This window comes from Oncorhynchus clarkii, chromosome 17 (assembly GCF_045791955.1).
Source record: "Oncorhynchus clarkii lewisi isolate Uvic-CL-2024 chromosome 17, UVic_Ocla_1.0, whole genome shotgun sequence".
NCBI classification, from domain to species: domain Eukaryota; kingdom Metazoa; phylum Chordata; class Actinopteri; order Salmoniformes; family Salmonidae; genus Oncorhynchus; species Oncorhynchus clarkii.
The window spans coordinates 1,184,471-1,256,559 of NC_092163.1; the positions used below are offsets into that span (position 1 = coordinate 1,184,471).

Genomic DNA, 72,089 nt, shown 5'->3' on the forward strand with positions numbered 1-72,089 from the left:
AGAGGGAATAGGGTGCCATTCTGGTCTAATGTAGTGCACTATAGAGGGAACAGGGTGCCATTCTGGTCTAATGTAGTGCACTACAGAGGGAACAGGGTACCATTCTGGTCAACAGTAGTGCACTACAGAGGGAATAGGGTGCCATTCTGGTCAACAGTAGTGCACTACAGAGGGAATAGGGTGCCATTCTGGTCAAAAGTAGTGCACTAGAGAGGGAATAGGGTGCCATTCTGGTCAGAAGTAGTGCACTAGAGAGGGAATAGGGTGCCATTCTGGTCAGAAGTAGTGCACTAGAGAGGGAATAGGGTGTAATTTGGGACGCCACCGGGGGTCTTCCACCACCCCTGTTGTTTTGTATATCTGTATTTGTCACTTTATCAGACGGACCCACCCTGCTGCATATCTGCATCAAACATTTAACAATAAATATGTCTGCTAAATGTAGATAAAATAACTGACTGGGATCTTCCTGGCGTACCAATATTAAGTGTACACTTGTTCACTACTTCCCACCAATCTCAATGCATTGTACTGGTGGAGGCATGTCATTTCTTTTCAAACCAGTGAAGGGGAAATGAACAAAGCGCAACACGTCGGGGAGGAAGGAGAGACCATCGGCAAATCCAGTCAGGGATGAATTGATTGGATGAAAAAGCTCAGTGGGCAGAGAGCTTTGTGACAGGCCAGTGTGCGAGGTTTCCTACAGGGAGAGTCAAATAAGAACATGTCTTAGGATGGAGGGCATTTACACACGGGTTGTGACCCATAAGGTTGACAGTTTGAAGGGTTGTGACCCGTAAGGTTGACAGTTTGAAGGGTTGTGACCCATAAGGTTGACAGTTTGAAGGGTTGTGACCCACAAGGTTGACAGTTTGAAGGGTTGTGACCCACAAGGTTGACAGTTTGAAGGGTTGTGACCCATAAGGTTGACAGTTTGAAGGGTTGTGACCCATAAGGTTGACAGTTTGAAGGGTTGTGACCCGTAAGGTTGACAGTTTGAAGGGTTGTGACCCATAAGGTTGACAGTTTGAAGGGTTGTGACCCATAAGGTTGACAGTTTGAAGGGTTGTGACCCATAAGGTTGACAGTTTGAAGGGTTGTGACCCATAAGGTTGACAGTTTGAAGGGTTGTGACCGTAAGGTTGACAGTTTGAAGGGTTGTGACCCGTAAGGTTGACAGTTTGAAGGGTTGTGACCCGTAAGGTTGACAGTTTGAAGGGTTGTGACCCATAAGGTTGACAGTTTGAAGGGTTGTGACCCATAAGGTTGGCAGTTTGAAGGGTTGTGACCCATAAGGTTGACAGTTTGAAGGGTTGTGACCCATAAGGTTGACAGTTTGAAGGGTTGTGACCCACAAGGTTGACAGTTTGAAGGGGTGTGACCCACAAGGTTGACAGTTTGAAGGATTGTGACCCATAAGGTTGACAGTTTGAAGGGTTGCGACCCATAAGGTTGACAGTTTGAAGGGTTGTGACCCGTAAGGTTGACAGTTTGAAGGGTTGTGACCCATAAGGTTGACAGTTTGAAGGGTTGTGACCCATAAGGTTGACAGTTTGAAGGGTTGTGACCCATAAGGTTGACAGTTTGAAGGGTTGTGACCCATAAGGTTGACAGTTTGAAGGGTTGTGACCCATAAGGTTGACAGTTTGAAGGGTTGTGACCCATAAGGTTGACAGTTTGAAGGGTTGTGACCCATAAGGTTGACAGTTTGAAGGGTTGTGACCCGTAAGGTTGACAGTTTGAAGGGTTGTGACCCGTAAGGTTGACAGTTTGAAGGGTTGTGACCCATAAGGTTGACAGTTTGAAGGGTTGTGACCCATAAGGTTGGCAGTTTGAAGGGTTGTGACCCATAAGGTTGACAGTTTGAAGGGTTGTGACCCATAAGGTTGACAGTTTGAAGGGTTGTGACCCACAAGGTTGACAGTTTGAAGGGTTGTGACCCACAAGGTTGACAGTTTGAAGGATTGTGACCCATAAGGTTGACAGTTTGAAGGGTTGCGACCCATAAGGTTGACAGTTTGAAGGGTTGTGACCCGTAAGGTTGACAGTTTGAAGGGTTGTGACCCATAAGGTTGACAGTTTGAAGGGTTGTGACCCATAAGGTTGACAGTTTGAAGGGTTGTGACCCATAAGGTTGACAGTTTGAAGGGTTGTGACCCATAAGGTTGACAGTTTGAAGGGTTGTGACCGTAAGGTTGACAGTTTGAAGGGTTGTGACCCATAAGGTTGACAGTTTGAAGGGTTGTGACCCGTAAGGTTGACAGTTTGAAGGGTTGTGACCCGTAAGGTTGACAGTTTGAAGGGTTGTGACCCATAAGGTTGACAGTTTGAAGGGTTGTGACCCATACGGTTGACAGTTTGAAGGGTTGTGACCCATAAGGTTGACAGTTTGAAGGGTTGTGACCCATAAGGTTGACAGTTTGAAGGGTTGTGACCCATAAGGTTGACAGTTTGAAGGGTTGTGACCCATACGGTTGACAGTTTGAAGGGTTGTGACCCATACGGTTGACAGTTTGAAGGGTTGTGACCCATAAGGTTGACAGTTTGAATCCCAGTTGTCACTTTTGTTTTTCCAACTTTAACTAATCACCTTTTTAATCTACTGACGTTCTAAATGAGTCATTGACGGGTGCTTTCCCCCCTGCTAGTGCAGTGGACTAGGAACTGGGATAGGGACCAGAAGGTTACAGGTTCTAATCTTGTGGACTAGGAACTGGGATAGGGACCAGAAGGTTGCAGGTTCTAATCTTGTGGACTAGGCACTGGGATAGGGACCAGAAGGTTACAGGTTCTAATCTTGTGGACTAGGCACTGGGATAGGGACCAGAAGGTTACAGGTTCTAATCCTGAATGACCACAGAAGACTTCCAGATAAGAACAGCATTCTATGTTTTATTGATCACAGATTTCAGAGTGTCGTATCTGAGGCATCAATCAATCAATCAGACGATGAACAAAAACACAACAAGCAACTCACACAGGAGCCAGGTGAACAACAGGTCAGTAGCAGAGGCACCTGGTTCACCTGGTCTAGTTTGGTATAAAAAGGTGGAGAAACGTAACCCAGGTGGGTCATTTGGCACCGAGTTGACAAAGCCGGGTCAATCAGACAAACACAAGAACACACAAATGGACACACCCACACCTAACACTAGAGTGGTCTCCCAGAGCCTACTTCAAATACTAAATAAATATCAGTTTTTAAGAACCTCCAAGGATGACCGCATATCAAAAGTAAATACACACGCATCACAGATTACATGACCAACTACATGACATCATGGCGGTCAAGGCAGCAATCGCAGAGGGTTCCACATTATGCTGCAGAACCTTTCTCTATCAGGTACCAGAATATTTATCTGTCAGGTTCTAGAATGTCTCTCTCTCTCAGGTTCTAGAATGTCTCTCTCTCTGTCAGGTTCTAGAATTCAATGCAGGGTTCTCTCAGATCAGAGGCCCATCCAGGAGACCCAGTCAGGGAAGTCCTCCACCTCTCCCATCTCACTGAGGCTCTGCTCTCCATCACCGTGGACCAGGGTCAGCTTGTAGCGCAGACGTACCTTACGCTGGAGGGAGATAACACACAAACCATCACCATTCTATCAAACACACTGACGCTAGAGGGAGATAACAGACGCTGGAGGGAGATAACACACAAACCATCACTATTCTATCAAACACACTGACGCTAGAGGGAGATAACAGACGCTGGAGGGAGATAACAGACGCTGGAGGGAGATAACACACAAACCATCACCATTCTAATCAAACACACCTGACGCTGGGAGGGAGATAACAGACGCTGGAGGGAGATAACACACAAACCATCACTATTCTATCAAACACACTGACGCTAGAGGGAGATAACAGACGCTGGAGGGAGATAACAGACGCTGGAGGGAGATAACACACAAACCATCACCATTCTAATCAAACACACCTGACGCTGGGAGGGAGATAACACACAAACCATCACCATTCTAATCAAACACACCTGACGCTGGGAGGGAGCTAACAGACGCTGGCGGGAGATAACACACAAACCATCACCATTCTAATCAAACACACCTTACGTTGGGAGGGAGATAACACACAAACCATCACCATTCTAATCAAACACACCTGACGCTGGGAGGGAGATAACACACAAACCATCACCATTCTAATCAAACACACCTGACGTTGGGAGGGAGATAACACACAAACCATCACCATTCTAATCAAACACACCTGACGTTGGGAGGGAGATAACACACAAACCATCACCATTCTAATCAAACACACCTGACGCTGGGAGGGAGATAACAGACGCTGGCGGGAGATAACACACAAACCATCACCATTCTAATCAAACACACCTAACGCTGGGAGGGAGATAACACACAAACCATCACCATTCTAATCAAACACACCTAACGCTAGAGGGAGATAACACACAAACCATCACCATTCTAATCAAACACACCTGACGCTGGGAGGGAGATAACACACAAACCATCACCATTCTAATCAAACACACCTGACGTTGGGAGGGAGATAACACACAAACCATCACCATTCTAATCAAACACACCTGACGCTAGAGGGAGATAACACACAAACCATCACCATTCTAATCAAACACACCTGACGTTGGGAGGGAGATAACACACAAACCATCACCATTCTAATCAAACACACCTGACGTTGGGAGGGAGATAACACACAAACCATCACCATTCTAATCAAACACACCTGACGCTGGGAGGGAGATAACACACAAACCATCACCATTCTAATCAAACACACCTGACGTTGGGAGGGAGATAACAGACAAATCACCACCATTCCATCAAAGGCACATTGTCAACAAGCCACGGCACTTGACATTAACAGTTAATAAACTCTTGAGATAGCATCCACAGCTTTTACCCTCAATACGAACGTCAGGGAGACTGCCTTTAAAAGACACATGGTTGACAATGAAGTTCACTTGTTGATGATGAGCCTTATGAATGAATGCCGGCCAAGTCACAGGTCTGACGATAACAAAACAAGGTGTTTCCAGTGTGTCAGGTTGAGCAGTAGACTCACCCTGTGTGGGTTGGAGAGGAGCAGTATCTGTGAGATGGCAGCAGGGGGCAGCAGAGGGTTGTAGGAGGGGAGGTCATTCCCTGAAGACGGCTGGAGCTTCACTGTCATGGTCTGGAGGACAGACAGGGAGATCAGTCGGCTAGCCAGTCAGCCAGCCAGTGATTCAGTCAGCCAGTCATTCAGTCAACCAGACAGTCATTCAGTAAGATCAATGACTCAATCAATGAATCAATCAGTCCATCAAATCAATCAGTCCAGGGTTCCCACACCTTCTTAATTAAACATCAAATTCAAGGACTTTTCAAGGACTTTCCAGGCCCAATTCCCTCAAATTCAAGGACTTTCCAGGCCCAATTCCCTCAAATTCAAGGACCCGTGGGAACCCTGACAGTCAGTCATTCAATCAGTCAACCAGTTATTGATGGAAACAAAGGATTCATTAGACAAGGAGAGAGATTGTTTAAAGTTAGAAAATGTAGGGGTTTAAAAATGTCTTGTCCATATTTGGGCGTTTGTCTGTTACCTTGGGAACGGCAGCCTGAAACAGGATGTCTTTAACAGGAAGTGCGGAGGTGTTCACCGTGGAGACGATAACCACAGCAACGTTAGGGTGTCCTGGGGGCGGGTCTTTGGCAAAATGGAGGGAAACATGGACGCCATTCTGGTCGTACACTGTGATTGGCTCCAATCGACCTATCGGAGACATTCAGGAAATTAACACCTCAGACGTGCCAACAGAGAACAGATGACTTGAAATAGAAAGACCAGAGGTCTCCATTAACATGAACGACTACAGACAACTGTAGTGACAACACTAACTCCTAGTGTGCATCCAAAATGGCTCCTTATATAGTGCACCCATAGGGCTCTGGTCAAGAGAACTGTACTATAAAGGAATTAGGATGCAATTTGGGACATAGTAATACACAGAATAGGGCTGAGTTTAAAAGATCTTAAGAAAAGGACAAAAACTAGGGCTGTGTTCCAAAAAACAGTGCACTCTATAGGGAATAGGGTGCCATTTTAGGACTCAACCTTACTTGGTTTAATGGATTCCAGTGGGACGTGGATCTCTGCTAAGGATTCTGGGAGATTGAAACTTTCTGATTTCACTGGAGATCCTGACTCGGTCATTGGCTGACTCTGTGAGTTTGATGGTGATCCTGACATCACAATTGGACGATTCTGAAGGCACGCCCTGATAGGAAGAAGAAGAGATTGAATCGTCACGGTAACTATGTCTCTCGCTCTCTTTCTCAATCCATCCATCCATCCATCAATCCATCCCTCACCAGTCTGTTCCATTTGACGAGCCACTGCCGCAACCCCGGGCCACCAGTGGGTGGTCTCTCCCTCCACACCCCCACGTGGTCAGGGAATGGTCTCTCCCTGTGTTCTCCTCTCCTCCTCTCATCTGAAATAAGAAGAATAGGCATCTGTGTTGAAGAGGAACAAATCAGTGTAAATATGATCTGGTGTTGTTGTGAACCCCATGGGCCCTGGTCAAAAGTAGTGCACTATGTAGGGAATAGGGTGCCATTCTGGTCAAATCTAGTGTACTATGTAGGGAATAGGGAGCCATTCTGGTCAAATCTAGTGCACTATGTAGGGAATAGTGAGCCATTCTGGTCAAAAGTAGTGCACTATGTAGGGAATAGGGAGCCATTTAGGGCGCACCCAGAGGTAACTGGTACCTGGAGGAGTTCATGGTAGTACGTGCTGCTCTGGCTTTGAGACGATGCTGGTTTATCCAGCCCTGAATAAAGAACACACGTACAGTGGGGCAAAAAAGTATTTAGTCAGCCACCAATTGTGCAAGTTCTCCCACTTAAAAAGATGAGAGAGGCCTGTAATTTTCATCATAGGTACACTTCAACTATGACAGACAAAATTAGAAAAATAAATCCAGAAAATCACATTGTAGGATTTTTAATGAATTTATTTGCAAATTATGGTGGAAAATAAGTATTTGGTCAATAACAAAAGTTTATCTCAATACTTTGTTATATACCCTTTGTTGGCAATGACAGAGGTCAAACGTTTTCTGTAAGTCTTCACAAGGTTTTCACACACTGTTGCTGGTATTTTGGCTCATTCCTCCATGCAGATCTCCTCTAGAGCAGTGATGTTTTGGGGCTGTTGCTGGGCAACACGGACTTTCAACTCCCTCCAAAGATTTTCTATGGGGTTGAGATCTGGAGACTGGCTAGGCCACTCCAGGACCTTGAAATGCTTCTTACGAAGCCACTCCTTCGTTGCCCGCGTGGTGTGTTTGGGATCATTGTCATGCTGAAAGACCCAGACACGTTTCATCTTCAATGCCCTTGCTGATGGAAGGAGGTTTTCACTCAAAATCTCACGATACATGGCCCCATTCATTCTTTCCTTTACAAGGATCAGTCGTCCTGGTCCCTTTGCAGAAAAACAGCCCCAAAGCATGATGTTTCCACCCCCATGCTTCACAGTAGGTATGGTGTTCTTTGGATGCAACTCAGCATTCTTTGTCCTCCAAACACGGCGAGTTGAGTTTTTTCATCTGACCATATGACATTCTCCCAATCTTCTTCTGGATCATCCAAATGCTCTCTAGCAAACTTCAGACGGGCCTGGACATGTACTGGCTTAAGCAGGGGGACACGTCTGGCACTGCAGGATTTGAGTCCCTGGCAGCGTAGTGTGTTACTGATGGTAGGCTTTGTTACTTTGGTCCCAGCTCTCTGCAGGTCATTCACTAGGTCCCCCCGTGTGGTTCTGGGATTTTTGCTCACCGTTCTTGTGATAATTTTGACCCCACGGGGGTGAGCTCTTGCGTGGCGCCCCAGATCGAGGGATATTATCAGTGGTCTTGTATGTCTTCCATTTCCTAATAATTGCTCCCACAGTTGATTTCTTCAAACCAAGCTGCTTACCTATTGCAGATTCAGTCTTCCCAGCCTGGTGCAGGTCTACAATTTTGTTTCTGGTGTCCTTTGACAGCTCTTTGGTCTTGGCCATAGTGGAGTTTGGAGTGTGACTGTTTGAGGTTGTGGACAGGTGTCTTTATACTGATAACAACTTCAAACAGGTGCCATTAATACAGGTAACGAGTGGAGGACAGAGGAGCCTCTTAAAGAAGAAGTTAAAGGTTTGTGAGAGCCAGAAATATTGCTTGTTTGAAGGTGACCAAATACTTTTTTCCACCATAATAAAAAATGTGATTTTCTGGATTTTTTTTCTCATTTTGCCTGTCATAGTTGAAGTGTACCTATGATGAAAACTACAGGCCTCTCTCATCTTTTTAAGTGGGAGAACTTGCACAATTGGTGGCTGACTAAATACTTTTTTGCCCCACCGTATCCCTGTTAACATTAGACACAGAACCTCATCATGAACACCACTACAGTCCAGATACAGGAAGAGAATACTGTTTCACAACACATCTGGATCATAAAGACATCACAGCAGAAACAGAACCTGTACGAACCTGTCGCGTCCAGATCGATTAGAGATAGGGGAGTACTGTTGAGCCGTTGACGGGAGGGAGGAGAGGAAGAGGAGGGAGGAGGGGTGCCAAGCCGAGGCTGGGGGGTAGAGGAGGAGGACAGGAAGGAGGAGACGTGGTGGGGAGGTGAGACGGAGGAAGACATGTCTTTAGAAGGTGGTCTATGTGTCTGTGGAGAGTCCAGGGCTGACAGGTCTATTAGATGGTAACTCTTTATCTCTCTGGGGCTGCTGGGACCTGGGGATGGAGACTATATGAAAATACAACCACTGAGATTCACACTGAAACAACACGTCCTCTATGATGTCACACTACAACAGAACACAGAACACTAGAACACACAGGTAGGTACTCTGTCCTTTTTATTTCTATTTTTTTTATTTTACCTTTATTTAACCAGGCAAGTCAGTTAAGAACAAATTCTTATTTTCAATGACGGCCTGGGAACAGTGGGTTAACTGCCTGTTCAGGGGCAGAACGACAGATTTGTACCTTGTCAGCTCGGGGGTTTGAACTCGCAACCTTCCGGTTACTAGTCCAACGCTCTAACCACTAGGTAACACTAGAACAGAACACAGAACACTAGAACACACAGGTAGGTTCTCTGTCCTAGGGATAGAAACAACACTAGAACAGAACACAGAACAGTAGAAAACACAGGTAGGTACTCTGTCCTAGGGATAGAGACAACACTCCACTGACATGACAACACAGAGACATTCAGACTGAAACTCCACTACAACACACACAAGGTTCTCTGCCTAATGGAAAACCTTGGAGGGGGGAGGAACAAACGCAAGACAACACACCCTGTTAGTAGACCTTGACAGACAAAAACCACAATGTATGAGTGGTGTAGAGAGGAGCTAGACAGATGTACCGTTGTTTATGGAGCGCTCTCCACCACCTCCTCCTCTCATCCTGTTGCTCTCTCTCCCCCCCATCATGTCTTTATACATGTTGACCACCAGGGTCAGCTCATCATTGGCCCGCAGGATCTGAGCTGGAATGGAAGGAACACAACATGAAAGACAAGAATGAACAGAACATAAAATACAATAAATAGGGCAGCAGGTAAACTAGCTAGCAGTTAGAGCATTGGGTCAGTAACCAGCAGGTAGCCTAGCTAGCAGTTAGAGCATTGGGTCAGTAACCAGCAGGTAGCCTAGCTAGCAGTTAGAGCATTGGGTCAGTAACCAGCAGGTAGCCTAGCTAGCAGTTAGAGCATTGGGTCAGTAACCAGCAGGTAGCCTAGCTAGCAGTTAGAGCATTGGGTCAGTAACCAGCAGGTAGCCTAGCTAGCAGTTAGAGCATTGGGTCAGTAACCAGCAGGTAGCCTAGCTAGCAGTTAGAGCATTGGGTCAGTAACCAGCAGGTAGCCTAGCTAGCAGTTAGAGCATTGGGTCAGTAACCAGCAGGTAGCCTAGCTAGCAGTTAGAGCATTGGGTCAGTAACCAGCAGGTAGCCTAGCTAGCAGTTAGAGCATTGGGTCAGTAACCAGCAGGTAGCCTAGCTAGCAGTTAGAGCATTGGGTCAGTAACCAGCAGGTAGCCTAGCTAGCAGTTAGAGCATTGGGTCAGTAACCAGCAGGTAGCCTAGCTAGCAGTTAGAGCATTGGGTCAGTAACCAGCAGGTAGCCTAGCTAGCAGTTAGAGCATTGGGTCAGTAACCAGCAGGTAGCCTAGCTAGCAGTTAGAGCATTGGGTCAGTAACCAGCAGGTAGCCTAGCTAGCAGTTAGAGCATTGGGTCAGTAACCAGCAGGTAGCCTAGCTAGCAGTTAGAGCATTGGGTCAGTAACCAGCAGGTAGCCTAGCTAGCAGTTAGAGCATTGGGTCAGTAACCAGCAGGTAGCCTAGCTAGCAGTTAGAGCATTGGGTAAGTAGCCTAGCTAGCAGTTAGAGCATTGGGTCAGTAGCCTAGCTAGCAGTTAGAGCATTGGGTCAGTAACCAGCAGGTAGCCTAGCTAGCAGTTAGAGCATTGGGTCAGTAGCCTAGCTAGCAGTTAGAGCATTGGGTCAGTAGTCTAGCTAGCAGTTAGAGCATTGGGTCAGTAGTCTAGCTAGCAGTTAGAGCATTGGGTCAGTAACCTAGCTAGCAGTTAGAGCATTGGGTCAGTAACCAGCAGGTAGTCTAGCTAGCAGTTAGAGCATTGGGTCAGTAGTCTAGCTAGCAGTTAGAGCATTGGGTCTGTAGTCTAGCTAGCAGTTAGAGCATTGGGTCAGTAACCAGCAGGTAGTCTAGCTAGCAGTTAGAGCATTGGGTCAGTAACCTAGCTAGCAGTTAGAGCATTGGGTCAGTAGTCTAGCTAGCAGTTAGAGCATTGGGTGTGTAACCTAGCTAGCAGGTAGAGCATTGGGTCAGTAGTCTAGCTAGCAGGTAGAGCATTGGGTCAGTAGCCTAGCTAGCAGTTAGAGCATTGGGTCAGTAGTCTAGCTAGCAGTTAGAGCATTGGGTCAGTAGTCTAGCTAGCAGTTAGAGCATTGGGTCAGTAGTCTAGCTAGCAGTTAGAGCATTGGGTCAGTAACCTAGCTAGCAGTTAGAGCATTGGGTCAGTAACCAGCAGGTAGTCTAGCTAGCAGTTAGAGCATTGGGTCAGTAGTCTAGCTAGCAGTTAGAGCATTGGGTCTGTAGTCTAGCTAGCAGTTAGAGCATTGGGTCAGTAACCAGCAGGTAGTCTAGCTAGCAGGTAGAGCATTGGGACAGTAACCTAGCTAGCAGTTAGAGCATTGGGTCAGTAGTCTGGCTAGCAGTTAGAGCATTGGGTCAGTAGTCTAGCTAGCAGTTAGAGCATTGGGTGTGTAACCTAGCTAGCAGGTAGAGCATTGGGTCAGTAGTCTAGCTAGCAGGTAGAGCATTGGGTCAGTAGTCTAGCTAGCAGTTAGAGCATTGGGTCAGTAGTCTGGCTAGCAGTTAGAGCATTGGGTCAGTAGTCTAGCTAGCAGTTAGAGCATTGGGTCAGTAACCTAGCTAGCAGTTAGAGCATTGGGTCAGTAGTCTAGCTAGCAGTTAGAGCATTGGGTGTGTAACCTAGCTAGCAGGTGGAGAATTGGGTCAGTAGTCTAGCTAGCAGGTAGAGAATTGGGTCAGTAGTCTAGCTAGCAGGTAGAGCATTGGGTCAGTAGTCTAGCTAGCAGTTAGAGCATTGGGTCAGTAGTCTAGCTAGCAGTTAGAGCATTGGGTCAGTAGTCTGGCTAGCAGTTAGAGCATTGGGCCAGTAGTCTAGCTAGCAGTTAGAGCATTGGGCCAGTAACCTAGCTAGCAGTTAGAGCATTGGGTCAGTAGTCTGGCTAGCAGTTAGAGCATTGGGTCAGTAGTCTAGCTAGCAGTTAGAGCATTGGGTCAGTAGCCTAGCTAGCAGTTAGAGCATTGGGTCAGTAGTCTAGCTAGCAGTTAGAGCATTGGGTCAGTAGCCTAGCTAGCAGTTAGAGCATTGGGTCAGTAGCCCAGCTAGCAGTTAGAGCATTGGGTCAGTAACCCAGCTAGCAGTTAGAGCATTGGGTCAGTAGTCTAGCTAGCAGTTAGAGCATTGGGTCAGTAGCCTAGCTAGCAGTTAGAGCATTGGGTCAGTAGCCTAGCTAGCAGTTAGAGCATTGGGTCAGTAACCAGCAGGTAGCCTAGCTAGCAGTTAGAGCATTGGGTCAGTAACCTAGCTAGCAGTTAGAGCATTGGGTCAGTAACCCAGCTAGCAGTTAGAGCATTGGGTCAGTAGCCTAGCTAGCAGTTAGAGCATTGGGTCAGTAACCCAGCTAGCAGTTAGAGAATTGGGTCAGTAGCCTAGCTAGCAGTTAGAGCATTGGGTCAGTAACCCAGCTAGCAGTTAGAGCATTGGGTCAGTAGCCTAGCTAGCAGTTAGAGCATTGGGTCAGTAACCCAGCTAGCAGTTAGAGCATTGGGTCAGTAACCCAGCTAGCAGTTAGAGCATTGGGTCAGTAGCCTAGCTAGCAGTTAGAGCATTGGGTCAGTAACCCAGCTAGCAGTTAGAGCATTGGGTCAGTAACCCAGCTAGCAGTTAGAGCATTGGGTCAGTAGCCTAGCTAGCAGTTAGAGCATTGGGTCAGTAACCCAGCTAGCAGTTAGACGTGAAGAGAAGGACTAAAACATATTAAATCTTCACCCGGTACAGCCAGAAGACTGGCCACCCCCCAGAGCCTGTTCCCCTCTACCTGGTACAGCCAGAAGACTGGCTACCCCCCAGAGCCTGTTCCTCTCTACCTTGTACAGCCAGAAGACTGGCCACCCCCCAGAGCCTGGTTCCTCTCTACCTGGTACAGCCAGAAGACTGGCCACCCCCCAGAGCCTGGTTCCTCTCTAGGTTTCTTCCTAGGTTCTTGCCTTTCTAGGGAGTTTTTCCATGCTACAGCATTGCTTACTCTTTGGGGTTTCACGGCAGTATATCTGTGAAGAACTTTGTGACAACTGCTGATGTAAAAATGTCTTTATAAAATATCTCTGACCAATTGATTGATAAGACAGAACGCTCCGGCACTCAGAATAGTAATGGTGATTATTGATTCAGAGTTTTACTGAGGAATCATCTTTGCTAATATGACACGTTCAGTTGTGTGAATAGATCCCAGATGATCTGGATACATAGAGACTAAATGATCAACGTAGATCTGGATACATAGAGACTAAATGATCAACGTAGATCTGGATACATAGAGACTAAATGATCAACGTAGATCTGGATACATAGAGACTAAATGACCAACGTAGATCTGGATACATAGAGACTAAATGATCAACGTAGATCCGGATACATAGAGACTAAATGATCAACGTAGATCTGGATACATAGAGACTAAATGATCAACGTAGATCTGGATACATAGAGACTAAATGATCAACGTAGATCTGGATACATAGAGACTAAATGACCAACGTAGATCTGGATACATAGAGACTAAATGACCAACGTAGATCTGGATACATAGAGACTAAATGACCAACGTAGATCTGGATACATAGAGACTAAATTATCAACGTAGATCTGGATACATAGAGACTAAATGATCAACGTAGATCTGGATACATAGAGACTAAATGACCAACGTAGATCTGGATACATAGAGACTAAATGATCAACGTAGATCTGGATACATAGAGACTAAATGACCAACGTAGATCTGGATACATAGAGACTAAATGATCAACGTAGATCTGGATACATAGAGACTAAATGACCAACGTAGATCTGGATACATAGAGACTAAATGATCAACGTAGATCTGGATACATAGAGACTAAATGACCAACGTAGATCTGGATACATAGAGACGAAATAATAAACGTAGATCTGGATACATAGAGACTAAATAATAATCGTAGATAAATTACCTAAAGCTTCGTCATCGTCGACAGTGTCGCTGGCCAATCGGAAAAGGTTGGGTCTGAGCCTATCACAGCTCTCGTAGAGGGCCTACAGGAAGGACAGGATACACAGTCATGTGTTAGTACCGTCTGTGTACAGCACACACGGTATCTGTTTAGTGTACACACACACACACACACACACACACACACACGGTATCTGTTTAGTAGACGCACAGAGAGAAACAGCCCCATACCTTCAGGTGGTCAGTGTGGTGTGTGGAGGGCCCAGTGAGACCGTGTTGCTGTAGTAACTCTCTCAGCTGTCTGGTTCTGCTAGCGACCTCCTCCAGGGTAGAGACACGTCTAGATACAAGCTCTGCTTTCTGCTGCTCCTACAGACAACAATACAGCAGTCAACCATCACCAACACACACACACAGACAGACAGACAGAGACGCACACACACACACACCAACATGCACACGCACTAACATGCACACACACCAACATGCACACGCACCAACATGCACACGCACCAACATGCACACACACCAACATGCACACGCACCAACATGCACAAGCACCAACATGCACAAGCACCAACATGCACACGCACCAACATGCACACGCACCAACATGCACACGCACCAACATGCACAAGCACCAACATGCACACGCACCAACATGCACACGCACCAACATGCACACGCACCAACATGCACACGCACCAACATGCACACGCACCAACATGCACACGCACCAACATGCACACGCACCAACATGCACACGCACCAACATGCACACGCACCAACATGCACAAGCACCAACATGCACACGCACCAACATGCACACGCACCAACATGCACACGCACCAACATGCACACGCACCAACATGCACACGCACCAACATGCACACGCACCAACATGCACACGCACCAACATGCACACGCACCAACATGCACACGCACCAACATGCACACGCACCAACATGCACACGCACCAACATGCACACGCACACGCACCAACATGCACACGCACCAACATGCACACGCACCAACATGCACACGCACCAACATGCACACGGTCTCACTTCTTTGATGGTGTTCTTGATCAGTCTGTTGGCTGTCTGCAGATCTTCAGGACTACTGCTCTTCAGGAGTGTGGCTAACAACTGGAAACACACACACACACACACACACACACACACACACACACACACACACACACACACACACACACACACACACACACACACACACACACACACACATTAAGAGAGATAGGACAAGAAGATCAACTAAAAAAGGCACACACACACACACGCACACACACACACACGCACGCACACACACACACGCACACGCACACACACACACCTTGGCCTTGTCCTCCTGGTTGAACACAGAGTCCTCAGCTCTCTGTGAGGGAGGGGGCATCACAATGGTGTCTGGGAGTTTAGGGTCCTTCTTCACAAGGCCTGAAGAACAGACACGGAGAGACAATGAGTGGTTGTTTCCCCAAACCGCCACCTGATTCTCTTTACAGAGCCCGACCTTTGACCTGGGCCCACATGTTGTAACGGTTCTGTATCATAATGGACCTTGTTTTTTTTAAACATGCGCTGGGCCTCCTGTAACTAAGCTGTAACAGTTCTAGGGTGCTAGAGTTCTGCGGTATAATGGTTCTGAGCGGTAACAGACCTCGTTTCCTGAGTGATAGGTCTCCTGGTTCTAAGGTGTAATGGTTCTGAGCGGTAACAGACCTCGTTTCCTGAGTGATAGGCCTCCTGGTTCTAAGGTATAATGGTTCTGAGCGGTAACAGACCTTGTTTCCTGAGAGATAGGCCTCCTGGTTCTAAAGTGTAATGGTTCTGAGCGGTAACAGACCTTGTTTCCTGAGCGATAGGCCTCCTGGTTCTAAGGTATAATGGTTCTGAGCGGTAACAGACCTCGTTTCCTGAGTGATAGGCCTCCTGGTTCTAAGGTGCTAGAGTTCTGAGGTATAGCGGTTCTGAGTAGCGGTTCTGAGGCTCTGAGGTGTTGTAATGGACCTTGTTTCTTCAGCATGCGGTAGGCCTCCTGAATCTTGGGTTCTTCTTTGAGCCACAAAGTCCAGCTGTACAGAACCTCCGTCACCCTCAGCTTCACCTCCGCACCACTCCACTGACCCAGGAACTGTTAACACACACACACACACACGTCAGCCAACATAACAGCTACACTCAACTACCACTTCAAATAACGACGTGATCTTTTCCGACACACACACACACACACACACACACACACACACACACACACACACACACACACACACACACACACACACACACACACACACACACACACACACACACACACACACACACACACACACACACACACACACACACACAGTTTCAGCTTCACCTCCGCACCACGCCACTGACCCAGGAACTGCAGATCAATCAATCAATCACATGTGTTTTCTAAAGCTATTTATACTTCAGCAGCAGTCACACAGAGCTCTACAGTAACCCAGCCTAAACTACAGTAACTCAGCCTAAACTACAGTAACCCAGCCTAAACTACAGTAACCCAGCCTAAACTACAGTAACCCAGCCTAAACTACAGTAACCCAGCCTAAACTACAGTAACCCAGCCTAAACTACAGTAACCCAGCCTAAACTACAGTAACCCAGCCTAAACTACAGTAACCCATCCTAAACCACACAGAGCTCTACAGTAACCCAGCCTAAACCACACAGAGCTCTACAGTAACCCAGCCTAAACTACAGTAACCCATCCTAAACCACACATAGCTCTACAGTAACCCAGCCTAAACCAGAGCTCTACAGTAACCCAGCCTAAACCACACAGAGCTCTACAGTAACCCAGCCTAAACCACACAGAGCTCTACAGTAACCCAGCCTAAACCACACAGAGCTCTACAGTAACCCAGCCTAAACCACAGAGCTCTACAGTAACCCAGCCTAAACCACACAGAGCTCTACAGTAACCCAGCCTAAACCACACAGAGCTCTACAGTAACCCAGCCTAAACCACACAGAGCACTACAGTAACCCAGCCTAAACCACACAGAGCTCTACAGTAACCCAGCCTAAACCACACATAGCTCTACAGTAACCCAGCCTAAACCACAGAGCTCTACAGTAACCCAGCCTAAACCACACAGAGCTCTACAGTAACCCAGCCTAAACCACACAGAGCTCTACAGTAACCCAGCCTAAACCACACAGAGCTCTACAGTAACCCAGCCTAAACCATACAGAGCTCTACAGTAACCCAGCCTAAACCACACAGAGCTCTACAGTAACCCAGCCTACACTACAGTAACCCATCCTAAACCACACATAGCTCTACAGTAACCCAGCCTAAACCAGAGCTCTACAGTAACCCAGCCTAAACCACACAGAGCTCTACAGTAACCCAGCCTACACTACAGTAACCCATCCTAAACCACACATAGCTCTACAGTAACCCAGCCTAAACCAGAGCTCTACAGTAACCCAGCCTAAACCACACAGAGCTCTACAGTAACCCAGCCTAAACCACACAGAGGTCTACAGTAACCCAGCCTAAACCACACAGAGGTCTACAGTAACCCAGCCTAAACCACACAGAGCTCTACAGTAACCCAGCCTAAACCACACAGAGCTCTACAGTAACCCAGCCTAAACCACACAGAGCTCTACAGTAACCCAGCCTAAACCATACAGAGCTCTACAGTAACCCAGCCTAAACCACACAGAGCTCTACAGTAACCCAGCCTACACTACAGTAACCCATCCTAAACCACACATAGCTCTACAGTAACCCAGCCTAAACCAGAGCTCTACAGTAACCCAGCCTAAACCACACAGAGCTCTACAGTAACCCAGCCTACACTACAGTAACCCATCCTAAACCACACATAGCTCTACAGTAACCCAGCCTAAACCAGAGCTCTACAGTAACCCAGCCTAAACCACACAGAGCTCTACAGTAACCCAGCCTAAACCACACAGAGGTCTACAGTAACCCAGCCTAAACCACACAGAGGTCTACAGTAACCCAGCCTAAACCACACAGAGCTCTACAGTAACCCAGCCTAAACCACACAGAGGTCTACAGTAACCCAGCCTAAACCACACAGAGGTCTACAGTAACCCAGCCTAAACCACACAGAGCTCTACAGTAACCCAGCCTAAACCACACAGAGCTCTACAGTAACCCAGCCTAAACCACACAGAGCTCTACAGTAACCCAGCCTACACTACAGTAACCCATCCTAAACCACACATAGCTCTACAGTAACCCAGCCTAAACCAGAGCTCTACAGTAACCCAGCCTAAACCACACAGAGCTCTACAGTAACCCAGCCTAAACCACACAGAGCTCTACAGTAACCCAGCCTAAACCACACAGAGGTCTACAGTAACCCAGCCTAAACCACACAGAGGTCTACAGTAACCCAGCCTAAACCACACAGAGCTCTACAGTAACCCAGCCTAAACCACACAGAGGTCTACAGTAACCCAGCCTAAACCACACAGAGCTCTACAGTAACCCAGCCTAAACCACACAGAGCTCTACAGTAACCCAGCCTAATAGGCTTCCCAATAGGCTTCCATTTGGGATGACCACAGACACATTCCTTACAAAACCGTTGGGGTCATTCATACCTTTGGAGACAGGACTTTGATGAGTTCATTGAGGAAGCGGAACTTTGCCGCCTCACTGTGGAACCTCTTGCCACAGTTGTTCATGCAGGCTTCTAGAACCTGTGGGAAACAGTGATGTCAGAATTCTATAGGTTCTACAGGAAGTGTATCTACACTGTCTAGGAGCCCAAATGGAAAACCTTTTCCCTCCCAGTGAATGGAAGTGAATGAAACTAGTGGAACAGATCCCTTTAGGATCTTACCCCAGACACAGCACAGGAAATACAGTTTAGAATCAACAACCTTAGTTAACCATCAACAGGCATCACATGACCCCACACACACAGCCCTAAACATCAACACTGCCTTGGTCCCAAATGTCACCCTTTGCCGGCTCTGGTCAAAAGTAGTGCACTATATAGGGAATAGGGCTCTGGTCAAAAGTAGTGCACTATATAGGGAATAGGGCTCTGGTCTATAGTAGTGTACTATATAGGGAATAGGGCTCTGGTCAAAAGTAGTGTACTATATAGGGAATAGGGCTCTGGTCAAAAGTAGTGCACTATATAGGGAATAGGGCTCTGGTCAAAAGTAGTGTACAATATAGGGAATAGGGCTCTGGTCAAAAGTAGTGCACTATATAGGGAATAGGGCTCTGGTCTATAGTAGTGTACTATATAGGGAATAGGGCTCTGGTCTAAAGTAGTGCACTATATAGGGAATAGGTCTCTGGTCAAAAGTAGTGCACTATATAGGGAATAGGGCTCTGGTCTAAAGTAGTGCACTATATAGGGAATAGGGTGCATTTGGTACGTAACAAAGGACTGCCCTGTGTCACCACATGCTGACACATGAAATTGTTTTGTGATGGTCATACCAAGGATCACTTAGTTATCTGATTTGGAATTTTAAGATCCCTTAAGGTATCAAAGATATATATATATATATATAATGTATAGGAAGAAACATTGAATTTGGCATTACTGCTATTAGCCAGATCTACAGGACAGTAGATCTCCAGGAAGAGGGTTGGACTGAAAACCTACAGGACAGTAGATCTCCAGGAAGAGGGTTGAACTGAAAACCTACAGGACAGTAGATCTCCAGGAAGAGGGTTGGACTGAAAACCCACAGGACAGTAGATCTCCAGGAAGAGGGTTGGACTGAAAACCTACAGGACAGTAGATCTCCAGGAAGAGGGACTAAAAACCTACAGGACAGTAGATCTCCAGGAAGAGGGTTGGACTGAAAACCTACAGGACAGTAGATCTCCAGGAAGAGGGTTGGACTGAAAACCCACAGGACAGTAGATCTCCAGGAAGAGGGTTGGACTGAAAACCCACAGGACAGTAGATCTCCAGGAAGAGGGACTAAAAACCTACAGGACAGTAGATCTCCAGGAAGAGGGTTGGACTGAAAACCTACAGGACAGTAGATCTCCAGGAAGAGGGTTGGACTGAAAACCTACAGGACAGTAGATCTCCAGGAAGAGGGTTGGACTGAAAACCTACAGGACAGTAGATCTCCAGGAAGAGGGACTAAAAACCTACAGAGCTCAAGGAAGAGGGACTAAAAACCTACAGATCTCCAGGAAGAGGGACTGAAAACCTACAGATCTCCAGGAAGAGGGTTGGACAGACCTGGTCTATGTCATGGAAAGAGTTTCCTAATGAGTTCTTAATGTTTTGTGTAGTCAGTGAACAGGGTGCATCCATTGACAGACAGCCCCAGACAGTGTGTAGACTGAACAGGGTACATCCATTGACAGACAGCCCCAGACAGTGTGTAGACTGAACAGGGTGCATCCATTGACAGACAGCCCCAGACAGTGTGTAGACTGAACAGGGTACATCCATTGACAGACAGCCCCAGACAGTGTGTAGACTGAACAGGGTACATCCATTGACAGACAGCCCCAGACAGTGTGTAGACTGAACAGGGTACATCCATTGACAGACAGCCCCAGACAGTGTGTAGACTGAACAGGGTACATCCATTGACAGACAGCCCCAGACAGTGTGTAGACTGAACAGTGACCATACTGCTTACCGCGCTACATGTGAGTAAATTAAAAGTCGCACTCATGTCATTCTCCAGGCTCGATTCATTTGTTTAAACCCTGTTCTTCAAGCCTGTTACCAGCCAGGTGAACTGTTGACCCTCATTATGTCCTCTTAAACCATATTAGCCTCTCTCTCTATCTCTCTCTCTATTTACTCTAGTTCCAGTTCTCTCTCTTTACTCTAGTTCCAGTTCTCTCTCTCTTTACTCTAGTTCCAGTTCTCTCTCTCTTTACTCTAGTTCCAGTTCTCTCTCTCTCTCTTTACTCTAGTTCCAGTTCTCTCTCTCTCTCTCTCCTCTAGTTCCAGTTCTCTCTCTCTCTCTCTCTCTCTCTCAATTCAATTCAATTCAATTCAAGGGCTTTATTGGCATGGGAAACATGTGTTAACATTGCCAAAGCAAGTGAGGTAGACAACATACAAAGTGAAAATATAAAGTGAAAAACAACAAAAATTAACAGTAAACATTACACATACAGAGGTTTCAAAACAGTAAAGTCATTACAAATGTCATATTATATATATATACAGTGTTTTAACAATCTCTCTCTCTCTCTTTACTCTAGTTCCAGTTCTCTCTCTCTCTCTCTCTCTCTTTACTCTAGTTCTCTCTATCTCTCTCTTTACTCTAGTTCCAGTTCTCTCTCTCTCTTTACTCTAGTTCCAGTTCTCTCTCGCTCTTTACTCTAGTTCCAGTTCTCTCTCTCTCTTTACTCTAGTTCCAGTTCTCTCTCTCTTTACTCTAGTTCCAGTTCTCTCTCTCTCTCTCTCTCTCTCTTTACTCTAGTTCCAGTTCTCTCTCTCTCTCTCTCTCTCTCTCTCTCTCTCTTTACTCTAGTTCCAGTTCTCTCTCTTTACTCTAGTTCTAGTTCTCTCTCTTTACTCTAGTTCCAGTTCTCTCTCTTTACTCTAGTTCTAGTTCTCTCTCTTTACTCTAGTTCCAGTTCTCTCTCTCTCTCTCACTCTCTCTCTCTCTCTCTTTACTCTAGTTCCAGTTATCTCTCTCTCTCTCTCTTTACTCTAGTTCTAGTTCTCTCTCTCTCTCTTTACTCTAGTTCTAGTTCTCTCTCTCGCTTCACTAACTAGCACCGCGTGAAACCCTGGGCACTCCTTCACGTGACAGAACCCACAAGAACCAAGAGAAGCCACACAAAGCATTTCCTTCATATCTTTCAACCTCTTACTGTGAGGGCCTGAAGGGCCTCTCTCTGCTGAGGAGACTGGATCTTCAACAGTATTGTATAGTTATTACTATAGTATAGTAATATGATGGTGTGTTATCTTACTGTGAGGGCCTGAAGGGCCTCTCTCTGCTGAGGAGACTGGATCTTCAACAGTATTGTATAGTTATTACTATGTTATCTTACTGTGAGGGCCTGAAGGGCCTCTCTCTGCTGAGGAGACTGGATCTTCAACAGTATTGTATGGTTATTACTATAGTATAATAATATGATGGGGTGTTATCTTACTGTGAGGGCCTGAAGGGCCTCTCTCCGCTGAGGAGACTGGATCTTCTGTTACGTAGAGGGGGGTTTTACAACAGTATTATATAGTTATTACTATAGTATAATAATATGATGGGGTGTTATCTTACTGTGAGGGGCTGAAGGGCCTCTCTCTGCTGAGGAGACTGGATCTTCTGTTACGTAGAGGGGGGTTTTACAACAGTATTGTATAGTTATTACTATAGTATAATAATATGATGGGGTGTTATCTTACTGTGAGGGGCTGAAGGGCCTCTCTCTGCTGAGGAGACTGGATCTTCAACAGTATTATATAGTTATTACTATAGTATAATAATATGATGGGGTGTTATCTTACTGTGAGGGGCTGAAGGGCCTCTCTCTGCTGAGGAGACTGGATCTTCTGTTACGTAGAGGGGGGTTTTACAACAGTATTATATAGTTATTACTATAGTATAATAATATGATGGGGTGTTATCTTACTGTGAGGGGCTGAAGGGCCTCTCTCTGCTGAGGAGACTGGATCTTCTGTTACGTAGAGGGGGGTTTTACAACAGTATTGTATAGTTATTACTATAGTATAATAATATGATGGGGTGTTATCTTACTGTGAGGGGCTGAAGGGCCTCTCTCTGCTGAGGAGACTGGATCTTCAACAGTATTGTATAGTTATTACTATGTTATCTTACTGTGAGGGGCTGAAGGGCCTCTCTCTGCTGAGGAGACTGGATCTTCAACAGTATTGTATAGTTATTACTATAGTATAGTAATATGATGGGGTGTTATCTTACTGTGAGGGCCTGAAGGGCCTCTCTCTGCTGAGGAGACTGGATCTTCAACAGTATTGTATAGTTATTACTATAGTATAGTAATATGATGGTGTGTTATCTTACTGTGAGGGGCTGCAGAGCCTCTCTCTGCTGAGGAGACTGGATCTTCTGTTACGTAGAGGGGGGTTTTACAACAGTATTGTATAGTTATTACTATAGTATATAATATGATGGTGTGTTATCTTACTGTGAGGGCCTGCAGAGCCTCTCTCTGCTGAGGAGACTGGATCTTCTGTTACGTAGAGGGGGGTTTTACAACAGTATTGTATAGTTATTACTATAGTATATAATATGATGGTGTGTTATCTTACTGTGAGGGCCTGCAGAGCCTCTCTCTGCTGAGGAGACTGGATCTTCTGTTACGTAGAGGGGGGTTTTACAACAGTATTATATAGTTATTACTATAGTATAGTAATATGATGGTGTCTTATCTTACTGTGAGGGCCTGAAGGGCCTCTCTCTGCTGAGGAGACTGGATCTTCAACAGTATTGTATAGTTATTACTATAGTATAATAATATGATGGGGTGTTATCTTACTGTGAGGGGCTGAAGGGCCTCTCTCTGCTGAGGAGACTGGATCTTCAACAGTATTGTATAGTTATTACTATAGTATAGTAATATGATGGGGTGTTATCTTACTGTGAGGGGCTGAAGGGCCTCTCTCTGCTGAGGAGACTGGATCTTCAACAGTATTGTATAGTTATTACTATAGTATAATAATATGATGGGGTGTTATCTTACTGTGAGGGGCTGAAGGGCCTCTCTCTGCTGAGGAGACTGGATCTTCAACAGTATTGTATAGTTATTACTATAGTATAGTAATATGATGGGGTGTTATCTTACTGTGAGGGGCTGAAGGGCCTCTCTCTGCTGAGGAGACTGGATCTTCTGTTACGTAGAGGGGGGTTTTACAACAGTATTGTATAGTTATTACTATAGTATAATAATATGATGGTGTGTTATCTTACTGTGAGGGCCTGAAGGGTCTCTCTCTGCTGAGGAGACTGGATCTTCTGTTACGTAGAGGGGGGTTTTACAACAGTATTGTATAGTTATTACTATGTTATCTTACTGTGAGGGGCTGAAGGGCCTCTCTCTGCTGAGGAGACTGGATCTTCAACAGTATTGTATAGTTATTACTATAGTATAATAATATGATGGGGTGTTATCTTACTGTGAGGGCCTGAAGGGCCTCTCTCTGCTGAGGAGACTGGATCTTCTGTTACGTAGAGGGGGGTTTTACAACAGTATTGTATAGTTATTACTATAGTATATAATATGATGGTGTGTTATCTTACTGTGAGGGCCTGCAGAGCCTCTCTCTGCTGAGGAGACTGGATCTTCTGTTACGTAGAGGGGGGTTTTACAACAGTATTATATAGTTATTACTATAGTATAATAATATGATGGGGTGTTATCTTACTGTGAGGGGCTGAAGGGCCTCTCTCCGCTGAGGAGACTGGATCTTCAACAGTATTGTATAGTTATTACTATAGTATAGTAATATGATGGGGTGTTATCTTACTGTGAGGGCCTGAAGGGCCTCTCTCTGCTGAGGAGACTGGATCTTCAACAGTATTGTATAGTTATTACTATAGTATAGTAATATGATGGTGTGTTATCTTACTGTGAGGGCCTGCAGAGCCTCTCTCTGCTGAGGAGACTGGATCTTGTGGGCCAGGAGACGAGTGGCAACCTGAGGACTGGGAATAGGAGAGTAGATTTATAAACTAGCAGTGTTTTTCAAAACGAATACTATCTAATACTACATTATATACAACATGAAAGATATCTGGTAAAAAAAACTATCAGAAGGCATTTAGAATCCCTGTAGTCTACTGCTATACAATCAGAGGGCATTTAGAATTCCTGTAGTCTACTGCTCTACAATCAGAAGGCATTTAGAATTCCTGTAGTCTACTGCTATACAATCAGAGGGCATTTAGAATCCCTGTAGTCTACTGCTATACAACCAGAGGGCATTTATAATCCCTGTAGCCTACTGCTATACAATCAGAGGGCATTTAGAATCCTTGTAGTCTACTGCTATACAATCAGAGGGCATTTAGAATCCCTGTAGCCTACTGCTATACAATCAGAGGGCATTTAGAATCCCTGTAGCCTACTGCTATACAATCAGAGGGCATTTTGAATCCCTGTAGCCTACTGCTATACAATCAGAGGGCATTTAGAATCCCTGTAGTCTACTGCTATACAATCAGAGGGCATTTAGAATCCCTGTAGCCTACTGCTATACAATCAGAGGGCATTTTGAATCCCTGTAGCCTACTGCTATACAATCAGAGGGCATTTAGAATCCCTGTAGCCTACTGCTATACAATCAGAGGGCATTTAGAATCCCTGTAGCCTACTGCTATACAATCAGAGGGCATTTAGAATCCCTGTAGTCTACTCCTATACAATCAGAGGGCATTTAGAATCCCTGTAGCCTACTGCTATACAATCAGAGGGCATTTAGAATCCCTGTAGTCTACTCCTATACAATCAGAGGGCATTTAGAATCCCTGTAGTCTACTGCTATACAATCAGAGGGCATTTATAATCCCTGTAGCCTACTGCTCTACAATCAGAGGGCATTTAGAATCCCTGTAGTCTACTCCTATACAATCAGAGGGCATTTAGAATCCATGTAGTCTACTGCTATACAATCAGAGGGCATTTAGAATCCCTGTAGCCTACTGCTATACAATCAGAGGGCATTTAGAATCCCTGTAGCCTACTGCTATACAATCAGAGGGCATTTAGAATCCCTGTAGCCTACTGCTATACAATCAGAGGGCATTTAGAATCCCTGTAGCCTACTGCTATACAATCAGAGGGCATTTAGAATCCCTGTAGTCTACTGCTCTACAATCAGAGGGCATTTAGAATCCCTGTAGCCTACTGCTATACAATCAGAGGGCATTTAGAATCCCTGTAGCCTACTGCTCTACAATCAGAGGGCATTTAGAATCCCTGTAGCCTACTGCTATACAATCAGAGGGCATTTAGAATCCCTGTAGCCTACTCCTATACAATCAGAGGGCATTTAGAATCCCTGTAGTCTACTGCTATACAATCAGAGGGCATTTAGAATCCCTGTAGCCTACTGCTCTACAATCAGAGGGCATTTAGAATCCCTGTAGCCTACTGCTATACAATCAGAGGGCATTTAGAATCCCTGTAGCCTACTGCTCTACAATCAGAGGGCATTTAGAATCCCTGTAGCCTACTGCTATACAATCAGAGGGCATTTAGAATCCCTGTAGCCTACTGCTCTACAATCAGAGGGCATTTAGAATCCCTGTAGCCTACTGCTATACAATCAGAGGGCATTTAGAATCCCTGTAGCCTACTCCTATACAATCAGAGGGCATTTAGAATCCCTGTAGCCTACTTCTATACAATCAGAGGGCATTTAGAATCCCTGTAGCCTACTGCTCTACAATCAGAGGGCATTTAGAATCCCTGTAGCCTACTGCTATACAATCAGAGGGCATTTAGAATCCCTGTAGTCTACTGCTCTACAATCAGAGGGCATTTAGAATCCCTGTAGCCTACTGCTATACAATCAGAGGGCATTTAGAATCCCTGTAGCCTACTGCTCTACAATCAGAGGGCATTTAGAATCCCTGTAGCCTACTGCTATACAATCAGAGGGCATTTAGAATCCCTGTAGTCTACTGCTATACAATCAGAGGGCATTTAGAATCCCTGTAGCCTACTGCTATACAATCAGAGGGCATGTAGAATCCATGTAGTCTACTGCTCTACAATCAGAGGGCATTTAGAATCCCTGTAGCCTACTGCTATACAATCAGAGGGCATTTAGAATCCATGTAGTCTACTCCTATACAATGGTTCTTTATGTCTCCAGGGAGACAACGCTTATTAATCTAACACTTTATTTTGCTGATAACAATACAGAGAAGGGAGAAGTGGTTTTCAGTGATGTCCCACACAACACACAAGTGTTTCCTCAGAATGACAGTGTGTAATCTAGATGACAAACTAATGTGAAAACAACTTTGTGGTTATTGGAAAGAAACATTTCTTATCTGTGTAAAAAAAAGAAAAGGGCTGGTTTTTAAAATGTGAAATATCTTGTCTAGCCTCTGCTGTGTCCATGGTTACGTCCCACACGGTACCCTATTCCCTATATAGTGCACTACTTTGGACCAGGGGCCAAAGTAGTGGGCCCTAGTGCTCTATACAGGGAAGGGTACTATTTGGGTTCCTTCTGTTAGTGCACTAGGTCTACTTTTGACCAGAGCCCTTAAGTAGTGTCCTATAGGTTGTCCTGGTCATCAGTAGTTCACTATATAGAGATGGTCATCAGTAGTTCACTATATAGAGATGGTCATCAGTAGTTCACTATATAGAGATGGTCATCAGTAGTTCACTATATAGAGATGGTCATCAGTAGTTCACTATATAGAGATGGTCATCAGTAGTTCACTATATAGAGATGGTCATCAGTAGTTCACTATATAGAGAATAGGTTGTTCTGGTCATCAGTAGTTCACTATATAGAGATGGTCATCAGTAGTTCACTATATAGAGATGGTCATCAGTAGTTCACTATATAGAGAATAGGTTGTCCTGGTCATCAGTAGTTCACTATATAGAGATGGTCATCAGTAGTTCACTATATAGAGATGGTACTCAGTAGTTCACTATATAGAGAATAGGTTGTCCTGGTCATCAGCCTCCTGGTTGACCTGGTCATAAGCTGAAATCTGGGGGGGACAGCCATAGTGTCTACTCACCCATCAGCCTCCTGGTTGACCTGGTCATAGAAGCCCTGGATACTGTCCCACCTGTCTTCTGAGTTAGACGGGTCTGTGGCCTTGTCTGAGAGAGAGAGAGAGAGAGAGAGAGAGAGAGAGAGAGAGAGAGAGAGAGAGAGAGAGAGAGAGAGAGAGAGAGAGAGAGAGAGAAAAGAGAGAGGGAGAGAAAAGAGAGGAGAGAGAAAAGAGAGAGAGAGAGAGAGGAGAGAGAAAAGAGAGAGAGAAAAAAGAGAGAGTGAGAAAAGAGAAAGAAAAGAGAGAGAAAGAAAAGAGAGAGAAAGAGAAAAGAGAGAGAAAGAGAGAGAGAGAGAAAGAAAAGAGAGAGAGAAAGAAAGAGAGAGAGAGAGAAAAGAGAGAGAGAGAAAAGAGAGAGAAAAGAGAGAGAAGAGAGAAAAGAGAGAGAGAGAAAGAAAAGAGAGAGAGAGAGAAAGAAAAGAGAGGGAGAGAAAGAAAAGAGAGAGAGAGAAAGAAAAGAGAGAGAGAAAAGTAAGAGAGAGAGAAAGGAGAGATAGAGAAAGAAAAGAGAGAGAGAGAAAGAAAAGAGAGAGAGAGAAAGAAAAGAGAGAGAGAAAGAAAAGTAAGAGAGAGAGAAAAGAGAGATCAATCAGTCTAGTTTTGCATTAGATGGGTCTGTGACCCAAATATAGAAGAAGAAAAACAACGTTTGTCCTTCTGATCAAAGGAAGGTCCCTGCAAGTGTGTATTCTACAATGACGATGTTGTAACGTTGAACTAGAACCGGAAGTTCACTCTGCCGTGTAGTGGGTGTAGGCAGTGGTGTACTTTAAAGTACTACTACTTTAGACGTTTTTGGGGGGTCTTTACCAGAGAACATCACTGGTCATCCCTACTGGCTCTGATCTGGTGGACTCACTAAACACATGCTTCGTTTGTAAATTATGTCTTGAGTGTTGGAGCGTGTCCCTGGCTATCCGTAAATTGTAAAAAAAAAAATATATATATATATATATATATATTAAAACATGGTCCCGTCTGGTTTGTTTTAAAATAAGGAATTTGAAATTATTTATACTTTCACTTTTGATACTTAAGAATATTTTAGAATTTACATTTGATACTTATATTTAAAAAAACAAATACTTTTACTCATGTAGGATTTTACTGGGTGACTTTCACTTGGACTATAATGGTATCTTTTTACTCAAGTATGAGAAATTGGGTACTTTTTCCACCACTGGGTGTTGGTTAGTCGAGGAAAGGAGAAGATTTTAAAAAAACATCTGGATGAGCGCATGACTGGCTGATAAGATGTTTCTTTCTCATACTTCCTGTTCTTTCAGAGCTATTTTGTTGCGTATAAAAATGAACATATTGGTAATACATTATAAAACATGCCCTTCACAATCAAACTTTGTAACGTTTTATTCTGTAATTCCCTCCGCGGAATTTGCTACAACGAAAACATGAGATGTAAAACGCCACTTCAATGCAGCGCGACAACAAGGCAGTTTCGACTACAGTTACAGCAGATGAAAATATCGCTCGCCATATTTGCAAGCGCTCATACAAATGACGAGACATAAAGCCTGTTTATTAAACTGGCGACATCACTGCAAGGTTCGACTTTCCGTCACGCACAACTTCAAGATGCAACATTTCCAAATGTGAACCACAAGACAAGTTATTGTCAAACGACAAAAATATATAATCGCACTACCATAAAGGAAATACATTAAACAAACTCTCTGAAGAAAAAAAACAACGAATTCCCCGTGTCATCTAACTTACTCAGCCACGACTCTAGGCTCTCTCCGCCACTGTCTCCGGTCGCCATGGCCTTTGCTGTCGCCTTCTCCCCGGTACTCGGTGACTTCTCAAAACTTCACACCGTCCTCTTTGCGGCCGGAAAGAAGTGTCAACTCGTCTAGAGAGACCAGCTCACAGCCGCGACATGTGACTCGAGTTGTGCGTAGTCAGAAGTTATGACGTTCCAAATGGTACCCTAGTCCGCTCACTTTAACCAGATCCTTACGGTTAAAAATAGTGCACTATAAAACGAAAAGGGTGTAATTTGGAATGTGAGTCGCATACCAGTTATATTACAACTTCTCCGCGGCTGAGCTACGTCACTATGCTATGCAACGTAAACACATTTTTTTTCCACAGCAGGTTTTTGAAAAGATGTCACAACTTTTCCTTGGCGGTTTATGAGTTTGAGCTGTAATACAAATGTATTTATTTTATTTACCCTTTATTTGATCAGGGAGTCATACTGAGACCAATGTCTATTTTACAGATGAGCCTTGAATTAGATCAATTGCAGAAAACCAATATAAATACCCACTACAAGATGAAAGTATAACATCATAAAACAGGTTCATCAGTAATAATGTCCTCAATCAGCTTTCTGAACCCAGAGACACCAGAACAAACACGTTCATCAGTAATAATGTCCTCAATCAGCTTTCTGAACCTAGAGACACCAGATCAAACACGTTCATCAGTAATAATGTCCTCAATCAGCTTTCTGAACCTAGAGACACCAGAACAAACACGTTCGTCAGTAATAATGTCCTCAATCAGCTTTCTGAACCTAGAGACACCAGAACAAACACGTTCATCAGTAATAATGTCCTCAATCAGCTTTCTGAACCTAGAGACACCAGAACAAACACGTTCATCAGTAATAATGTCCTCAATCAGCTTTCTGAACCTAGAGACACCAGAACAAACACGTTCGTCAGTAATAATGTCCTCAATCAGCTTTCTGAACCTAGAGACACCAGATCAAACACGTTCATCGGTAATAATGTCCTCAAACAGCTTTCTGAACCTAGAGACACCAGATCAAACACATTCATCAGTAATAATGTCCTCAATCAGCTTTCTGAACCTAGAGACACCAGATCAAACACGTTCATCAGTAATAATGTCCTCAAACAGCTTTCTGAACCTAGAGACACCAGATCAAACACGTTCATCGGTAATAATGTCCTCAAACAGCTTTCTGAACCTAGAGACACCAGATCAAACACGTTCATCAGTAATAATGTCCTCAATCAGCTTTCTGAACCTAGAGACACCAGATCAAACACATTCATCAGTAATAATGTCCTCAATCAGCTTTCTGAACCTAGAGACACCAGAACAAACACGTTCATCAGTAATAATGTCCTCAATCAGCTTTCTGAACCTAGAGACACCAGATCAAACACGTTCATCAGTAATAATGTCCTCAATCAGCTTTCTGAATTGACCTAGAGACACCAGATCAAACACGTTCATCAGTAATAATGTCCTCAATCAGCTTTCTGAACCTAGAGACACCAGATCAAACACATTCATCAGTAATAATGTCCTCAATCAGCTTTCTGAACCTAGAGACACCAGATCAAACACGTTCATCAGTAATAATGTCCTCAATCAGCTTTCTGAACCTAGAGACACCAGATCAAACACATTCATCAGTAATAATGTCCTCAATCAGCTTTCTGAACCTAGAGACACCAGAACAAACACGTTCATCAGTAATAATGTCCTCAATCAGCTTTCTGAACCTAGAGACACCAGATCAAACACATTCATCAGTAATAATGTCCTCAATCAGCTTTCTGAACCTAGAGACACCAGATCAAACACGTTCATCAGTAATAATGTCCTCAATCAGCTTTCTGAACCTAGAGACACCAGATCAAACACGTTCATCAGTAATAATGTCCTCAATCAGCTTTCTGAACCTAGAGACACCAGATCAAACACATTCATCAGTAATAATGTCCTCAATCAGCTTTCTGAACCTAGAGACACCAGAACAAACAGATTTAACAACATTTTGAAGACTGTTCCACAAATAAGGTGCAAGAAGACTAAAGGCTGATGTACCGAACTCAGTAGAGACCAAAGGAGTTTCCAGAGTTAACCATCCCTGAGACCGGATGTGGTAAACAGGTTAGCTACGGTGAGACTTTTTGTAAAAGGGCTTTATAAATGAAAACACACCAACTTACCATATACCTATACCTACATATATACATAACTTCCATTCTATCCTTTTTTAAAAATGTATTTTTAACCTTTATTTAACAAGGCAGTTAAGAACAAATTCTTATTTACAATAATGGTTCAGGGGCAGAACGACAGATTTTTACCTCGTCAGCTCTGGGATTCGATCTAGCAACCATTTCAGTCACCGTACTCTAACTACTAGGCTACCTGCCGCCCCTACACTCTAACCACTAGGCTACCTGCCGCCCCTACACTCTAACCACTAGGCTACCTGCCGCCCCTACACTCTAACCACTAGGCTACCTGCCGCCCCTACACTCTAACCACTAGGCTACCTGCCGCCCCTACACTCTAACCACTAGGCTACCTGCCGCCCCTACACTCTAACCACTAGGCTACCTGCCGCCCCTACACTCTAACCACTAGGCTACCTGCCGCCCCTACACTCTAACCACTAGGCTACCTGCCGCCCCTACACTCTAACCACTAGGCTACCTGCCTCCCCTACACTCTAACCACTAGGCTACCTGCCGCCCCTACACTCTGACCACTAGGCTACCTGCCGCCCCAAAATGGACAGAGTTCCCACTGAAGACATAAGAGCACAGATCATTAGTAGAAACTGTTTTATTGCAAACATTTCCAGTTCAACTTGACTGAATGTCCATTACAAGTCCAGTGTGATTGAGATCATATGCAGTCCAGGAATATTGTTAGAATCAGGTAACCAGTCCTCAGCGTTGCTGTGTTAGAACCAGATAACCAGTTAGAATAATGAACCAGGGTCATATTCATTATGGCACAACGTAGCGAAACGTTTTGCGGCATAGGGCCCTGGACAACAGTAGTGCACTGTATGGTGAATAGGGTGCCCTGCAGCCACAATGTTCAGTGCTGCTGTAGAACTCTGTTGAAGCGATGTGTGATCTCACTGGGCCCCAACGATACCATCATCTCCGCTACACTGGGGCCTTGCTGCAGAGAGAGACAGAGAGAGAGAGACAGAGAGGGAGAGACAGAGAGGGAGAGACAGAGAGGGAGAGACAGAGAGAGACAGAGAGAGAGAGAGAGAGACAGAGAGGGAGGGAGGGAAAGAGACAGAGGGAGAGAGAGACAGAGAGGGAGAGAGAGACAGAGAGGGAGGGAGGGAGAGAGACAGAAGGAGAGAGAGAGAGAGAGAGCGCGAGACAGAGAGGGAGGGAGCAAGACAGAGAGGGAGGGAGAGAGGGAGACAGAGAAAGAGAGGGAGGGAGACAGAGAGGGAGGGAGGGGAGAGAGAGAGAGAGAGGGAGATGGATGAGGAAGAAGAAACGTCCTTTTTAAGAGCTGTGACAATCATTTGACAGGACAGCAATCAAACACAACTTCTGTTTTTTTTATCCACACTGTCATTGTGGTGCTTTCTTTTTCGCCGTCTCTCTCCTACCTGTAGTCCGCTGAGGGCCAGTCTCTCTCCTACCTGTAGTCCGCTGAGGGCCAGTCTCTCTCCTACCTGTAGTCCGCTGAGGGCCAGTCTCTCTCCTACCTGTAGTCCGCTGAGGGCCAGTCTCTCTCCTACCTGTAGTCCGCTGAGGGCCAGTATCTCTCCTACCTGTAGTCCGCTGAGGGCCAGTCTCTCTCCTACATGTAGTCCGCTGAGGGCCAGTATCTCTCCTACCTGTAGTCTGAGGGCCAGTCTCTCTCCTACCTGTAGTCTGAGGGCCAGTCTCTCTCCTACCTGTAGTCTGAGGGCCAGTCTCTCTCCTACCTGTAGTCCGAGGGCCAGTCTCTCTCCTACCTGTAGTCCGCTGAGGGCCAGTCTCTCTCCTACCTGTAGTCCGCTGAGGGCCAGTCTCTCTCCTACCTGTAGTCCGCTGAGGGCCAGTCTCTCTCCTACCTGTAGTCCGCTGAGGGCCAGTCTCTCTCCTACCTGTAGTCCGCTGAGGGCCAGTCTCTCTCCTACCTGTAGTCCGCTGAGGGCCAGTCTCTCTCCTACCTGTAGTCCGCTGAGGGCCAGTCTCTCTCCTACCTGTAGTCCGCTGAGGGCCAGTCTCTCTCCTACCTGTAGTCCGCTGAGGGCCAGTCTCTCTCCTACCTGTAGTCCGCTGAGGGCCAGTCTCTCTCCTACCTGTAGTCCGCTGAGGGCCAGTCTCTCTCCTACCTGTAGTCCGCTGAGGGCCAGTCTCTCTTCTACCTGTAGTCCGCTGAGGGCCAGTCTCTCTCCTACCTGTAGTCCGCTGAGGGCCAGTCTCTCTCCTACCTGTAGTCCGCTGAGGGCCAGTCTCTCTCCTACCTGTAGTCCGCTGAGGGCCAGTCTCTCTCCTACCTGTAGTCCGCTGAGGGCCAGTCTCTCTCCTACCTGTAGTCTGCTGAGGGCCAGTCTCTCTCCTACCTGTAGTCTGAGGGCCAGTCTCTCTCCTACCTGTAGTCCGAGGGCCAGTCTCTCTCCTACCTGTAGTCCGAGGGCCAGTCTCTCTCCTACCTGTAGTCCGAGGGCCAGTCTCTCTCCTACCTGTAGTCTGAGGGCCAGTCTCTCTCCTACCTGTAGTCTGAGGGCCAGTCTCTCTCCCTTCCCCCTTTCTCTCTCTCCTACCTGTAGTCCGCTGAGGGCCAGTCTCTCTCCTACCTGTAGTCTGAGGGCCAGTCTCTCTCCTACCTGTAGTCCGCTGAGGGCCAGTCGTATAATCTTCATAACGTCTCTGTATTTAGTGTTGCTGGTCTTCTTAGCCAGAGTCTTCAGTTCTACACTGAGCTGGTCGACTGTCAGTTCCTCACCTCCTTTCAGACCTTCCATCAACCTACACAGAGACGGATATGGGACACGGGACAGGCCGTTAACACCAAGACCTGTTAATAGAACACGGTAGTAAACATGTTTCATGGGACGACAGGGTAGCCTAGTGGTTAGAGCGTTGGACACTGATCTTGCAACCGAAAGGTTGCAAGATCGAATCCCCAAGCTGACAAAGTACACATCTGTCGTTCTGCCCCTGAACAGGCAGTTAACCCACTGTTCCTAGGCCAGTTAACCCACTGTTCCTAGACCAGTTAACCCACTGTTCCTAGACCAGTTAACCCACTGTTCCTAGACCAGTTAACCCACTGTTCCTAGACCAGTTAACCCACTGTTCCTAGACCAGTTAACCCACTGTTCCTAGACCAGTTAACCCACTGTTCCTAGACCAGTTAACCCACTGTTCCTAGACCAGTTAACCCACTGTTCCTAGACCAGTTAACCCACTGTTCCTAGACCAGTTAACCCACTGTTCCTAGACCAGTTAACCCACTGTTCCTAGGCCGTCATTGAAAATAAGAATTTGTTCTTAACTGACTTGCCTAGTTAAATAAAAGGTAAAAAATATTTTTTTTTAATTAAAAATTAAAAAAATTAAAAACATAACGTCTCTGTATTTAACATGTAGTTATGGTATGAACCAGAGTAGTCCTGTTAGTCCTGTTAGTCTGTAGTAGTTATGGTATGAACCAGACTAGTCCTGTTAGTCTATAGTAGTTATGGTATGAACCAGAGTAGTCCTGTTAGTCTGTAGTAGTTATGGTATGAACCAGAGTAGTCCTGTTAGTCTACAGTAGTTATGGTATGAACCAGAGTAGTCCTGTTAGTCCTGTTAGTCTATAGTAGTTATGGTATGAACCAGAGTAGTCCTGTTAGTCTGTAGTAGTTATGGTATGAACCAGAGTAGTCCTGTTAGTCTACAGTAGTTATGGTATGAACCAGGGTAGTCCTGTTAGTCTATAGTAGTTATGGTATGAACCAGAGTAGTCCTGTTAGTCTGTAGTAGTTATGGTATGAACCAGAGTAGTCCTGTTAGTCTACAGTAGTTATGGTATGAACCAGAGTAGTCCTGTTAGTCTGTAGTAGTTATGGTATGAACCAGAGTAGTCCTGTTAGTCTGTAGTAGTTATGGTATGAACCAGAGTAGTCCTGTTAGTCTATAGTAGTTATGGTATGAACCAGGGTAGTCCTGTTAGTCTATAGTAGTTATGGTATGAACCAGAGTAGTCCTGTTAGTCTATAGTAGTTATGGTATGAACCAGAGTAGTCCTGTTAGTCTACAGTAGTTATGGTATGAACCAGAGTAGTCCTGTTAGTCTATAGTAGTTATGGTAGTTATGGTATGAACCAGAGTAGTCCTGTTAGTCTATAGTAGTTATGGTATGAACCAGAGTAGTCCTGTTAGTCTACAGTAGTTATGGTATGAACCAGAGTAGTCCTGTTAGTCTATAGTAGTTATGGTAGTTATGGTATGAACCAGAGTAGTCCTGTTAGTCTGTAGTAGTTATGGTAGTTATGGTATGAACCAGAGTAGTCCTGTTAGTCTATAGTAGTTATGGTATGAACCAGAGTAGTCCTGTTAGTCTATAGTAGTGATGGTATGAACCAGAGTAGTCCTGTTAGTCTATAGTAGTGATGGTATGAACCAGAGTAGTCCTGTTAGTCTATAGTAGTTATGGTATGAACCAGAGTAGTCCTGTTAGTCTGTAGTAGTTATGGTATGAATCAGAGTAGTCCTGTTAGTCTGTAGTAGTTATGGTATGAACCAGAGTAGTCCTGTTAGTCTGTAGTAGTTATGGTATGAACCAGAGTAGTCCTGTTAGTCTAGAGTAGTTATGGTATGAACCAGAGTAGTCCTGTTAGTCCTGTTAGTCTATAGTAGTTATGGTATGAACCAGAGTAGTCCTGTTAGTCTGTAGTAGTTATGGTATCGTACCGTACGACCAGAGTAGTCCTGTTAGTCTATAGTAGTTATGGTATGAACCAGAGTAGTCCTGTTAGTCTATAGTAGTTATGGTATGAACCAGAGTAGTCCTGTTAGTCTATAGTAGTTATGGTATGAACCAGAGTAGTCCTGTTAGTCTATAGTAGTTATGGTATGAACCAGAGTAGTCCTGTTAGTCTGTAGTAGTTATGGTATGAACCAGAGTAGTCCTGTTAGTCCTGTTAGTCTGTAGTAGTTATGGTATGAACCAGAGTAGTCCTGTTAGTCCTGTTAGTCTGTAGTAGTTATGGTATGAACCAGAGTAGTCCTGTTAGTCTATAGTAGTTATGGTATGAACCAGAGTAGTCCTGTTAGTCTATAGTAGTTATGGTATGAACCAGAGTAGTCCTGTTAGTCTATAGTAGTTATGGTATGAACCAGAGTAGTCCTGTTAGTCTATAGTAGTTATGGTATGAACCAGAGTAGTCCTGTTAGTCTATAGTAGTTATGGTATGAACCAGAGTAGTCCTGTTAGTCTATAGTAGTTATGGTATGAACCAGAGTAGTCCTGTTAGTCTGTAGTAGTTATGGTATGAACCAGAGTAGTCCTGTTAGTCCTGTTAGTCTGTAGTAGTTATGGTATGAACCAGAGTAGTCCTGTTAGTCCTGTTAGTCTGTAGTAGTTATGGTATGAACCAGAGTAGTCCTGTTAGTCTACAGTAGTTATGGTATGAACCAGATTAGTCCTGTTAGTCCTGTTAGTCTATAGTAGTTATGGTATGAACCAGAGTAGTCCTGTTAGTCCTGTTAGTCTGTAGTAGTTATGGTATGAACCAGAGTAGTCCTGTTAGTCTGTAGTAGTTATGGTATGAACCAGAGTAGTCCTGTTAGTCTACAGTAGTTATGGTATGAACCAGAGTAGTCCTGTTAGTCCTGTTAGTCTATAGTAGTTATGGTATGAACCAGAGTAGTCCTGTTAGTCCTGTTAGTCTATAGTAGTTATGGTATGAACCAGAGTAGTCCTGTTAGTCCTATTAGTCTGTAGTAGTTATGGTATGAACCAGAGTAGTCCTGTTAGTCTGTAGTAGTTATGGTATGAACCAGAGTAGTCCTGTTAGTCTGTAGTAGTTATGGTATGAACCAGAGTAGTCCTGTTAGTCTGTAGTAGTTATGGTATGAACCAGATTAGTCCTGTTAGTCTGTAGTAGTTATGGTATGAACCAGAGTAGTCCTGTTAGTCTATAGTAGTTATGGTATGAACCAGAGTAGTCCTGTTAGTCCTGTTAGTCTATAGTAGTTATGGTATGAACCAGAGTAGTCCTGTTAGTCTGTAGTAGTTATGGTATGAACCAGAGTAGTCCCGTTAGTCCTGTTAGTCTATAGTAGTTATGGTATGAACCAGAGTAGTCATGTTAGTCCTGTTAGTCTATAGCAGTTATGGTATGAACCAGAGTAGTCCTGTTAGTCTGTAGTAGTTATGGTATGAACCAGATTAGTCCTGTTAGTCTGTAGTAGTTATGGTATGAACCAGAGTAGTCCTGTTAGTCTATAGTAGTTATGGTATGAACCAGAGTAGTCCTGTTAGTCTACAGTAGTTATGGTATGAACCAGAGTAGTCCTGTTAGTCTATAGTAGTTATGGTATGAACCAGAGTAGTCCTGTTAGTCTGTAGTAGTTATGGTATGAACCAGAGTAGTCCTGTTAGTCCTGTTAGTCTGTAGTAGTTATGGTATGAACCAGAGTAGTCCTGTTAGTCTGTAGTAGTTATGGTATGAACCAGAGTAGTCCTGTTAGTCTGTAGTAGTGATGAACCAGAGTAGTCCTGTTAGTCCTGTTAGTCTGTAGTAGTTATGGTAGTTATGGTATGAACCAGAGTAGTCCTGTTAGTCTGTAGTAGTTATGGTATGAACCAGAGTAGTCCTGCTAGTCTATAGTAGTTATGGTAGTTATGGTATGAACCAGAGTAGTCCTGTTAGTCTATAGTAGTTATGGTATGAACCAGAGTAGTCCTGTTAGTCTATAGTAGTTATGGTATGAACCAGAGTAGTCCTGTTAGTCTAAAGTAGTTATGGTATGAACCAGAGTAGTCCTGTTAGTCTATAGTAGTTATGGTATGAACCAGAGTAGTCCTGTTAGTCTACAGTAGTTATGGTATGAACCAGACTAGTCCTGTTAGTCTATAGTAGTTATGGTATGAACCAGAGTAGTCCTGTTAGTCTATAGTAGTTATGGTATGAACCAGAGTAGTCCTGTTAGTCCTGTTAGTCTACAGTAGTTATGGTATGAACCAGAGTAGTCCTGTTAGTCTATAGTAGTTATGGTATGAACCAGAGTAGTCCTGTTAGTCCTGTTAGTCTGTAGTAGTTATGGAATGAACCAGAGTAGTCCTGTTAGTCCTGTTAGTCTGTAGTAGTTATGGTATGAACCAGAGTAGTCCTGTTAGTCCTGTTAGTCTGTAGTAGTGATGAACCAGAGTAGTCCTGTTAGTCTATAGTAGTTATGGTATGAACCAGAGTAGTCCTGTTAGTCCTGTTAGTCTGTAGTAGTGATGAACCAGAGTAGTCCTGTTAGTCTGTAGTAGTTATGGTATGAACCAGGGTAGTCCTGTTAGTCTATAGTAGTTATGGTATGAACCAGAGTAGCCCTGTTAGTCTGTAGTAGTGATGGTATGAACCAGAGTAGTCCTGTTAGTCTACAGTAGTTATGGTATGAACCAGAGTAGTCCTGCTAGTCTACAGTAGTTATGGTATGAACCAGAGTAGTCCTGTTAGTCTACAGTAGTTATGGTATGAACCAGAGTAGTCCTGTTAGTCTGTAGTAGTTATGGTATGAACCAGAGTAGTCCTGTTAGTCTGTAGTAGTTATGGTAGTTATGGTATGAACCAGAGTAGTCCTGTTAGTCTGTAGTAGTTATGGTAGTTATGGTATGAACCAGAGTAGTCCTGTTAGTCTGTAGTAGTTATGGTATGAATCAGAGTAGTCCTGTTAGTCTATAGTAGTTATGGTATGAACCAGAGTAGTCCTGTTAGTCTACAGTAGTTATGGTATGAACCAGAGTAGTCCTGTTAGTCCTGTTAGTCTGTAGTAGTTATGGTATGAACCAGAGTAGTCCTGTTAGTCTATAGTAGTTATGGTATGAACCAGAGTAGTCCTGTTAGTCTGTAGTAGTTATGGTATGAACCAGAGTAGTCCTGTTAGTCTATAGTAGTTATGGTATGAACCAGAGTAGTCCTGTTAGTCTACAGTAGTTATGGTATGAACCAGAGTAGTCCTGTTAGTCCTGTTAGTCTGTAGTAGTTATGGTATGAACCAGAGTAGTCCTGTTAGTCTGTAGTAGTTATGGTATGAACCAGAGTAGTCCTGTTAGTCTGTAGCAGTTATGGTATGAACCAGAGTAGTCCTGTTAGTCTACAGTAGTTATGGTATGAACCAGGGTAGTCCTGTTAGTCTGTAGTAGTTATGGTATGAACCAGAGTAGCCCTGTTAGTCTGTAGTAGTTATGGTATGAACCAGAGTAGTCCTGTTAGTCTACAGTAGTTATGGTATGAACCAGAGTAGCCCTGTTAGTCTGTAGTAGTTATGGTATGAACCAGAGTAGTCCTGTTAGTCTATAGTAGTTATGGTATGAACCAGAGTAGTCCTGTTAGTCTACAGTAGTTATGGTATGAACCAGAGTAGTCCTGTTAGTCTATAGTAGTTATGGTATGAACCAGAGTAGTTATGTTAGTCTGTAGTAGTGATGGTATCGTACCGTATGACCAGAGTAGCGATGTGTTGTGTCTCTGAGCTGAGTGCTGTCATCTGTTGGTCAGAGAAAGAAGGTCGAACCCAAAGGTAGGAATACTCTGAGGACACCAGGTCAGACACAGAGGAGATATGACCCTGAGACAGAGAGAGAGGAGAGAAAAGGAGAGAGAATTAGACAGAGGAGGAGGGTGGAACCCAAAGGTAGGAATACTCTGGAGCTACCAGCTGACACAGAGAGAAGATATGTGAGTGAGACGGAAAGAGAGAGAGAGAGATGGTGACCTCCAGACAGACAGGCTCCACATTCTGCACTGGGCTGTGATATTCTCAAACTGGGAAAGTTGGAAGGCCAGAAAGATGAAGGGATCGTTTTTCAGCTGGTGCGAAGACCGACACAACAGCTGATGCCCCGTTACCTTGGTTACATCCAGTTACCTTGCACGCTGGTGTAGAACCCGTGTGATGAGGTCATAGTTACCTTGCGCAGGTGTAGAACCCGTGTGATGTAATCTGGTTGCAGAACATCCTGATCCTGGACCTGTGTCCCGTACACTTCCTGGATCCGCCCCTGCAGATCCCTCACCAGCCAATCGCGTTGCACCGCGTCATCGATACGCTGCTGCAGGTGGATTCTGGGAGAACACAGTGTGGATTATCACTGAGATTACTAAGGACTGGTCTAGAGTGAGTTGTTAAGATAAGGGTGGTTAGGAGAAGAATTGAGAAAGCTGATCCTAGACCATTATCTGCTAGAACCAGGGGTGGGCGATACTAGGCAGGACTCAGGGGTCTGATTGGGGTCACACCTTCTCTCCATCTGATTAACCAAACTGCATTCTAAACTGAAGATCATGACTAGGTGATTATTGGAGTCATTTATCATGACTAGGTGATTAGAGGAGTCATTTATCATGACTAGGTGATTAGAGGAGTCATTTATCATGACTAGGTGATTAGAGGAGTCATTTATCATGACTAGGTGATTAGAGGAGTCATTTATCATGACTAGGTGATTAGAGGAGTCATTTATCATGACTAGGTGATTATTGGAGTCATTTATCATGACTAGGTGATTCGAGGAGTCATTTATCATGACTAGGTGATTCGAGGAGTCATTTATCATGACTAGGTGAGTCGAGGAGTCATTTATCATGACTAGGTGATTATTGGAGTCATTTATCATGACTAGGTGATTAGAGTGTTGAACTCAGGTAGTGTGTCCAGGTCTAGCAGGGCAGAGACAGACAGACAGGTAGTGTACTTGTTAAACTCAGGTAGTTTGTCCAGGTCTAGCAGGGCAGAGTGGGTGGTGATCTTGGACGGGTTGAACTCAGCGATCAGTTCCTCCATCTTACGACCGACACGGTTACCTGCAGGATGACAGGGGGACATTCATTTAGGATGCTTCTCAAATGGCACCCTACCACTACTTCTGACCCCTATTCCCTCTATAGTCCACTACTTCTGACCCCTATTCCCTGTATAGTGCACTACTTCTGACCCCTATTCCCTGTATAGTGCACTACTTCTGACCCCTATTCCCTGTATAGTGCACTACTTCTGACCCCTATTCCCTGTATAGTGCACTACTTCTGACCCCTATTCCCTGTATAGTGCACTACTTCTCTGTATAAAGATATTCCCCTGCCTCTCTCCCCCTCCCTCTCTTACTGTTGAAGCCAGATCCACAGTGTGTGGTGATATCCAGTAGTGCTTCAGGTAGGGCCCCACTCCTCTGGAAACTCTGTATGTAGATATCTCCTTGTCTCTTGGAGAGCTTACTGCCATCTCTGTTGAGGAGGAGAGGAAGGTGTCCGAACACCGGGGGCTTCCAGCCCAGAGCCCTGAAATAATAACATAACATAACCAGGGGGCTTCCAAGCCCAGAGCCCTGGAATAACAACAATAACATGACCAAGGGCTTCCAGCCCAGAGCCCTGGAATAACATAACCAGGGGCTTCCAGCCCAGAGCCCTGGAATAACAACAATAACATGACCAGGGGCTTCCAGCCCAGAGCCCTGGAACAACAACAATGACATAACGAGGGGGCTTCCAGCCCAGAGCCCTGGAATAACAACAATAACATGACCAGGGGCTTCCAGCCCAGAGCCCTGGAATAACAACAATAACATAACCAGGGGCTTCCAGCCCAGAGCCCTGAAATAACAACAATAACATGACGAGGGGCTTCCAGCCCAGAGCCCTGAAATAACAACAATAACATAACCAGGGGGCTTCCAGCCCAGAGCCCTGGAATAACATAACCAGGGGGCTTCCAGCCCAGAGCCCTGGAATAACAACAATAACATGACCAGGGGCTTCCAGCCCAGAAATAACAGCCTAGTGGGAATCCCACCGGTGTGTGTGTGTGTCTAGTGGGAATCCCACCAGTGTGTGTGTGTGTGTGTACCTGTACAGCAGCAGGTGTGTGTGTGTGTGTGTGTACCTGTACAGCAGCAGGTGTGTGTGTGTGTGTACCTGTACAGCAGCAGGTGTTTGGAGGTAGAGATGAGCCACTCTGATCCTCTCAGGACGTGGCTGACCTCCATCAGGTGGTCGTCTACTACATTAGCCAGGTGATAGGTGGGGAAACCATCTGCTTTCAACACGACAGGGTCTCCTTCAACCTGGAGCAGGAGCAGAAACTATTCACCCCCGTTGACTTTTCCCCCACATTTCGTTGTGTTACAGCCTGAATTCAGAAATTAAAATTGATATTTTTGTCCATCACTGGCCAACACACAACATCCCATAATGTCAAAGTGGAATTCTGTTATTCTATTTTTTTTTTACAAATTAATAAATGTCTTGAGTCAATAAGTGTTCAACCCCTTTGTTAGGGCAAGACTAAATGAGTTCAGGAGTAAAAATGTGCTTAACAAGTCACAATAAGTTGCATGGACTCATTCTGTGTTCAATAATAGTGTTTATCATGATTTTTTTGAAGGACTACCTCATCTCTGCACCCCACACATACAATTATCTGTATTTCAGTGAATTTCAAAACACAGATTCAACCACAAAGACCAGGGAGGTTTTCCAATGCTTTGCAAAGAAGGGCCCCTATTGGTAGATGGGTGAAACAAAAATGACAAAGCAGATTGAATATCCCTTTGGGAAGAGGAAGATGTTCTCTATCCATCTACTACATTTTCCAGGTGGGGAACCGTCAGATTAACACGGGGTCTCCTTCAACCTGGGATGGGAGGCGGACTTTCAATTACATGTGTTTTGAAATAAGAAAAGCACTTGCAAATCTGAGGTTACTTGTTGCCGGGGCGTCGGAAATTTAAATAAATAAAAAAAATGGCACACTGCACAGCTTGTGTTTATCTATCTCATATCTGTTGGTTTACCTGGGCCACCTCATGACGGTTCCATCCGAAGACCAGGTCGTTGAAGGGTTCTACCCCAGACTCCAGTCGGAACCTGATCACGGTACAGCTTGTGTTTATCCATCTCACATATCTGTTGGTTTACCTGGGCCACCTCATGACGGTTCCATCCGAAGACCAGGTCGTTGAAGGGTTCCACTCCAGACTCCAGTCGGAACCTGATCACATGGGGGACCTTCTGATCCAGCTTCTCCTCCAGCTGGTCTGGGCGGAGGTGTCTGCACCTGTTGTCATACCTGCAGTAGAGGAATGTTCAGTTACGTGTGTGAGCGAGTCTGTCTGTCTATTTAAACATGTGCATGAATGTGCTCCCGAGGAGGCGCAGCGGGTCGAAGGCCCTGCATCTCAGTGCTAGAGGCGTCACTACAGACCCTGGTTCGATTCCAGGCTGTATCACAACCCGGCCGTGATTGGGAGTTCCATAGGGCGGGGCCGCACAATTGGCCCAGCGTCGTCCGGATTAGGGTTTGGCCGGGGTAGGCCGTCATTGTAAATAAGAATTTGTTAACTGACTTGCCTAGTTAAATCAAATCAATAAAAGTATGTGTGTGTGTGTTTAGTCAACTCACCGCGGTGTTTGTCCGCTGCGTAGGGCCTCTCTCTTCAGTAATTCTAGTCTCTGCTGGCTGCAGAAGCAGTGGTAGGCCTTCCCTGTCTGGACCAGGGAGTCAGCAGCCTGGCTGTACAGGGACAGCCTCTGGGACTGGAGGTAGGGACCGTACTGGCCTCCTCCACGGGGACTCTCGTCTGGGGGGATACCTGGGGAGGGTAGGATGGAGATGGACGGTATCCACGTTAGCCCCCCATTATTACATGGGCAAAAATGCAATTATGACTGGTAGGAGTCCACAGCGTGTTCTAGAATGTAAACAATGCTGTGGAACTGAATGTCTAGAATCTGAATTAGATTCCAAATACTTGGGATGTGTTGGAACGCTAACGGGTGCTAATGTCCGTTGTAAAAGTTGTCCAAACTCCTTAATATCTAAATATGTCTCTGTTCCTACCAGACCCCCCCCAGCATGAACTCTACAGACTCAGCCACTCCCTGCACCAGTCTGCTCTGGTCTGTGTTTAGGTGTGTGTGTGTGTGTGTGTGTAGGTGTGTGTGTGTTATTAAGTCTGTCCTACCAGCCCACTCCAACATATCCTCTATAGACTCTGCAGCTCCCGGCACCAGTCTGCTCTGGTCTGTATCTTCCATGCGTAAGATGAAGCTCCCTCCATACTTCTTAGCGTAGATATAGTTGTAGAGAGCTGTACGCAGTCCCCCCAGGTGTAGGAAACCTAGAGAGACACGGATTAATTATAGTTGTAGAGAGCTGTACGCAGTCCCCCCAGGTGTAGGAAACCTAGAGAGACACGGGTTAATTATAGTTGTAGAGAGCTGTACGCAGCCCCCCCAGGTGTAGGAAACCTAGAGAGACACGGGTTAATTATAGTTGTAGAGAGCTGTACGCAGTCCCCCCAGGTGTAGGAAACCTAGAGAGACACGGGTTAATTATAGTTGTAGAGAGCTGTACGCAGCCCCCCCAGGTGTAGGAAACCTAGAGAGACACGGGTTAATTATAGTTGTAGAGAGCTGTACGCAGTCCCCCCAGGTGTAGGAAACCTAGAGAGACACGGGTTAATTATAGTTGTAGAGAGCTGTACGCAGCCCCCTAGGTGTAGGAAACCTAGAGAGACACGGGTTAATTATAGTTGTAGAGAGCTGTACGCAGTCCCCCCAGGTGTAGGAAACCTAGAGAGACACGGGTTAATTATAGTTGTAGAGAGCTGTACGCAGTCCCCCCAGGTGTAGGAAACCTAGAGGTTAATTATAGTTAGTCTACATGGTGTACAGCCCCAGGTGTAGGAAACCTAGAGAGAAACAGGTTAATTATAGCTAGTTAGTCTACATGGTGTACCCCCCCCCCCCCCCAGGTGTAGGAAACCTAGAGAGAAACAGGTTAATTATAGTTAGTTAGTCTACATGGTATTACTACTACTGTACTGCACTACACAAACAGACCGAGGGGTTAATTATAGCTAGTCTGTTGTACAGTAAAGCACAGATAGCTGGTATCCCAAATGGCACCCTAGTCCCTACATAAGTAAGTAGCCTCGTCAGAGCCAAAATGGCACCCTAGTCCCAACATAAGTAAGTAGCCTCGTCAGAGCCAAAATGGCACCCTAGTCCCAACATAAGTAAGAAACCTCGTCAGAGCCAAAATGGCACCCTAGTCCCAACATAAGTAAGAAACCTCGTCAGAGCCAAAATGGCCACTAGGACCGTTGCAGTGTGGCATCACTGTCACAGTAGTGTTATAGCAGGTACAGGTTATAGTCCCTAATCCCTGTAGTGTACTCCTTTTAGCCAAGGCTCAAAACCAACCACCAACCCAAGGGTTGTAGAGCTATACGCACTGTGCAGGCTTTAACCCAGCACTAACACACCTGATTATTCATCCGATTGTTTAGCTATTAACAGCCTGTCGTGGGTTCAAATCCCAATCAGTCTACACCCCCAAACAAATTCGTTGCATTATTTTACCTGTTGGACTCGGAGCGAACCTTACTCTAACATCCCCATGTTCATGCTGACGACCAACCTCGTCACATTCAGATGAAAAGCATCTCTTCTGCGCGCTCTTCAACCTCATGTATTGCTGCTTTCCGCCGTGTCCACCACTGCGGTTGAAAGTCAATGCGTTCTTCAGCAACACTGGGGTACCGAGTATACGGACGCTCCTTCCTGTACTGTATTGGCAACACCGCGCACACGTTTTTACTGGAAGGCATCTGGATGGTGTGCTGCAATGTATAAACGATGACAGGAGCATGATAATAATTAGCTAACTACTACTACTAAGTTACAAAACAAAGTTATCCATGTGTTCCACTCGCTACAGAGACAGCTAGCTAGCTATTGAACGCGGAAACGTTTTAGCACCACAAGGAGAGGAGCGTCTTTGTGAGAGGGGGAAAATTGCTCTTACAAATTCCTTCTACCGATGTTTGTTGTTTAAGGATCGATTTGCGTTGTTGATTTAATCGTGTCTGAAGTTGACGGTTAAAACTGTACCCCGGCTCTCGACACGTGTCAATCACGTGACGTCATCACACCACTTCCTGGTTTGCGCTGTTCAAAAATAAAAGTCCGCCCACCGATAAAAGCGCAGTGTGAAAACCTTAATGATGGAACTATTGATACCCAGAACACAAAGAGTGGTCGAATCCGAATCCGGAACGAATTAATATTATTTAGAAAATCGTTTTATGACGCCACACTTTCTGCACATTGTTGTTTAAACAATTCGCTTTATTGACTATAGTATAAGCGTATGTCTAAAGCATCTTAGATAATGGCCTCGATTCAGTTTTTGACCGCAAAAAAAAGGAAACAGGATGGAAAGTGCGAACCTGCAATGTGGTAACTGATTGTCGTTGCCTACGAAGACTCGCGACTAACCTCTGCGTTGTGGGAGATTTGATGAATAGTGTGGGGAAAAAAACGTACATAAACATCAAACATTGCTTTTCATTGATGACCAGCAGATGTCTCTAATGTGGATTGTGTTAAAGCTCAGCGTAATGAACAATCAAAAGGCACAATTTGGTGAAAGCCCCTGATGGCTTCAGAAAGCCTCGGTTTCCCATCACTAGAACATCTTACCCTGAGTGGTTCGCTGTGGGTGTGAACAATTATAATTGTAACATAGTTGATTGACGACTGTTGTAAACAGGCTGAAGGAACCTTTATTAAGAGTAACTAAGATAGTCATGTGAAATGTATGCTTTTTCTATTGGTCCGTTTAAATAAATGTTTTTGTTGGTTGCAGGTATGACGCCGCACCTCCACCGGTTTCCTAGAAAATGGTGGAACATTCACTCATCTGTAACATTCCTTGCCAGGGGACAGAGAGGAAGCCATGCAGAGACAGTGCTGCTGTCTCCAATGGGTGTATATTCAGTATTCACCTTGCCAGAAGACACCGGCCCAACCTTCACGCTTGTTTACACTGCACTGGAGCCGGAATGCAATCATCTCTGCATTAAGACACTGTGGCGCCTGCGCTAGATATGGGGCAGAAAACAAACCTCAATGCAGGGTGGGATATGCCACTGTACTCCACATTGTACCTTTATCAACACTGCTCCATCGAGAAGATTGAAATACTGCCAGTTTTCCCAGAAAACTGCCCTTTTTTTGCTCATGCTAGCTAGCAGGAGCCACAGCAGCCTTCGTTGACACTGTCATTCCAAAATGGCTGCCGTGGCAACTACTAGCTAGCAGGAGGACGAAAAGGGGAAAACTAGCAGTACTTCAATCTTCTCGATGGGCGCAGTGTGGACAGGTAAAATTTGGAGTACAAATGGCACATCCCATCCCCGCGTTGAGGTACGTTTTCAGACCTATATCTCTCGCTGGCTCCACGGTGTCTTAATGTAACCATGATGGCTCTCTGACCACAGTGCAGCTCAGTGTCTTAATGTAACCATGATGGCTCTCTGACCCCAGTGCAGCTCAGTGTCTTGATGTAACCATGATGGCTCTCTGACCCCAGTGCAGCTCAGTGTCTTGATGTAACCATGACGGCTCTCTGACCCCAGTGCAGCTCAGTGTCTTAATGTAACCATGACGGCTCTCTGACCTCAGTGCAGCTCAGTGTCTTGATGTAACCATGACGGCTCTCTGACCCTAGTGCAGCTCAGTGTCTTGATGTAACCATGACGGCTCTCTGACCCCAGTGCAGCTCAGTGTCTTGATGTAACCATGACGACTCTCTGACCTCAGTGCAGCTCAGTGTAAACAAGTGTAATGGTAGTGAGCAGACATCTATACATCGACACTATTAAAATAAACAAACATATTTTTCTGTGGTGGCCTATAGAGGACAAACTGGTATTATATCACCACACAATCAACTTGAACTGGTTTGTCTTGATTCATCATTTGAAGCACAGACACACTTCCGTGTGAGAGGCATTTTCCCATCCAGATCCAACTTGATCTCCCTGGGACATCTTTATTGGTTTTGTTGATCTTTATCATCATGATATAACCAATAACATTTACCATCATCACCAATAACACTGGTATAATCAATAACATTTACCATCATCACCACAAACACTGATATAATCAATAACATTTACCATTATCACCACAAACACTGATATAACCAATAACATTTACCATCATCACCACAAACACTGATATAATCAATAACATTTACCATCATCACCACAAACACTGATATAACCAATAACATTTACCATCATCACCAATAACACTGATATAATCAATAACATTTACCATCATCACCAATAACACTGGTATAATCAATAACATTTACCATCATCACCAATAACACTGATATAATCAATAACATTTACCATCACCAATAACACTGATATAATCAATAACATTTACCATCATCACCACAAACACTGATATAACCAATAACATCTACCGTCATCACCAATAACACTGATATAATCAATAACATCTACCGTCATCACCACAAACACTGATATAATCAATAACATTTACCATCATCACCAATAACACTGATATAATCAATAACATTTACCATCATCACCAATAACACTGATATAATCAATAACATTTACCATCATCACCAATAACACTGATATAATCAATAACATTTACCATCATCACCAATAACACTGATATAATCAATAACATTTACCATCATCACCAATAACACTGATATAATCAATAACATTTACCATCATCACCAATAACACTGATATAACCAATAACATTTACCATCATCACCACAAACACTGATATAATCAATAACATTTACCATCATCACCACAAACACTGGTATAATCAATAACATTTACCATCATCACCACAAACACTGATATAATCAATAACATTTACCATCATCACCACAAACACTGATATAATCAATAACATTTACCATCATCACCACAAACACTGATATAATCAATAACATTTACCATCATCACCACAAACACTGGTATAATCAATAACATTTACCATCATCACCACAAACACTGATATAATCAATAACATTTACCATCATCACCAATAACACTGATATAATCAATAACATTTACCATCATCACCAATAACACTGATATAACCAATAACATTTACCATCATCACCACAAACACTGATATAACCAATAACATTTACCATCATCACCACAAACACTGATATAATCAATAACATTTACCATCATCACCACAAACACTGATATAATCAATAACATTTACCATCATCACCAATAACACTGATATAACCAATAACATTTACCATCATCACCACAAACACTGATATAATCAATAACATTTACCATCATCACCACAAACACTGGTATAATCAATAACATTTACCATCATCACCACAAACACTGATATAATCAATAACATTTACCATCATCACCACAAACACTGATATAATCAATAACATTTACCATCATCACCACAAACACTGGTATAATCAATAACATTTACCATCATCACCACAAACACTGATATAATCAATAACATTTACCATCATCACCAATAACATTGATATAATCAATAACATTTACCATCATCACCAATAACACTGATATAATCAATAACATACACCATCATCACCAATAACATACACCATCATCACCAATAACATACACCATCATCACCAATAACATACACCATCATCACCAATAACATACACCATCATCATAACATACACCATTATCACCAATAACATACACCATCATCACCAATAACATACACCATCATCACCAATAACATACACCATCATCACCAATAACATACACCATCATCACCAATAACATACACCATCATCACCAATAACATACACCATCATCACCAATAACATACACCATCATCACCAATAACATACACCATCATCACCAATAACATTTACCATCATCACCAATAACACTGATATAATCAATAACATCTACCATCATCACCAATAACACTGATATAACCAATAACATCTACCGTCATTACCACAAACACTGATATAATCAATAACATTTACCATCATCACCAATAACATACACCATCATCACCAATAACATTTACCATCATCACCAATAACATTGATATAATCAATAACATACACCATCATCACCAATAACATACACCATCATCACCAATAACATACACCATCATCACCAATAGCATACACCATCATCACCAATAACATACACCATCATCATAACATACACCATTATCACCAATAACATACACCATCATCATAACATACACCATTATCACCAATAACATACACCATCATCATAACATACACCATTATCACCAATAACATACACCATCATCACCAATAACATACACCATCATCACCAATAACATACACCATCATCACCAATAACATTTACGATCATCACCAATAACATACACCATCATCATAACATACACCATTATCACCAATAACATACACCATCATCATAACATACACCATTATCACCAATAACATACACCATCATCACCAATAACATACACCATCATCACCAATAACATACACCATCATCACCAATAACATACACCATCATCACCAATAACATTTACGATCATCACCAATAACATACACCATCATCACCAATAACATACACCATCATCACCAATAACATACACCATCATCATAACATACACCATTATCACCAATAACATACACCATCATCATAACATACACCATCATCACCAATAACATACACCATCATCACCAATAACATTTACGATCATCACCAATAACATACACCATCATCACCAATAACATACACCATCATCATAACATACACCATTATCACCAATAACATACACCATCATCATAACATACACCATTATCACCAATAACATACACCATCATCACCAATAATATACACCATCATCACCAATAACATACACCATCATCACCAATAATATACACCATCATCACCAATAACATACACCATCATCACCAATAACATTTACGATCATCACCAATAACATACACCATCATCACCAATAACATACACCATCATCACCAATAACATACACCATCATTACCAATAACATTTACGATCATCACCAATAACATACACCATCATCACCAATAACATACACCATCATCACCAATAACATACACCATCATCATAACATACACCATTATCACCAATAACATACACCATCATCATAACATACACCATCATCACCAATAACATACACCATCATCACCAATAACATTTACGATCATCACCAATAACATACACCATCATCACCAATAACATACACCATCAATAACATAACATATCACCATCATCACCAATAACATACACCATCATCACCAATAACATTTACGATCATCACCAATAACATACACCATCATCACCAATAACATACACCATCATCACCAATAACATACACCATCATCACCAATAACATACACCATCATCACCAATAACATACACCATCATCACCAATAACATACACCATCATCATAACATACACCATCATCACCAATAACATACACCATCATCACCAATAACATACACCATCATCACCAATAACATTTACGATCATCACCACTAACATACACCATCATCACCAATAACATACACCATCATCACCAATAACATACACCATCATCACCAATAACATACACCATCATCACCAATAACATACACCATCATCATAACATACACCATCATCACCAATAACATACACCATCATCACCAATAACATACACCATCATCATAACATACACCATCATCACCAATAACATACACCATCATCACCACTAACATACACCATCATCACCAATAACATACACCATCATCACCAATAACATACACCAGTATCACCAATAACATACACCATCATCATAACATACACCATCATCACCAATAACATACACCATCATCACCAATAACATACACCATCATCACCAATAACATACACCATCATCACCAATAACATACACCATCATCACCAATAACATACACCATCATCACCAATAACATTTACGATCATCACCAATAACATACACCATCATCACCAATAACATACACCATCATCATAACATACACCATCATCACCAATAACATACACCATCATCACCAATAACATACACCATCATCACCAATAACATTTATGATCATCACCACTAACATACACCATCATCACCAATAACATACACCATCATCACCAATAACATACACCATCATCACCAATAACATACACCATCATCACCAATAACATACACCATCATCATAACATACACCATCATCGCCAATAACATACACCATCATCACCAATAACATACACCATCATCACCAATAACATTTACGATCATCACCAATAACATACACCATCATCACCAATAACATACACCATCATCACCAATAACATTTACGATCATCACCAATAACATACACCATCATCACCAATAACATACACCATCATCACCAATAACATACACCATCATCACCAATAACATACACCATCATCACCAATAACATACACCATCATCATAACATACACCATCATCACCAATAACATACACCATCATCATAACATACACCATCATCACCAATAACATACACCATCATCACCAATAACATACACCATCATCACCAATAACATTTACGATCATCACCAATAACATACACCATCATCACCAATAACATACACCATCATCACCAATAACATTTACGATCATCACCAATAACATACACCATCATCACCAATAACATACACCATCATCACCAATAACATACACCATCATCACCAATAACATACACCATCATCACCAATAACATACACCATCATCACCAATAACATACACCATCATCACCAATAACATACACCATCATCACCAATAACATACACCATCATCACCAATAACATACACCATCATCACCAATAACATACACCATCATCACCAATAACATACACCATCATCACCAATAACATTTACGATCATCACCAATAACATACACCATCATCACCAATGACATACACCATCATCACCAATAACATTTACGATCATCACCAATAACATACACCATCATCACCAATAACATACACCATCATCACCAATAACATACACCATCATCACCAATAACATACACCATCATCACCAATAACATACACCATCATCATAACATACACCATCATCACCAATAACATACACCATCATCATAACATACACCATCATCGCCAATAACATACACCATCATCATAACATACACCATCATCACCAATAACATACACCATCATCATAACATACACCATCATCGCCAATAACATACACCATCATCACCAATAACATACACCATCATCACCAATAACATTTACGATCATCACCAATAACATACACCATCATCACCAATAACATACACCATCATCACCAATAACATTTACGATCATCACCAATAACATACACCATCATCACCAATAACATACACCATCATCACCAATAACATACACCATCATCACCAATAACATACACCATCATCACCAATAACATACACCATCATCACCAATAACATACACCATCATCACCAATAACATACACCATCATCACCAATAACATACACCATCATCACCAATAACATACACCATCATCACCAATAACATACACCATCATCACCAATAACATACACCATCATCACCAATAACATACACCATCATCACCAATAACATACACCATCATCACCAATAACATACACCATCATCACCAATAACATTTACGATCATCACCAATAACATACACCATCATCACCAATAACATACACCATCATCATAACATACACCATCATCACCAATAACATTCACACTCACCCAGGAACACACACACTTTATAGCACATAAAACGACATATAAAACTAGGGGGGTTCAGGTGTCTGGATACAACAGCCGCAGGGCGTAGTCAGTTTAACCCTGGATCAGTGTGTATTCAAAGGGCAACTGTACACACACACACACACACACACACACACACACACACACACACACACACACACACACACACACACACACACACACACACACACACACACACACACACACACACACACACACACACACACACACACACACACACACACACACACACACACACACACACACACACACACACACACACACACACAAACACACACACACACACATAGACAAAGAGAGAGACACACATACACACACACACACACACACACAAACACACACACACACACATAGACAAAGAGAGAGACACACATACACACACACACACACACACACACACAGAGAGACACACTCACACACACAGAGAGACACACACAGACACGCACAGAGAGAGACACGCACACACAGAGAGAGACACACACAGAGAGAGAGGGAGACACGCACACACACAGAGAGAGAGAGACACACCTATAGAGCAGTAATATGCCTCAGGCCCTTATAACTAGAGATCATACACGCCCTCTTGTTCATTCACAACATCATCTTGTGTCTTGAGGAAACACAGCAGCTTACTGGTTGACCTGCGTCTCAGGTATCAGTACACCTTCAACAGAGACAGACGGAGGAAGCAACCTAACACTAACACACCTACCGACTGACACGGCTAACACCTTCATCAGGTAAAGCTTTGATTTCTACCTTCATTATAAAAGCCTTTGCGTATAAAAACCGATTTGGAGCGGAGAGAGTGTGGAGGTTGGTATAATGACTACTTACAGGTTACATACCCCTGTTATTAGACTGAGACTGAATTCAGAGGTTGTTGTTTTTTTTTGGACTGAGTGTGTAAGTCGTTTTTGTTTGTTGTTTGTTTGTGACAGGTGAACGGTGTCGCGTTTTAGCTACCAAACAACATACACTTATGAAGTATGAAGATTAAAGTTATTTCATATATATATATATATATATATATATATATCACAAATGTACTTCTATTTTGTCCCTTAACAGATCAACCCTCTTGTTTATTGTTTGTTTGTGAACAGTTCTTTCTTACTTATGAATCACTTCATCAGCACAGTCAACCAGAATCACAGTGCAGGTCTCTCACCTTTCACACATGGCGGTGACTCAGAGTAGAACAGGACGTCAAGAGGAAATATTGAAGTCATTTAAAATAAAATAAATAAATAAAATTGTTTCGAAAAGTTTTTAATGAACATTCATTAAATATAGTATTTTATTATTGACAATAAGCCAGCAGTTATATTGTGTTGAGTTTCACATTAAGTCATTTTTCATTAAATTGTTTACATCAGTTTTGTAACAGGTCTGTTACCCGTCAGTAGTATTGTGTTGTTGAGGAGGTCTGTTATTACAGTCTATGTTATTATAGTCTATGTTAATATAGTCTATGTTATTACAGTCTGTTATTACAGTCTGTTATTACAGTCTATGTTATTATAGTCTATGTTACATCAGCAGTATTGTGTTGGTGAGGAGGTCTGTTATTACAGTCTATGTTATTATAGTCTATGTTATTATAGTCTATGTTATTACAGTCTGTTATTACAGTCTATGTTATTACAGTCTGTTATTACAGTCTATGTTATTATAGTCTATGTTATTATAGTCTGTTATTACAGTCTATGTTATTATAGTCTATGTTATTACAGTCTATGTTATTATAGTCTATGTTATTATAGCCTGTTATTACAGTCTGTTATTATAGTCTATGTTATTATAGTCTGTTATTACAGTCTGTTATTATAGTCTATGTTATTATAGTCTATGTTATTATAGTCTATGTTATTACAGTCTATGTTATTATAGTCTGTTATTAGTCTATGTTATTATAGTCTATGGTATTACAGTCTATGTTATTACAGTCTGTTATTACAGTCTATGTTATTATAGTCTATGTTATTATAGTCTATGTTATTATCGTCTATGTTATTATAGTCTGTGTTATTATAGTCTATGTTATTATAGTCTATGTTATTACAGTCTATGTTATTATAGTCTATGTTATTATAGTCTATGTTATTATAGTCTATGTTACATCAGCAGTATTGTGTTGGTGAGGAGGTCTGTTATTACAGTCTATGTTATTATAGTCTATGTTATTATAGTCTATGTTATTATAGTCTATGTTATTATAGTCTATGTTATTATCGTCTATGTTATTATAGTCTATGTTATTATAGTCTATGTTATTATAGTCTATGGTATTACAGTCTATGTTATTATAGTCTATGTTATTACAGTCTATGTTATTATAGTCTATGTTACATCAGCAGTGTTGTGTTGTTGAGGAGGTCTGTTATTACAGTCTATGTTATTACAGTCTATGTTATTACAGTCTGTTATTACAGTCTGTTATTACAGTCTGTTATTACAGTCTATGTTATTACTGTGTTACATCAGCAGTATTGTGTTGTTGAGGTGGTCTGTTATGACAGTCTGTTATTATAGTCTATGTTATTACAGTCTATGTTATTACAGTCTATGTTATTACAGTCTATGTTATTACAGTCTATGTTATTACAGTCTATGTTATTATAGTCTATGTTATTACAGTCTATGTTGTTACAGTCTATGTTATTACAGTCTATGTTATTACAGTCTATGTTATTACAGTCTATGTTACATCAGCAGTATTGTGTTGGTGAGGAGGTCTGTTATTACAGTCTATGTTATTACGGTCTATGTTATTATAGTCTATGTTACATCAGCAGTATTGTGTTGGTGAGGAGGTCTGTTATTACGGTCTATGTTATTATAGTCTATGTTACATCAGTAGTATTGTGTTGTTGAGGAGATCTGTTATTATAGTCTATGTTACATCAGCAGTATTGTGTTGGTGAGGAGGTCTGCTATTACAGTCTATGTTATTATAGTCTATGTTATTATAGTCTATGTTACATCAGCAGTATTGTGTTGGTGAGGAGGTCTGTTATTATAGTCTATGTTATTACAGTCTATGTTATTACAGTCTATGTTATTACAGTCTATGTTACATCAGCAGTATTGTGTTGGTGAGGAGGTCTGTTATTATAGTCTATGTTACATCAGCAGTATTGTGTTGTTGAGGAGGTCTGTTTCTCTGGTAACAGGTAACATCCCAGGTGGGAGTGCTATGGTTCTACCTCTGTGAATAACATGAGTCTCGTTAGTTGGTCAGGTAGAATACTACTGTTTGGTCGGCCCTAAGGAACACCTGTTTATCCACACCTGGCACACAACTAATGTAATATCTCTGAGCAGGCACTGATGGTTAAATATAACTACTGTTCACTGATGGTTATATAGAACTACTGTTCACTGATGGTTAAGTATAACTACTGTTCACTGATGGTTAAATCCACTGATGGTTAAATATAACTACTGTTCACTGATGGTTAAATATAACTACTGTTCACTGATGGTTAAATCCACTGATGGTTAAATAGAACTACTGTTCACTGATGGTTAAATATAACTACTGTTCACTGATGGTTAAATATAACTACTGTTCACTGATGGTTAAATATAACTACTGTTCACTGATGGTTAAATCCACTGATGGTTATATAGAACTACTGTTCACTGATGGTTAAATATAACTACTGTTCACTGATGGTTAAATATAACTACTGTTCACTGATGGTTAAATAGAACTACTGTTCACTGATGGTTAAATAGAACTACTGTTCACTGATGGTTAAATAGAACTACTGTTCACTGATGGTTAAATCCACTGATGGTTATATAGAACTACTGTTCACTGATGGTTAAATATAACTACTGTTCACTGATGGTTAAATAGAACTACTGTTCACTGATGGTTAAATAGAACTACTGTTCACTGATGGTTAAATAGAACTACTGTTCACTGATGGTTAAATAGAACTACTGTTCACTGATGGTTAAATAGAACTACTGTTCACTGATGGTTAAATCCACTACTGTTCACTGATGGTTAAATAGAACTACTGTTTACTGATGGTTAAATATAACTACTGTTCACTGATGGTTAAATATAACTACTGTTTACTGATGGTTAAATATAACTACTGTTCACTGATGGTTAAATATAACTACTGTTTACTGATGGTTAAATATAACTACTGTTCACTGATGGTTAAATAGAACTACTGTTCACTGATGGTTAAATAGAACTACTGTTTACTGATGGTTAAATAGAACTACTGTTCACTGATGGTTAAATATAACTACTGTTTACTGATGGTTAAATATAACTACTGTTCACTGATGGTTAAATAGAACTACTGTTCACTGATGGTTAAATAGAACTACTGTTTACTGATGGTTAAATATAACTACTGTTCACTGATGGTTAAATAGAACTACTGTTCACTGATGGTTAAATCCACTACTGTTCACTGATGGTTAAATAGAACTACTGTTCACTGATGGTTAAATCCACTGATGGTTAAATATAACTACTGTTCACTGATGGTTAAATAGAACTACTGTTCACTGATGGTTAAATAGAACTACTGTTCACTGATGGTTAAATATAACTACTGTTCACTGATGGTTAAATCCACTGATGGTTAAATAGAACTACTGTTCACTGATGGTTATATAGAACTACTGTTCACTGATGGTTAAATAGAACTACTGTTCACTGATGGTTAAATAGAACTACTGTTCACTGATGGTTAAATCTACTGATGGTTAAATAGAACTACTGTTCACTGATGGTTAAATCCACTGATGGTTAAATAGAACTACTGTTCACTGATGGTTAAATAGAACTACTGTTCACTGATGGTTAAATCCACTGATGGTTATATAGAACTACTGTTCACTGATGGTTAAATAGAACTACTGTTCACTGATGGTTAAATCCACTGATGGTTAAATCCACTGATGGTTAAATAGAACTACTGTTCACTGATGGTTATATAGAACTACTGTTCACTGATGGTTAAATCCACTGATGGTTAAATCCACTGATGGTTAAATAGAACTACTGTTCACTGATGGTTAAATAGAACTACTGTTCACTGATGGTTATATAGAACTACTGTTCACTGATGGTTAAATCCACTGATGGTTAAATAGAACTACTGTTCACTGATGGTTAAATCCACTACTGTTCACTGATGGTTAAATCCACTGATGGTTAAATATAACTACTGTTCACTGATGGTTAAATAGAACTACTGTTCACTGATGGTTAAATAGAACTACTGTTTACTGATGGTTAAATATAACTACTGTTCACTGATGGTTAAATCCACTGATGGTTAAATCCACTTAGGAGTGGACTTAGTAGAGGACTTGGTAGTGGTCTTGGTAGTGGACTTAGTAGTGGTCTTAGTAGTGGACTTAGGAGTGGACTTAGTAGTGGCTTAGGAGTGGCTTAGGAGTGACTTAGGAGTGGACTTAGGAGTGACTTAGGAGTGGCTTAGGAGTGGACTTAGGAGTGACTTAGTAGGGGTGTTAGGAGTGGGCTTAGGAGTGACTTAGGAGTGGACTTAGTAGTGGTCTTAGTAGTGGACTTAGGAGTGGACAGGAGTGGCTTAGGAGTGGCTTAGGAGTGGACTTAGGAGTGGACTTAGGAGTGACTTAGGAGTGGCTTAGGAGTGGACTTAGGAGTGACTTAGTAGGGGTGTTAGGAGTGGGCTTAGGAGTGGACTTAGGAGTGACTTAGTAGTGGTCTTAGGAGTGGACTTAGGAGTGACTTAGCAGTGGTCTTAGGAGTGGACTTAGGAGTGACTTAGTAGGGGTGTTAAGAGTGGGCTTAGGAGTGACTTAGGAGTGGACTTAGTAGTGGTCTTAGGAGTGGACTTAGTAGTGGTCTTAGGAGTGGGCTTAGGAGTGGACTTAGGAGTGGACTTAGGAGTGACTTAGTAGTGGTGTTAGGAGTGGACTTAGGGGTGGTGTTAGGAGTGGACTTAGGAGTGGACTTAGGAGTGGACTTAGGAGTGACTTAGTAGGTGTGTTAGGAGTGGACTTAGGAGTGACTTAGGGGTGGTCTTAGGAGTGGTCTTAGGAGTGGACTTAGGCCAAACACTTCTAGAAGGTGTATTTGATATTGGACAAACACAGCAGTATGTTTAACTGAAGAGCTGATACAAGAGAGATTCTACAGCCAAACAAAGGAACAGATTGAGCAGCGTCATACACAGCTGACACGCACATTATACAACAGGGCATAGACCTTACACACAACAGGTGACTCATTAAGTTGTTGTGTGTGTGTGTGTGTGTGTGTGTGTGTGTGTGTGTGTGTGTGTGTGTGCGTTGCTCCCAGTGTGAGAGAGAGAGCATAGGGGAAGGGGTGCAACTAGAAAAACTAGATCTGTAACTTCACCTACACAGTTTGTGTTCATCTCTGGCTGGACAGTGGATGTCCTGTGTGTGTGTGTGTGTGTGTCTCTGTGTGTGTGTGTGTGTGTGTGTGTGTGTGTGTGTGTTTGTGTCTCTTTCTTTGTGTGTGTCTCTGTGTGTGTCTCTGTGTGTGTGTGTGTGTGTCTCTGTGTGTGTGTGTGTCTCTCTCTCTCTGTCTGTGTGTGTATGTGTGTGTGTGTGTGGCTGGATAAGATGTAGTTATTTTAGCTTGATCTTTCTACTACTGTCTGACAGACAGACCACGTCATGCTGTCGGAAAGACACCATCATTATCCTTTTGTGTTTTAATCTTTCTGTGTGTGTGTGTATGTTCATGCAGTCATGCGTGTGTGTGTAGGCATTAGGTGCAAGCGAGCAGCATTCTTCTCAGTGAAGCACAGCACCTCACTACTCGGCTACCACCCGGTACTATACCCTGCCCCTCACTACCCGGCTACCACCCGGTACTCTACCCTGCCCCTCACTACCCGGCTACCACCCGGTACTCTACCCTGCACCTTAGAGACTATCACTACCCGGCTACCACCCGGTACTATACCCTGCCCCTCACTACCCGGCTACCACCCGGTACTCTACCCTGCACCTTAGAGACTATCACTACCCGGCTACCACCCGGTCCTCTACCCTGCACCTCACTACCCAGCTACCACCCGGTCCTCTACCCTGCACCTCATTACCCAGCTACCACCCGGTCCTCTACCCAGCTACCACCCGGTACTCTACCCTGCACCTTAGAGACTTCCACTACCCGGCCACCACCCGGTACTCTACCCTGCACCTTAGAGACTACCACTACCCAGCTACCACCCGGTACTCTACCCTGCACCTTAGAGACTACCACTACCCGGCTACCACCCAATACTCTACCCTGCACCTTAGAGACATCCACTACCCAGCTACCACCCGGTACTCTACCCTGCACCTTAGAGACTACCACTACCCGGCTACCACCCGGTACTCTACCCTGCACCTCACTACCCAGCCACCACCCGGTACTCGATCCTGCACCTTAGAGACTATCACTACCCAGCTACCACCCGGTACTCTACCCTGCACCTTAGAGACTACCACTACCCAGCTACCACCCGGTACTCTATCCTGCACCTTAGAGACTATCACTACCCAGCTACCACCCGGTACTCTACCCTGCACCTTAGAGACTACGACTACCCAGCTACCACCCGGTACTCTACCCTGCACCTCAGTACCCGGCTACCACCCGGTACTCTACCCTGCACCTTAGAGACTCCCACTACCCAGCTACCACCCGGTACTCTACCCTGCACCTCAGTACCCTGCTACCACCCGGTACTCTACCCTGCACCTTAGAGACTATTACTAGCCGGCTACCACCCGGTCCTCTACCCTGCACCTCACTACCCGGCTACCACATGGAACTCTATCATATATAACTACTGCCATTCATACTGTATTCTGGACATAGCTCATCCTCTATAACTACTGCCATTCATACTGTATCCTGGATATAGCTCATCCTATATAACTACTGCCATACATACTGTATCCTGGATATAGCTCATCCTATATAACTACTGCCATTCATACTGTATCCTGGATATAGCTCATCCTATATAACTACTGCCATTCATACTGTATCCTGGATATAGCTCATCCTATATAACTACTGCCATTCATACTGTATCCTGGATATAGCTCATCCTATATAACTAATGCTGTACATAACTTCTACTACTTGTATATTGTCCATACTGTCTATGCAGACCACGTATTTATATTCCGGGCTCTGATATGCTTGTTCTGATCTTTCTTAATTCGATTTTTTTTTTTTGCTTTGTTGTATTGTACTGTTAGATATTTACTGCACTGCTGGAGCTAGAAACACAAGCGTTTACTGCACTGCTGGAGCTAGGAACACAATCATTTACTGCACTACTGAAACTAGAAACACAAGCGTTTACTGCACTGCTGGAGCTAGGAAAACAATAATTTACTGCACTGCTGGAGCTAGGAACACAATCATTTACTGCACTGGTGAAACTAGGAACACAATCATTTACTGCACTGCTGGAGCTAGGAACACAATCATTTACTGCACTGCTGGAGCTAGGAACACAATCATTTACTGCACTGCTGGAGCTAGGAACACAATCATTTACTGCACTGCTGAAACACAATCATTTATTGCACTGCTGAAACTAAAAACACAGTAATTTACTGCACTGGTGAAACACAATCATTTACTGCACTGGTGAAACACAATCATTTACTGCACTGGTGAAACACAATCATTTACTGCACTGGTGAAACACAATCATTTACTGCACTGGTGAAACACAATCATTTACTGCACTGTTGGAACTAGAAACACAATCATTTACTGCACTGGTGAAACACAATCATTTACTGCACTGCTGGAGCTAGGAACACAATCATTTACTGCACTGGTGAAACACAATCATTTACTGCACTGCTGGAGCTAGGAACACAATCATTTACTGCACTGTTGGAACTAGAAACACAATCATTTACTGCACTGCTGGAGCTAGGAAAACAATCATTTACTGCACTGCTGGAGCTAGAAACACAATCATTTACTGCACTGCTGGAGCTAGAAACACAATCATTTACTGCACTACTGAAACTAGAAACACAATCATTTACTGCACTGGTGAAACTAGAAACACAAGCGTTTACTGCACTGCTGGAGCTAGGAACACAATCATTTACTGCACTTCTGAAACTAGAAACATCATAATTTACTGCACTGCTGGAGCTAGGAACACAATCATTTACTGCACTGCTGGAGCTAGGAACACAATCATTTACTGCACTGCTGAAACTAGAAACACAATCATTTATGTTGACCTGACACACCTTGATGCTTCTCCTGACCACACAATGACAATGACATGTAAAGCAGTGTGGATGATGTCACAATGACATGTAAAAGCAGTGTGGATGATGTCACAATGACATGTAAAAGCAGTGTGGATGATGTCACAATGACATGTAAAAGCAGTGTGGATGATGTCACAATGACATGTAAAGCGGTGTGGATGATGTCACAATGACATGTAAAAGCAGTGTGGATGATGTCACAATGACATGTAAAGCAGTGTGGATGATGTCACAATGACATGCCGGTAGCTCTCTAATATAGTCACCGCATATTTCATTCATCATAATAGTCCGAACTACACAAGGCTTCTAGCAGCTGGAGTGTGATTACCTCGGTCCCTCCACCTTCTCCATATCTGTCTCCCTGATTCATTCACTCTATATCTCTCTGTCCATATCTGTCTCCCTGATTCATTCACTCTATATCTCTCTGTCCATATCTGTCTCTCTGATTAATTCACTCTCTATCTCTCTCCATATCTGTCTCCCTGTTTCATTCACTCTGTATCTCTCTGTCCATATCTGTCTCTGATTCATTCACTCTCTATCTCTCTCCATATCTGTCTCCCTGATTCATTCACTCTATATCTCTCTGTCCATATCTGTCTCCCTGATTCATTCACTCTATATCTCTCTGTCCATATCTGTCTCTCTGATTAATTCACTCTCTATCTCTCTCCATATCTGTCTCCCTGTTTCATTCACTCTGTATCTCTCTGTCCATATCTGTCTCTGATTCATTCACTCTCTATCTCTCTCCATATCTGTCTCCCTGTTTCATCCACTCTGTATCTCTCTGTCCATATCAGTCTCCCTGTTTCATTCACTCTTGTCTGCATCAGGCTCTGGGTTGAAGTTTCCCCCATGGTACAGATCCAGTATCAGCTTCCCCTCCCCCAATCCTTCCCTTAACCATTTGTGGGGAACAATGTTAAACTGACCCAAGATCAGTATCTAGGGACAACATCACCCTTCTCCCTGTGTTGTGTGGAAAAAGGCCTGCATAACCTGTTATCGTCTGTCCCATGAACTATACCCCCAGAGACCAGTTGACTCTATTATAGCCAACCTGTTATAGTGATAATAACCTGTTATCGTCTGTCCCATGAACTATGTCCCCAGAGACCAGTTGACTCTATTATAGCAACCTGTTATAGTGATAATAACCGGTTATCGTCTGTCCCATGAACTATACCCCCAGAGACCAGTTGACTCTATTATAGCCAACCTGTTATAGTGATAATAACCTGTTATCGTCTGTCCCATGAACTATGTCCCCAGAGACCAGTTGACTCTATTATAGCCAACCTGTTATAGTGATAATAACCTGTTATCGTCTGTCCCATGAACTATACCCCCAGAGACCAGTTGACTCTATTATAGCCAACCTGTTATAGTGATAATAACCTGTTATCGTCTGTCCCATGAACTATACCCCCAGAGACCAGTTGACTCTATTATAGCAACCTGTTATAGTGATAATAACCGGTTATCGTCTGTCCCATGAACTATGTCCCCAGAGACCAGTTGACTCTATTATAGCCAACCTGTTATAGTGATAATAACCTGTTATCGTCTGTCCCATGAACTATGTCCCCAGAGACCAGTTGACTCTATTATAGCAACCTGTTATAGTGATAATAACCGGTTATCGTCTGTCCCATGAACTATGTCCCCAGAGACCAGTTGACTCTATTATAGCCAACCTGTTATAGTGATAATAACCTGTTATCGTCTGTCCCATGAACTATGTCCCCAGAGACCAGTTGGCTCTATTATAGCAACCTGTTATAGTGATAATAACCTGTTATCGTCTGTCCCATGAACTATACCCCCAGAGACCAGTTGACTCTATTATAGACAACCTGTTATAGTGATAATAACCTGTTATCGTCTGTCCCATGAACTATGTCCCCAGAGACCAGTTGACTCTATTATAGCAACCTGTTATAGTGATAATAACCTGTTATCGTCTGTCCCATGAACTATGTCCCCAGAGACCAGTTGACTCTATTATAGCCAACCTGTTATAGTGATAATAACCTGTTATCGTCTGTCCCATGAACTATACCCCCAGAGACCAGTTGGCTCTATTATAGCAACCTGTTATAGTGATAATAACCTGTTATCGTCTGTCCCATGAACTATACCCCCAGAGACCAGTTGACTCTATTATAGACAACCTGTTATAGTGATAATAACCTGTTATCGTCTGTCCCATGAACTATGTCCCCAGAGACCAGTTGACTCTATTATAGCCAACCTGTTATAGTGATAATAACCTGTTATCGTCTGTCCCATGAACTATGTCCCCAGAGACCAGTTGACTCTATTATAGCCAACCTGTTATAGTGATAATAACCTGTTATCGTCTGTCCCATGAACTATACCCCCAGAGACCAGTTGGCTCTATTATAGCAACCTGTTATAGTGATAATAACCTGTTATCGTCTGTCCCATGAACTATACCCCCAGAGACCAGTTGACTCTATTATAGACAACCTGTTATAGTGATAATAACCTGTTATCGTCTGTCCCATGAACTATGTCCCCAGAGACCAGTTGACTCTATTATAGCAACCTGTTATAGTGATAATAACCGGTTATCGTCTGTCCCATGAACTATGTCCCCAGAGACCAGTTGACTCTATTATAGCCAACCTGTTATAGTGATAATAACCTGTTATCGTCTGTCCCATGAACTATGTCCCCAGAGACCAGTTGACTCTATTATAGCCAATCTGTTATAGTGATAATAACCTGTTATCGTCTGTCCCATGAACTATGTCCCCAGAGACCAGTTGACTCTATTATAGCCAGCCTGTTATAGTGATAATAACCGGTTATCTTCTGTTCCTAGATCAGTGATATCTGTTTCCAGCTGACCCCATGACAGTCATTGTCTCATCATCATGAGATCACGCCACCTCTTCCTCCTGATCTACCTCACAGCTCTCTGCTGCTACTGGGGTAAGTACAGTAGAGTACAAAAGAGTGCAGTACAATACAATAGACAGTGAAATACAGTAGAGAACAGTAGAGTACAGTACATTACAGTAGAATACAGTAGACAGTAGAATACAGTATTGTAGTATAATACAGTAGAAAACAGACAGTAGAATATAATTGAATAAAGTAGACAGCAGAGTACAGTCAAATATAGCAGAGTACAGTAAAATATAGCAGAGTACAGTAAAATATAGCAGAGTACAGTAAAATATAACAGAGTACAGTAAAATATAACAGAGTACAGTAAAATATAGCAGAGTACAGTAAAATATAGCAGAGTACAGTAGAATACAGTAGACAGTAGAGTACAGTACAGTATAGTATAGTACAGTAGAATACAGTAGACAGTAGAGTACAGTACAGTACAGTAGAATACAGTAGACAGTAGAGTACAGTATAGTATAGTACAGTAGAATACAGTAGACAGTAGAGTACAGTACAGTATAGTATAGTACAGTAGACAGCAAATTATAGTATTGTATAGTATAGTATAGTAGACAGTAAATTATAGTACAGTAGACAGTAGTGTATAGTATTGTATAGTACAGTAGTCAGTAGTGTATAGTAGAGTACAGTAAACAGTAGTGTATAGTAGAATACAGTACAGTAGTGTATAGTAGAGTACAGTACAGTAGTTTATAGTAGAGTACAGTACATAATAGTATAGTACAGTAGACAGTAGTGTACAGTAGAGTACAGTAGACAGTAGTGTATAGTAGAGTACAGTAGAGTAGTGTATAGTAGAGTAGAGTAGAGTACAGTAGTGTATAGTAGAGTACAGTAGAGTAGTGTATAGTAGAGTACAGTAGAGTAGTGTATAGTAGAGTAGAGTACAGTACAGTGGTGTATAGTAGAGTACAGTACAGTAGTGTATAGTAGAGTACAGTACAGTAGTGTATAGTAGAGTACAGTACAGTGGTGTATAGTAGAGTACAGTACAGTGGTGTATAGTAGAGTACAGTACAGTAGTGTATAGTAGAGTACAGTACAGTGGTGTATAGTAGAGTACAGTACAGTGGTGTATAGTAGAGTACAGTACAGTAGTGTATAGTAGAGTACAGTACAGTGGTGTATAGTAGAGTACAGTACAGTAGTGTATAGTAGAGTAGAGTACAGTACAGTGGTGTATAGTAGAGTACAGTACAGTGGTGTATAGTAGAGTACAGTACAGTAGTGTATAGTAGAGTACAGTACAGTGGTGTATAGTAGAGTAGAGTACAGTACAGTGGTGTATAGTAGAGTACAGTACAGTAGTGTATAGTAGAGTAGAGTACAGTACAGTGGTGTATAGTAGAGTACAGTACAGTAGTGTATAGTAGAGTAGAGTACAGTACAGTAGTGTATAGTAGAGTAGAGTACAGTACAGTAGTGTATAGTAGAGTACAGTACAGTGGTGTATAGTAGAGTACAGTACAGTAGTGTATAGTAGAGTACAGTACAGTAGTGTATAGTAGAGTACAGTACAGTGGTGTATAGTAGAGTACAGTACAGTAGTGTATAGTAGAGCAGAGTACAGTAGTGTATAGTAGAGTACAGTACAGTAGTGTATAGTAGAGTACAGTACAGTGGTGTATAGTAGAGTACAGTACAGTAGTGTATAGTAGAGTAGAGTACAGTACAGTAGTGTATAGTAGAGTACAGTACAGTGGTGTATAGTAGAGTACAGTACAGTAGTGTATAGTAGAGTAGAGTACAGTACAGTGGTGTATAGTAGAGTACAGTACAGTAGTGTATAGTAGAGTACAGTACAGTAGTGTATAGTAGAGTACAGTACAGTGGTGTATAGTAGAGTACAGTACAGTAGTGTATAGTAGAGTACAGTACAGTAGTGTATAGTAGAGTACAGTACAGTGGTGTATAGTAGAGTACAGTAGACAGTAGAGTAGAGAGTAGGTCCACTGCTGCAAATGTAAATACATTACATTTTAATGGGTGCTGTGGCTTTTTATTACATAGAAAACCTGGATATTTGTATTGACATTTGTACATGTATTCCCCTGGTAGTAGCAGAGAGAGAGAGAGAGAGAGAGAGAGAGAGATAAGACAGAATAACAGTTAACAGTACTGCCAAATGAATTGGAAGAATTCAAGTTTTAATTCATTGCCCACAATCAATCACTTTCTTCTCAGATTAAAGAAATTACATAAACACGTTCAATTATTAAACACAATAAATGATGTCATTGTGTTCCCACAGGAGCATCCGATGCACAACGGTAAGTCATTGTCATCCGAGCCACATTCCAGTCCAGAATGAGGCCTAATAACAACACTTAACAATCACATCAGCTCTAGATTCTTTGAGGATTCTTTGGTGTAACTTTAGAACTCTAGAAGGTTCTCTGTGTCCTCATGATTCTTCTCCTGTAAGTTTGGCAGCTGAAATATGTAAAGAATTTTTCTGACGTTTTCTTTTTGTCTTTTAATGCTTCACCCTCCCCTGCTGATGGAAACTTAAAGAAATGAGACCTGCCTTACGCAAGAACTGTGTACTCAGGTGAGTGCTAGCATTCAACCTCTCCCTCACCCCCCCCCCCCTCTCACTCTACCCCCACCTCACTCTCTCTCTCTTTCCCTTCTGCATCTGTCTGTCTCTCTCTCCCTTCACATCCCCCTCTCTCCCTCTCTCTCTCTCTCTCTCTCTCCATCTCTCCACCCCTCTCTCTCTCTCTCGGTCAATCTCACACCTCTCTATCTCTCCCTTCCTCTCTCTCTCTTTCCCTCTCTCCATCCCTCCATCTCCCTCCCTCCCTCTCTCTTTCCTTCCCTCCACCCCTCTCTCTGTCAATCCCCCACCTCTCTATCTCTCCCTTCCTCTCTCTCTCTCCCTCCCTCCATCCCTCTGTCTCTCTCTCATAAAAACATGTCTAACAAGGTGAAAGATCAGAGTGATTCAGTAGAATCTAAACAGGTTTGACATGTTTGATATTTGTGTAAGTCTCAGTAGCTGTACATCGACACGTGTCATTTCTCCATTGATACCCAGTGTGTGGACAGAGGGTCACACACCTCTCTCGTGTTAGTCTCTGAGGAAACAACATGTCCCAAACAGGGCCCTATTCCCTATTTAGTGCACTACTGGTCAAAAGTGGTGCACTAAATAGGGATGCCATATGGGATACATAACATGTTTATAAAGTTCAACCAATAGTAATCCACCATCAGATGAATCAGGTGTGTTAGTGCCGGGCTGGAACAAAAGGCTGCGCTGACACCCTGCGGCCCTCAGGGACACTGGTTTAGAATGTGTTCTGTTGGAGGAACAGGAGGAGTTGGGAAACACTGGTTTAGAATGTGTTCTGTTGGGGGAACAGGAGGAGTTGGGAAACACTGGTTTAGAATGTGTTCTGTTGGAGGAACAGGAGGAGTTGGGAAACACTGGTTTAGAATGTGTTCTGTTGGGGGAACAGGAGGAGTTGGGAAACACTGGTTTAGAATGTGTTCTGTTGGGGGAACAGGAGGAGTTGGGAAACACTGGTTTAGAATGTGTTCTGTTGGGGGAACAGGAGGAGTTGGGAAACACTGGTTTAGAATGTGTTCTGTTGGGGGAACAGGAGGAGTTGGGAAACACTGGTTTAGAATGTGTTCTGTTGGGGGAGTTGGGAAACACTGGTTTAGAATGTGTTCTGTTGGGGGAACAGGAGGAGTTGGGAAACACTGGTTTAGAATGTGTTCTGTTGGAGGAGTTGGGAAACACTGGTTTAGCATGTGTTCTGTTGGAGGAACAGGAGGAGTTGGGAAACACTGGTTTAGAATGTGTTCTGTTGGAGGAACAGGAGGAGTTGGGAAACACTGGTTTAGAATGTGTTCTGTTGGAGGAACAGGAGGAGTTGGGAAACACTGGTTTAGAATGTGTTCTGTTGGAGGAACAGGAGGAGTTGGGAAACACTGGTTTAGAATGTGTTCTGTTGGAGGAACAGGAGGAGTTGGGAAACACTGGTTTAGAATGTGTTCTGTTGGGGGAGTTGGGAAACACTGGTTTAGAATGTGTTCTGTTGGGGGAATAGGAGGAGTTGGGAAACACTGGTTTAGAATGTGTTCTGTTGGAGGAACAGGAGGAGTTGGGAAACACTGGTTTAGAATGTGTTCTGTTGGGGGAACAGAAGGAGTTGGAAAACACTGATCTAGAAAAACAGTAGACATGACTTAGCTTGCGTCACATGACTTAGCCCGCGTCACATGACTTAGCCCGCGTCACATGACTTAGCCCGTGTCACATGACTTAGCCCGCGTCACATGACTTAGCTTGCGTCACATGACTTAGCCCGCGTCACATGACTTAGCCCGCGTCACATGACTTAGCCCGCGTCACATGACTTAGCCCGCGTCACATGACTTAGCCAGCGTCACATGACTTAGCCCGTCTCACAAACTGAACCCTATTTCCTGCATGGGTCCTGGTCAAAAGGTGTTCACTGTAGAGGGATCAGGGGGCCATTTGGAGCGCAGACAGAGGTACGATCTAACACCTGATGACAGACTGATGAGGACCTAGAATAACACAATGATATGGCTTTAGCTGCATCACGTGACACTACCAACAATCTAACTGATGCAGATATAGTAGGATGTAACAGGACACTACCAACAATCTAACTGATGTAGATATAGTAGGATGTAACAGGAAACTACCAACAATCTAACTGATGCAGATATAGTAGGATGTAGTAACAGGACACTACCAACAATCTAACTGATACAGATATAGTAGGATGTAACAGGAAACTACCAACAATCTAACTGATGCAGATATAATAGGACACTACCAACAATCTAACTGATACAGATATAGTAGGATGTAACAGGACACTACCAACAATCTAACTGATGCAGATATAGTAGGATGTAGTAACAGGAAACTACCAACAATCTAACTGATGCAGATATAGTAGGATGTAACAGGAAAATGCCAACAATCTAACTGATGCAGATATAATAGGACACTACCAACAATCTAACTGATACAGATATAGTAGGATGTAACAGGACACTACCAACAATCTAACTGATGCAGATATAGTAGGATGTAACAGGAAAATGCCAACAATCTAACTGATGCAGATATAATAGGACACTACCAACAATCTAACTGATACAGATATAGTAGGATGTAACAGGACACTACCAACAATCTAACTGATACAGATATAGTAGGATGTAACAGGAAACTACCAACAATCTAACTGATACAGATATAGTAGGATGTAACAGGACACTACCAACAATCTAACTGATACAGATATAGTAGGATGTAACAGGACACTACCAACAATCTAACTGATACAGATATAGTAGGATGTAACAGGACACTACCAACAATCTAACTGATGCAGATATAGTAGGATGTAACAGGACACTACCAACAATCTAACTGATGCAGATATAGTAGGATGTAACAGGACACTACCAACAATCTAACTGATACAGATAT

At 43.0% G+C, this 72,089-nt stretch overlaps 3 protein-coding genes across 4 annotated transcripts in view; 1 reads left to right on the forward strand and 2 right to left on the reverse strand.

Moving 5' to 3' along the window:
• Nucleotides 1-2,865: 2,865 nt before the first annotated feature.
• LOC139370011 (ADP-ribosylation factor-binding protein GGA2-like) lies at nucleotides 2,866-29,769 on the reverse strand. The gene is made up of 17 exons (XM_071109294.1): nucleotides 29,404-29,769; nucleotides 27,634-27,718; nucleotides 24,492-24,567; nucleotides 18,532-18,630; nucleotides 15,919-16,042; nucleotides 15,245-15,345; nucleotides 14,959-15,039; nucleotides 14,123-14,260; nucleotides 13,893-13,974; nucleotides 9,435-9,557; nucleotides 8,537-8,791; nucleotides 6,768-6,829; nucleotides 6,366-6,487; nucleotides 6,114-6,271; nucleotides 5,597-5,766; nucleotides 5,074-5,184; nucleotides 2,866-3,566 (listed from the first exon to the last, which is right to left on the reverse strand). Exons 1-17 carry the CDS (start codon nucleotides 29,447-29,449, stop codon nucleotides 3,450-3,452), a joined length of 1,950 nt encoding a protein of 649 aa, XP_070965395.1. The 5' UTR covers nucleotides 29,450-29,769; the 3' UTR covers nucleotides 2,866-3,449.
• A 2,460-nt stretch (nucleotides 29,770-32,229) lies between these two features.
• On the reverse strand, nucleotides 32,230-46,588 carry LOC139370012 (glutamyl-tRNA synthetase 2, mitochondrial). Of its 2 annotated transcripts, XM_071109295.1 has the most exons (12): nucleotides 45,995-46,542; nucleotides 44,593-44,748; nucleotides 44,031-44,220; nucleotides 43,620-43,697; nucleotides 43,423-43,495; nucleotides 42,545-42,693; nucleotides 41,736-41,908; nucleotides 41,326-41,434; nucleotides 40,543-40,696; nucleotides 40,069-40,199; nucleotides 34,256-34,397; nucleotides 32,230-32,595 (listed from the first exon to the last, which is right to left on the reverse strand). In XM_071109295.1, the coding sequence occupies exons 1-12, from the start codon at nucleotides 46,281-46,283 to the stop codon at nucleotides 32,509-32,511; spliced, it is 1,731 nt and encodes a 576-aa protein (XP_070965396.1). In that variant the 5' UTR covers nucleotides 46,284-46,542; the 3' UTR covers nucleotides 32,230-32,508. The 2 variants fall into 2 exon arrangements, with proteins under 2 accessions (XP_070965396.1, XP_070965397.1); XM_071109296.1 differs by lacking the exon at nucleotides 43,423-43,495 and having other exon boundaries at nucleotides 43,547-43,697; nucleotides 45,995-46,588.
• Nucleotides 46,589-66,507: 19,919 nt separating this feature from the next.
• The window catches only part of LOC139370000 (uncharacterized), a 31,166-nt gene continuing 25,584 nt past the window's right edge, over nucleotides 66,508-72,089 (forward strand). The window contains exons 1-3 of the mRNA XM_071109277.1: nucleotides 66,508-66,619; nucleotides 68,856-68,874; nucleotides 69,119-69,155. Of these exons, the coding sequence (XP_070965378.1) occupies nucleotides 66,562-66,619; nucleotides 68,856-68,874; nucleotides 69,119-69,155 (114 nt within the window). The 5' untranslated portion in view covers nucleotides 66,508-66,561. The remainder of the gene's footprint in view (nucleotides 66,620-68,855; nucleotides 68,875-69,118; nucleotides 69,156-72,089) is intronic.

Bases quoted from the DNA above. Each gene is read 5' to 3' on its own strand.
- LOC139370011 (XM_071109294.1), bottom strand. From the start codon at position 29,449: ATGGCGACCGGAGACAGTGGCGGAGAGAGCCTAGAGTCGTGGCTGA. The intron at 5,185-5,596 runs GTAACAGACAAA...TCTGTCCTCCAG, and splicing joins TTCAGGCTGCCGTTCCCAAG to ACCATGACAGTGAAGCTCCA. The intron at 3,567-5,073 runs GTGAGTCTACTG...ATCTCCCTCCAG, and splicing joins TCCTCTCCAACCCACACAGG to CGTAAGGTACGTCTGCGCTA.
- LOC139370012 (XM_071109296.1), bottom strand. From the start codon at position 46,283: ATGCTCCTGTCATCGTTTATACATTGCAGCACACCATCCAGATGCCTT. The intron at 44,221-44,592 runs GTAGGACAGACT...TACCCTCCCCAG, and splicing joins GGATATGTTGGAGTGGGCTG to GTATCCCCCCAGACGAGAGT. The intron at 40,200-40,542 runs GTAACTATGACC...TCTCTGTCTCAG, and splicing joins GGGTTCTACACCTGCGCAAG to GGTCATATCTCCTCTGTGTC.